General features: G+C 43.6%; 1 protein-coding gene across 1 annotated transcript; it reads right to left on the bottom strand.

The window, feature by feature from the left end:
* Positions 1-11,928: 11,928 nt before the first annotated feature.
* On the bottom strand, positions 11,929-71,315 carry TLX2 (T cell leukemia homeobox 2). The gene is made up of 3 exons (XM_033959935.1): positions 70,892-71,315; positions 33,116-33,353; positions 11,929-12,145 (listed from the first exon to the last, which is right to left on the bottom strand). Exons 1-3 carry the CDS (start codon positions 71,313-71,315, stop codon positions 11,929-11,931), a joined length of 879 nt encoding a protein of 292 aa, XP_033815826.1.
* Positions 71,316-72,089: the final 774 nt, after the last annotated feature.

The raw sequence follows: 72,089 nt of genomic DNA, 5'->3' as shown, positions 1-72,089 counted from the left end.
TTATATTTTGCTTCTGTCACAGGGAGCAGAGTGGGATTCAAGCCAACAATGACAGGGTGCTAAGGCTTTAGCTCTAACCACTGCACCATACACACTCAGATAGTAAACTACATGTTAATTCCAAAGCCAAGCTTATATCCTCTTGATTTACAAGGAGTCAATTCTCTAGGATAAATATCAAACATGTACCTTCAACGCTTGTCCAATTCCTCTTTGGCCTCTATGTTCCTCACAGTACATGAAAAAAAAGAATATATATATCCTCTATTTTTTTAGTAAGAGAACTGCTTGCAAAAGAAGGTCTACTTTTGAGCGTGAGTTGGGCACTAGATAGGCTTCATTTAGGTGGATGTGACTTAGGCATCACTTAGGCGTGCTTGAAGCATCTGCATATAGGTGAACGGGGCTTCTATTTTTTATGTTTAATTATGCATGACTTAAGCAAAGCACATGAAAAAAATATATCTATATGTCACATTGATGTCAAGATTGTGTTTCAGACACGTCCACTTGCTCTGAAGCACAGCCATTGTGAGTAGAGTCTCTTTTCTTTTCCAAACCTTTTGGAAATGAGGTTTAGTATGCTATATATATATATATATATTTCATGTGCTTTGCTGAGTAATGCATTATTAAATATATATCAACCAAAAATAAAAGCCCTATTCACCTATAAATGGATGCCTATGGCACGCCTAAGCGACACCTAAGTCACGTCCACCTAACTTGCATATACCTAGCGCCCAGCTCCCACTCAAAAGTAGACCTGGTTTTGCAACGCCTACATTTTAGGCATTAGGTAGATGCGTTTGGGTACTGAGCAGCATGCGATTCTGTAAATGGACCTCCAAATCGAAGCCACTCCCACACCACGCCTATGCCATGCCCACACCTATTTTTTAGGTGTGACTTTTTCTGATAGGCATCCACAAAATTGTGGACTTCTATTTGTAGAATCGCATCCAGCGTTTGGATGTCTAAGTTCCAATTAATGCTTGTTAAAGTCATTAATTTGACTTATCTACTTTATTTGGACACCTAAGTCGATGGACGTCCACATTGTGGATGCCCAAGGTTAGAAGTCCTTTACAGAATCTGGCCTAGTGTGTCTTCAAGAGACCAGGTTATCGGATAGTGAACTCCAAAAACTCAGCTCAGTAGGCTAGGTCCATTATGCCTCTTTGAGTGGGAGGCAAGGAGGGATAGCCATTCTAATCTGGGAGAACTTCCAATGCGAGGCAAAAACAAAGATTAAATCTAAAGAGTTATAGTGGAGTTGATTTTACAGGACATTAGACTTTGTGGACCCATGGCACTTACTTCACCCTAACGATCAGGATTATACCCATCTCTCAAGGGCACAGAAGAGCTTTCCAAGGATAGATTATACATTTATTTCAGCTGTGGTGTTCCCAGATGTGGTTTCTGCCCACATAAGCCCTCTTGCCATTTCAGCTCGTGCCAGCCTGGCTCCCCTCTGAAATCACTTCCTGGTCACAGGACCAAGAAATGACATCAGAGGGAAAGTCAACGCTAGCAAGAGCAGCAGGCCAGAGAAGCTGCTCATGCTGGCAACGATTTAAAGAGGTACAGGAGAAGGGAGGGCACGAGTATGGCATGGGAGGCAGAGAGGAGGGCACCACTGCGCCGGGCACTTCCTATCCTTGCAACACCACTGCTAGCAAGGAAAGTTTCTGTAGAATGGAGAGGGCAAAAGCCCAATTGAATGGGGTAAAGAATAGCTTGAAATGAAAGAAAGTTAATGGTGATGAACAGCACATTCAAGTAGTTTGGATAAGAAGAGAAGGAAGGAGATGGGGTGATAATTGAAATGGCAGGTAGGGTCCAGCGAGGGTTTTTGAGGAGCAGAACCCCCCAGCCAGTCTGGTTTTCAAGATATCCACAATGAATAATTTTTCTCAGCCAATCAAAGAGGCAATAGAAATTGCAAGATACCCCAATTACTTCAATGCAGATAAAGGGCTCTCCATAAACAAAGCATGGCAACCTCTCATCCAAAAGAAACTTAGTGTAAAAAGGACTGGGGCCGAGGATAAGTACATTCTTCCTCCATCTAAAAAGTTCCAGCCACTTTTCTGACAGAATTTAAAAGTGAGACCACAAATGATCCTGCCAATATTAAACATTCAAACTTGGATTTCCAACAAACTTTCCCATCAAAATTCAAATTCATCACCAACAGACTTCCTTGTTCTCAATCAGGTCAGCCCAACAAACTTTCCTGTCAAAAATTCAAATTTCTTGACCCACAGACTGCTCCGTTCTCAATCAGGTCCGTGGACCCACTATATATCAAGACAAACTGCGGACCTCACAGCATACCCTGAAGAAAGCCACAGCATGATGGCTGAAACATCAGTTCTTTCCACTCAGATGTGGCAAGACCCGGAAAATTGCTACAATCATGACCCCAGCCACAGAAGCCTAAGAGAACATATACACACGATTAGCCATTTTACCGCGGGATACCAGCACAACTCCAGTGGTAATCCTTTTTAATGTGAGGTAAGTGCAAGCAAGCACGTACTATCATTCCGTAAAAGGACCCAGTTCTTAGATGTGGAGGCAATATGTGGGATGGTGTGGTAGTTGCAAGGGGTAGCTTTTGTATGTTGGCAACTACAGGGGCTGTTTTGGGGATACAGTAGTTTGTAGGGCATTGGAGCAGATGTAGGGGAGGGTTAATTTTGGAGATGTAGCACTTTGTGCAGTGTTGAGGGAGAAGTAGAGGTAGTTTTTGGGCTGTGGGAGAAGTTTGAGATGTAGAGCATTTTAGGGGGGAGAGAAATAGGTTTCTGGAGAGTGGCACAATTTGGTGGTTTGGAAGAGTAGGGAATTCTATCTTTGAACTGCCCTGTCCTATTCTCTAACTGCTACATTTCACTGTAACTAACTTTGCCTGCTAATTACCATAAGAATGTGCATATTTTGTGTGGGGGGGATGGGGGGAGGGAGTTCATATGTCTTTTAACCCTAGTCTGATTTGGCTCATTTCAAACTTAGTGTGTCTTTTTATTGTTTTTTCTCCAAATGCCTAGGGATTTTTTTTCCCATTCAAATCACAAATTGAAAAATCAAGCCATGGATTTCAACCTGGTAAATGATCTACCTCGAGGTGGACTATGGACTAGAGAAATCAAATGGAATCAAACCCATTCTGTTAATTTTGCTATGCTACAGAAGCTGGAACACCTTCTCCCATAGAAAAACACTTCATCATTTTTTGTTGTTGTTGGGGAGGGAGTGAAGGGGAGCATACGTCATTAAACCCTCAATTCAATTTCTCAAACTTGTTGCATCTCTTTACTGGTTGTTTGTTTGTTTTTTCTTTTTTCTTCATGCCAAGTTTAATTCCATTCTGCGCCACAGCCTCAAGAAAAGCAAAAAAAACGTTGGGTATCATTAAGAAGGGTATCACGACCAGGACGAAGGAGGTCATCCTGCCACTATAACGTGCAATGGTGCGACCGCATCTGGAGTACTGTGTCCAGAACTGGTCGCCGTACCTCAAGAAGGACATGGTGGTACTTGAGGGAGTCCAGAGAAGAGCAACTAAACTGATAAGGGGTATGGAAAACCTCTCATATACTGACAGACTGAAAAAGCTGGGGCTGTTCTCCCTGGAAAAGCGGAGACTTAGAGGAGACATGATAGAAACTTTCAAGATCCTGAAGGGTATAGAAAAGGTAGACAGGGACAGATTTTTTAGATTATGGGGAACCACAAGTACAAGGGGGCACTCGGAGAAATTAAAAGGGGACAGGTTTAGAACAAATGCCAGAAAGTTCTTTTTCACCCAGAGGGTGGTGGATACATGGAATGCGCTTCCGGAGGCTGTGATAGGCAGGAGCACGTTACAAGGCTTCAAAGAAGGTTTGGATAGGTTCCTAGAGGAGAAAGGAATTGAGGGGTACAGATAGGAGTAGAGGTAGGTTATAGGGATAGTCTGGGACCACTGCTCAGGCAATGGGCCTGATGGGCCGCCGCGGGAGCGGACCACTGGGCGAGATGGACCTCTGGTCTGCCTCAGCGGAGGCAACTTCTTATGTCCTTATGTTATATTTTCGGAGTTATTTTATTCCCAGGCAGGTAACCTGAGAGGCTGACAAACATTATTGTCCCTGTTGGTATAACTTTTTCCAACGTCCATTGGGCCGGGAAGAATGCTAATAACAATGCTCTCAGCATAACTCGTAGGAACTGGCAAAATCATTTGCATAAATCAGCAACCCTTTTCTTCTGTGTTATTTTGAGTGAATTGTCACAATTTTTACTGCTAGTAAAAATAGACAAACGATATTCAAAGGCACTTTTTTTTGTGGGGGGTGGGGGAGGGTTATGGCTTATGGTGCTACTAATCACTCAAGTGCCAGCTAGCAGAGTATTCGGCAGCACCGACTAAATATTTCCTCCGATAGCCTTAGCGCTATCCAGATAATGATGGGGTGGCCTGTGGGCAGAGCTTAGGCAGTTCCAGCAGTTATTCAGTTATGGCCCAATATTCAGTCAGTGGCGATCAGCATTTTACTGACCGCCACTGGTGCTAAATCCGGAAATTCAGTGCCAGGCCATATCCAGGCACCGGCACTAAAATCTCAGGTTTCTGGAGCCAGCACTTAACCAACTATAGGTTACTGCACAAAGATAGGACTGACCTTTACGCAGTCCTATTTATGTGGTTAACCTTGCTGGTGATAAGTAGTAGTAGTAGTTAAATGCTAGAAATCAGCACTTAACCAGCCAAGTGCCGACTCTGCTGCTGGAAGAGTTCCAAAATAATCAGTTTTTATTTGACACTAACTTGTTATTTTCAACGACATAAATGAGTTAAGTGCCACTGAAAATTAGTTGTTAGCCTTAAATAGACGACTTAACCAGCCAGGAGCCATTTCTGGTCAGTTAAATTGCTTTGAATATCAACCCTTTAATTGTTATATTTAGATCACCGACCAGATAGCTAACCAGATAAATTTAAGACAAAAAAAAAAAAAAGCTCCGATCAGCATCAGTAATGAAGCTGCACATCTCAGTAGCATGAGAACATTCCAGGGCCAATGTTCAACTCATGCCAGTCAGTGTTCCTTAAAATGCTGACTGCTGCAGTTAAAATAAAACCAGATATACCAGTGATGGTAACCAGATAGTGGCTGGCAGGGGCAGTGGAATGCTGTCTTGTTTGGGGGGACCATGGCACTCTGCCCTAGCCTTGGTGAAATCGTGCGGCAGCTTCAATTTTAAATGATCGAGCAGCCGCCACGCAGCATCAAGAAGGACTATCCCTGGAAGTCTTCACTCTACTTCTGGTGGCAGGCCTGCTCCTTGAAGCTGCGTGGCGAAGGCTGCCTGATCATTTTAAGTTAAACCCTGGGAGTCGGAAGGGTGGGTGGGCACCAGTTTTTGGGGAGGCCATGGCCCCTATGGCCTCCCCTGTTCCGACGCCTATGGTGGCCGGTATAGAATATTTGGATTCAGAGGTGACCAATGCTGTTCCCTCTAAGCTGAGTGGGAGACTTCCACCTACAGTCTTGCCAGTGGGTGGTGCTGTTTCACTATCACATTTTCAATAGCAAGAAACAGGCAATCTCTATAGGACTCCAGGGAACCTGCCTTTCTCTAGCCATTGAAAACACAATATTGAAGCATCACCCTTCACTGGCAGCAATGCAGTTGAAGGACCCATCAATGCTATTTAGATACCAGTGATTAGGATTACCAGACATCTGGGAAAACCCGGACATGTCCTCTTTCTAGAGGACTGTCCGGGTGCCTGGAGGGATTTCCAAAACTTTTGGAAGTCCGCAAACTCAGGGCCACATCTGGAGGGTGAAGAGGGTGAAGAGATCAAACCTGCTATGTCACTCGAAGCCCAAATGATGAAGTTACGACTGTCTTATTTTGGTCACACTATCAGAAGAGAGAGATCACTGGAGAAGGACATCATGTTTGGGAAGACTGAGGGAACCAGGCAAAGAGGGTGACTTGCAATCAGATAGCTGGACACGTTGAAAACAACCATGGGGGTGACGCTGGAGGACCTTTCTGGATAAGCACAAAACCAATTTCTTTTTAGATCTATAATTCATCAAGTCAATATTCCTCAAGCATGAGTCGATGGCACCACACATGAGCAGATTTCAACACAATGATGTCATGCATGTACGCATCAATGTCCGCACAGGCACAGATGGGGTCCCAAGCTCAGGGAGGCTTGTGTGGGGTGGGGCCACGGTTGGAATGGGATGGAGCTGGAGGCAGAATGGGATGGGACTCTGAGCAGAACAAGGCAGGACCAGATGTCCTCTTCTTTTATTCTGGAAATCTGGCAACCATACCAGCGATATTCAGCCTATTATTCAGATAGCTAATTGGATTAAGTTAGAATGGACTTTTTACTGTCCCAATTTTATCCAGATAGTTATCTAGTTGGTGAACTGAAAGACTGTATGTTCCTAGTGCCTGGCTAGAAGAGGAATACAAAGAAGACAGACATAGGGTTACCATATGGCTCCAGAAAAAGGAGGACGGATTGAGACATCCAGGTTTTACTTCCACTGAAAGCAACGGAAGTAAGAAGGAGAGATAGAGACATCTGAATTTTACTTCCATTGAAAGCAATGAACGTAAAACTCAAATATCTCAATCTGTACTTTTTCTGGAGCCATAAGATAACCCTAGACAGACAGGGCCTGGTAAAAGACTGGCCAGACGCTATAAGGAAGTTTCATACCCCAGAGAGGTTAAGTGCCAACATGAGGCAGATCTGGTAAAAGTAAACTAGGCTGAAGGTGCCAGGAGTAGCCTAATGGTTAGCACAGCAGACTGCAATCCAGGGGAGCTGGATTCAATTCCCAATACAGCTCCTTGTGACACTGGGCGAGTCACTTAACCCTCCATAGCCCCAGGTACAAATATTTAGATTGTGAGCCCACTAGGGACAGAGAAAGTACCTCTATATAATGTGTACAGTGCTATGTACATCCAGTAGCACTATAAAAATGATTAGTAGTAGTAGAAATATAACCACTAGCTGGATAACCCAGAGACCACACTACCCCACTGCTATCTGGATAGCGCTTGAGTGGTCTTCAATGAATTTTAATGGTGCTGCTACCTAGATAAATGGCTTTCAATAATGGTCACTTATTTTTAGTGATACTGTGTACCTAATGAAGCTATTTTACAAGTATCGCCTGAAGTGCTCTTGAATTATTATTATTATTTTTTTAGTGCATGAGAGGTTTTGTGGGTTTTCTTATGAGTCAGTCAGTGAGGGCCTTAAGGCATCTGACTCTCCTATCCATCAGAACCCCCTTATTTTCAGGGATTATAATGATATTATTTTGTGTACATCCTCTAGGGCAGGGGTGTCAAAGTCCCTCCTTGAGGGCCGCAATCCAGTCGGGTTTTCAGGATTTCTCCAATGAATATGCATGAGCTGTATTAGTATACAATGAAAGCAGTGCATGCAAATAGATCTCATGCGTATTCATTGGGGAAATCCTGAAAACCCGACTGGATTGCGGCCCTCGAGGAGGGACTTTGACACCCCTGCTCTAGGGTAATCCTTATCCAACCTTAAGAAAGGGCTATAATTATATCATTTCATGCTGAAAGAACTGACCCAAGATCCTGTTCTTACAATAACATGGCTTTGTCTGTCACTGTACCTCTTTGTAATGCAGTGTAAACCCCTACACATTTCCTCCCAAATGTTGGAACACTTCAGGCCATTGTGGCAGTTTAGTAACATACTGTAATCTATTCTAGATTTTGTATAGCATATTAACCCAAATCACACTATAGCCGCTCCCTTAACAAGTACTTTAGACTCAAGTCAAATATTCCTTATCAGCAGTCCACTGATGAGAATCACAGCCAGTTATGAAATTGTATGCCTCTGATGAAGCCTGGAAGAGAAACGGTAGGTCTCCATTGGGCATGGACATTGAACAGGGATAGGGTTACCAGAGGTCTCCGGATGGCTTTTCAAAACCTAGCATTTTGTCCGGGTTTTGTAAAGCTTCCGACGTCAGGACAGCATCCACGAATGCGCAGATGCCATCCCGATGCACTACCAAGTTAAGGGGGGCGGGGGGAGGAGGGATGGAGCGAGGAGGTGGGTGGAACTGGGTGGGCCTGGGGACATGGCCATGGGTTCAGATTTTCCTTTTGGAAAAATCTGGTAACCCTAAGTGGATATTAATTATTGGTTAATTTTTCATTTTGTATGAACTATAAATAAATAAACACAGTCATAAGAGGTTAGCTCCTCTGAATATACTTTAAATGAGAAGTAGATGATAATGAAGAGTTTGTAAATGATGACTAGAACATTAAGCCTGTGTGCACTTTTCTGGCACTCAGCAGCTACTGAAGTCTTTTTTTTCTTCAATTTCGAAAATTGAGATTAAAGATTTTTAAAAATTATTTTCAGTTCTAGAATAATTTAAACAATCTAAAAATATTTAGGCCCCCTTTTATCAAGCCACGGCAGAGCATTTTAGTGCTGGCTGGTGAGGTAAATGCTCTGACGCTCATAGGAATTGAATGAACGTTGAAGCATTTAACTCGACGATCAGCACTAAAACGCTCCACCGCGGCTTGATAAAAGAGGGCCTTAAAGATCGTAGGGGTCAATATTCAAAGTGATTTAAGTGGCCAGGAGAGGCTCTTGGCTGCTTAAATTTCCAGCCTGGGGCTAACCAGGGATATTTAGCAGCATTTAACCAAGGAATGCCAAGAAATATCCCCTCTGACCAGCTACTTTGTGAGTAGTGTGGAGGCTGAACTAGGGCAAAGACAGGCATGAGATTTTCAATCTGCTAACCATCTGAGCAAACATTTAAAGGAGCCCTTTTACTAAAGTTTAGGGTGTATTAAATGTCATGAAGCCCATTTTTTATTTATAGGCATCTTAGCAGTTAGCACATGCTAAGCTTTAGTAAAAGGGCCCCAAAGTTAGGACAGAAAAAAGGCTGTCCTTTTCTGTGGTGAAGGCAATGGGGCACCAGTCTGAATATTGACCAGGTAGTGACTTTGGCTGACCCCCATCCCAATTCCCCCTCCTACCCTATCCCAAGAATGGCAACAGTTCCCTAATGACTTTAAATATCTCCCTCCCATCCACCCCCGTCTCAGGAGGACCCCCTGGTTCTTCCTTCAATCTCTGGTTGTCTAGTGGGGGCAGGAGCAAACATCCCCCCCCCATACACACACACACACATTCTTGCGTCTAGCAGCAACATTTGGAAAATGACTGCCACAATATGTCACGGCAGCCATATTGAGAAAGCCGCTAAGGACAGGAACAAGGGGGGTTTGCTCCTCCACAACAAGGGATTGAAGGTAGCCTGGGAGGGGCCTTGTGAAATGTGAAGGGGATTATTGCAGTGGGTGGAAGAGAGGTACCTAAAGTTGCAGACCTGGGGGTGAAGGGGAAGGAAGGAGATAGGTCATTTAAACTCACATAAGCTCTGGCAGTGAAAGCAGCTCCATTAAGTCCTAGATATTCAATACTGGGGACTGCACATGGTCTGGCCATGCACGTGCTAGTCGCTACCGCCTCCTCTTGAGCAGGCGATAGTTTTCTGACTAGCGCGCACTAATCCGGTGCGTGCTCTAAAAATGCTATTATGTACTTAACTTGCTTAGCAGCAACACCTCTCCTGCTGCTAAGCAAGTTAAGTACATAATAGTTCAAATTAAATTAAATTAATCACCAATGAGTAATGAGAATTAGAAGATGTATGTAAAGAATAAGAAGAAATAGGAAATGAATTAACAAAAAGCAAAAAGGATTAAAAATTAGAACCAAACGGGACTGATAAAGAGACCAGTCTGCTTGAATCTTGAGATTCAGCTGGCATACTGAAGACCCCGAGGTTACAGATAAAATTTCTACATTTAATCATCGACAGAATAAAGTTGCACTTTGATTTATTTATATAGAACTGGTGTTTGAACTTTTTACAATATTTGATTAGACTTAAATTTTTTTCCAATAAAAACTTTTTAAAAATCTTGCAGGGCACTCGCCCTCCAGAACATCTAAAAGTTAAGGGGGCATGTAAGGATGTATGTTTTGGGCAGGATATGGGCAGTCTTAGCACTCGGACATCTTGCATGGATAATCAAACCTTTTTCAAGATATCCAGGGCGTCATTTGGGTGTTCAGAGTTAGACCTGTTTTAAAAGCGAATAAGGACAAAAAAGGTACCCAAACTGGACAGATGACCATTGGAGGGATAAAGGTATGGCCCCCTTCACACATACACCCCAGTAATCACTGACCCCCCTCCCACCTCCACCCCACTCCCAGAGTTGTAAATGAAACAATACCAGCCTCTATGACAGCTGTAGATGTGATGGGACATCCTAGTAGATGTCTGGAGTAGCCTGGTGGGCGGGGCAGTGAACCAAAGAGAGGGGAATCGAGGCCCATATCCCATGCAACCCACTACATTTATGGTGGATAGTGAGAGGCCAGCAAAACCTACCCACAACCTACTGCACTGCCATATAGGTGCCACTTGCAGTCATAAGGGCTATTGGGGTAGTAGACAGGTGGGTATAGTAGGTTTTTGGGGGGAATTATAGTAGGCTTACCTTTATGTGAAGTTTACAGCACTGCCCTCTAAGATTGGCATGTCTGTGCGGCCAGTCCATTAAGATGCTGGCCCCTACCATGTCCAAACAGGCTTGCTTTGGAAGTTTTGAACATGGACACTTTGGGAGTTTTGAAAATTGGACATCTAGCGGTTTCAGAAATGGATGTTTCCCTGCCCCAACTGTTGGACGTCTTGTGGGACACGTCCAAAGTCGGACTTAGACGCACTATCATAGATTTTTTTTTTTTTTCCAAAAGATGGTTTGGGGATACGAAATAAAAAAAAAAAATAATCATCTTTGACTGCACAGCCAAAAGGCAGAGCTTCAGATGCTTCCTCCATCACTGAAAACAAACACAACTTACCAGCTCACCAAGTACCAACCTACTAGATCCTCATTAACATCAGCAACTTGCACTCACTGAGAAAGACAGAGACAGTAATCGTGCACTTTCTGGTCCCCATTCTTATATTTTTATCCTTTATTGTCAAGTAATAAATTAATTCCTGTACTACAGTTTTGCCACCATAAGGGAGGGATGGGGGTCACCCAGCCGGAGGGTTGAGAGTTTCCATCTGGCATGGCAGTGCCAGTCCAGTCCTCTGGATTGTGCCAAGCCACTGATAGGCAGACTTACAACATTACTCAGATTTGTCCATGAGATGGTAGGCATCTTCTCCATGAACCCAAATGAAGATTTTATATTGAAGAAAACCACCAGAGAAAATGTCTAGCTCTGTCTAAGCAGAGAAGACAGAGCATGGAAGAATACACATTTCTTCTCATTCTTGAGCAAGTCGGGGTCGTCCAGGTCCATCACTGCATCAAGGAGTGTCTCAGCAACTTGTCTCTCATATTTATATTTGAATTCCTACAAAACAACATCAGATTGTTTTTTTTCAGTTCATTAACCCCCTCTTTTACTAAGGCGCGCTAACCGATTAGCGCTCGCTAATCGAATTAGCGCATGATAATCAAATTAGCGCACGCTAAATGCTAACGTGTCCATAGACTAACATGCACACGTTAGCGTTTAATGCGTGCTCATCGGTTAGCGCACCTTAGTAAAAGAGGGCCTAAGTCTTTCTCTTACATGTTTTATTTCATAAACCTTAATGGCATTCCCTTAACACGTGGTTCATGGCTCCCGTGTTGTCTCTATACAGCGAGACTGAGGAGATAGCCAAGGACAAGGATTTGATCGCCATCTCCTTAACCAGGCAATCATTTGCGATCCCGTTGCAATTCCTGTATTATTTTTTTTTCTCTCTTGTGGACTGCCCTGCGTTTCATGGCGCGTCAAACAACACTGGCCATGTTAGAGGCACTGGTAACCTTGTTTTCATCGGCCCAAGGCTGCAGATTTTGCAGAGCGTAGAGGGAGGAGTTGTGCATGCAGAGCGGGTCCTGCTGCAGTGGCTGGCTCAGACTCTTCTGAAAGGCTTCCTGTTGCAAATGAATCATCAGTCGGTTGGCCTGCTGCCTCTCTGCTTCTCTCTCTTCAGCTGTCTGTCGCCTGTCACAGAGAAAGAAAAGGCAAGGTTAATGTTCTATCACAGTGGTCTCAAACTCGTGGCCCGGGAGCCACATGCAGCCTGCCAGATACTATTTTGAGGCCCTCGATATGCTTATCATAATCACAAAAGTAAAATAAAACAGTTTCTTGATCATATGTCTCTTTGGCTATAAATTACAATATTATTATTAAGGCTTAGCCAAAAGGAAAGATTTATAAACTATAAAGAGTTTTACCTCATGCAAAATTGTCATTTCTTTAATAAGATATTAAGAGCTCCTTTTACAAAGGTGCACTAGCGTTTTTAACGCACTCACCGGATTAGTGCGTGCTATAGCGTGCGCTAGCTGAAAATCTACCACCTGCTCAAAAGGAGGCGGTAGCGGCTAGCACGTTCGACAATTTAGCGTGTGCTATTCCACGCGTTAAGGCCCTAGCGTGGCTTTGTAAAAGGAGCCCTAAGTATTTTTTCTGAGGCCCTCCCAAGTACCTACAAATCCAAAACGTGGCCCTGCAAAGGGTTTGACTTTGAGACCACTGTTCTAGCACTTCTGTTCCGTTACATCAGGGGTGTCCTCGAGGGCCGCAATCCAGTCGGGTTTTCAGGATTTCCCCAATGAATATGCATGAGATCTATTAGCATACAATGAAAGCAGTGCATGCAAATAGACCTCATGTATATTCATTGGGGAAATCCTGAAAATCCGACTGGACTGCGGCCCTCGAGGACCGACATTGGACACCCCTGCGTTACATAGTCTTAATCTTATATTTACCAGGCTCACCAATACTGCTCCAGGACAGAAGAGATGCAAGACCCAAGAGGAAGCAAAAAAAAGCTTTCTTATCTGCTGCTGGGTTTCCATAGTTAGGAGAGAGGTAGAGGTGTGCTCAAGCTAAAATACTATGGTTCATTTTCAAAAATGTTCTCAATTTGGGGGTGAGTGGGTTCTTTTCAGTTGGTTTCACGTATTCAGATTAATGAAAAATGTAATCCGCTGTAAAATTTTTCATGCATATAAACTGATAAATGTATTGTATGTTAATCTGTAGGACAGAGATGTCAAAGTCCCTCCTCGAGAGCTGCAATCCAGTCGGGTTTTCAGGATTTCCCCAATGAATATGCATGAGATCTATTAGCATACCATGAAAGCAGTGCATGCAAATAGATCTCATGCATATTCATTGGGGAAATCCTGAAAACCCGACTGGATTTCAGCCGTCGAGGAGGGACTTTGACACCCCTGTTGTAGGATAATGTGCCTTAAATCGATTTTGAGAGCACTAAGGGGTTTTTTAAGGCACACTAAAAAATGTGCATCTTTTGAGAGAGGAGGGGAACTGATAAAGGAAAAGGAAAACGGTAGAGATGTCAAGGAGGAGATGAAATATGGGTAGAAGTAGATCAGGGATCTCAAAGTCCCTCCTTGAGGGCTGCAATCCAGTTGGGTTTTCAGGATTTCCCCAATGAATATGTATGAGATCTATTTGCATGCACTACTTTCATTGTATGCTAATAGATGTATTGCATATTCATTGGGGAAATCCTAAAAACCCGACTGGATTGCGGCCTTCAAGAAGGGACTTTGAGACCCCTGAAGCAGATGGTCAAAGCAGGTTAATAGGTTCAAGACAGAATTGTAAACTGGCACCAGAATTTCAGAACAGGTTGATCCAGTTCTGGTTTTGTTTGTAGAGATCTGTAGTCCTGATTCCCTAAGAAAAGGAAGACTACCAGTCTGTGCATGCAGTGGGGTAAATCTAGGACTGAAGTAACCTGTCCAGAAAATCTAGAGCCAGCTGGCAGCCTAGTTAATGAAGAATGGTGGCAGAAGAAAAGCTAGCGAGTGGTTAAGGAGCATGAGGAAGGAAGTGGGTCAGTACAGTGAGGAAGAGAGTTAGAATTAAATAACATGAGTAAAGAAGTGCAAGAAAGAAGAAAGGGATTTAGAGAAAAGTATTAAGCAGAAGGAGAGAAAAGAGAATAGAAGGATTCCGTGATTCAGACAGCGGCTTCTAGTCTTACTACAAACCATCAAAAACACCATCATTAATCTCTTTAATGAAGTTAATATCATACCCTATTAACAAACAAAGCAAACCCTAAACCCCCTCCAAATAAATAAATAAAAAGGTTTTAAGCCTGCAATGTTGCTGATGCATACCAACTTGATGACAAGAATTAGAAAGGGCAGACAATTTGGGGAAATTATTCTCTGTTGTGAGGTAAGTGCAATTTAAAGAAACAAAAAACATCTGGTGTTGAAATGAGTTGTAAAATACATTAGCATCTGCAACAAATAATTTGCCATCATATCAATTGGCCTTATCCAGAGAATACTGGGTTTAAACTATACAGGAGTCCTGCCAAAGGTTCAGGAAGAATGGTGAGAGGCTCAGAGCTCCTGGAGCGCTAACCTCCCCCAATAGGGGTCACACTAGATGAGAATGGTAGGCGTTGTGCCTGCTCTGCTAAATTTATTTTCCCAGCATCATCATTTTTCTTATAAAACTGACGAGCCTCATTAAGAGCCCCCATCATTCAGTGAACCTACACTCAGAGCTAATTCTGTTAGAATAATCCACTCAGATGCTTCTCTCATTAGGAGCTCATTAAGCATTGCTTCCTTGTGCCACCTGAGAAGGATGCATTAAAGATGAGGATTATTAGATATATCAATAACTTCCTACATCTGTCCAGTCCAGTTGAGTCTATTATTCCCCATCGCTTCTTCCTTATCCTGGCAGGCCTTGTTCAGAACACACATGGAGAGGCAGAACTTATCAACTTATTCAAGGTGAGAAAGGAAGCTTCCTTTACTAAGGAGCCAACCACAGATTTTCTCACTTCTGAAACAAGGAGTTTTGCTACCCCACCTGCCTACTATCCTGAATAAGGGGAAATATTCTCATTTGTTTGCGGTGAAAACCGATGGGCCTCTGTTGCAGCCGTTATTATAACGATTTCAAAAAGGCGAGTCATTCTAAAAAAAACAAAACGCATACAAATGAAGTTGGCAGAGAGTAGCAGAGGCTCGCTAAATATACGCGATGAGTCGGTGATAGCGATCGGCAAATATGCAGAATACACCACAAAAGAGATGTAAATGTGCGCATTTGCTGGGAAAAGCATATATGATGTACATGCCTTATTGGAGCATAATATAAGCATGTGCCCATGTTTGATATGGGTGGATATCAGTGTCAAGTCATGGGTGTACCAGTGCTATTGGATGAAGGGGAAGGGAAAGGAGGGGAGATGCAATGTTGGCTTTCAACATGCACGCATAAGACATGCCTTTTCTATATGTGCTCAAGAAGCATGCTTTTGATTTCTCCCCCTCTCCCCCCCCCCCACACACACAAACTACTATAATTTATGTGAATCTTGTATTTTTTTTTCTTGAGTCACGGTCAAAACATACGCCAGAGATGTGCTTTCACAGTGCCAGTGCAGTACCGGCACCCCTGGACCAGTCGCTGATTTTGGTCACCAAAAGCTGATGCCGCACTTGGAGAATCACTCAGCGATAATAAAGAATTGCCCAGAGTGCTCGTTTAAATATTGATGAGCCCATTTGCATGGCAGAATCGGAGACTGCTAGGAAGCTCAGAAAAGACCACGGTAAGCTATTTTGAGAATGTGCCACGGCCTAAAGCGCCTACATAGGTGCGATTCACGGCAAAGATAGGCACTGGAAATGTAGGCCTGGCAAACCCTGGCTTACATTTCCCCAGCACCTATCCTTCATGGAGGAGCGATTCTCTATATGTCGCGTGATTGACACACAATCAGCGACCACTTTTAGGCGGCCACCGATATCGGTGCCTTGTAGAGAGTCCGGAACTGAGTGAACCTAGAGAACAGGCAAACACATACTTCGAATGGACTAGTTTATCGTTGTGGATTTCTGTCAGCCCTGTTCTGGAACATCATGGGACCTGCAGCATTGATATGAACAGGCAGATATAGGGAATACAAATAGCAAACTGAACTGCAATGTAAGTTCAAAAAAGTACAGGCCAAAAAAGTCTCCTTTCTGAAATCGGGTTACTTGGCAGCTCTAAAGCAATGGGCTGAAAACCAGGGAAAGTGGGCAAATTATTCTCATCCTCCATTGCCTGTAGTACAAACCAAAGATACCAAGGATAAATGGCTCTAAAGAATGAGATCTACAGTTGATATGTCTGAGGTACACATTTACAAAGTTTCACATGTGAAAAAACTCCACAAATGAAAAAAAAAAGCAAAAGAAAACATATTTTTGATGCTTCTAAATGGCCACAATCCATTCAGGTTTTCAGGATTTCCCCAATGACTATGTATGAGATTAATTTGCATAAACTGCCCTCATTGTATGCAAACAGGAGGAACGTTTTCAAAGGAATTTGCTAAGGTAACTAAGGCCCAGATTCACTAAAGATAGCGATTCAATCGCTGTTGGCCGATTACTGACCAATTTTGAAACAGCGATTGATTCACTACCTTTTTTGCATGCAAATGATTTGGACAGAGGTGCAAATCATTTGCATGCAAGCTCCCTGACTCAATCACTCAGTGAGAAATTGAGCTGAGGCAGCCCTGACAGTAGTGACAGGAGAAGCAGCCTCCTGTCACTGCTGTCAGGGGCTTTTTTCATTTTTTTTTTTTTTTAAATGGGCTGGATATTTTGCATGTATTACACACACAAAATATCTGGCCAATTAAAAAAAAAAATCCCCCTACACACAAACATGGCCTTGCTGCCCCCCCCCCCCAAAGAAAAAGGCAGGAGGGATGCTTGCCATCGGCACTCCCCCCAAATATTGCAGGAGAGATGCCAACTCTCTCCTGCCATCGGGCCCGATTCCTCCCCAAAAAAACTTCCCCAATGCTGCCCACCCCCTGCCTGCCCATGCGAATATGGCAGGAAGGATGCCAACTCCCTCCTGCCATCGCAACCCCCACCGCCATCGACCGGGCCCGGCCCAGCCCAACCTTTTCGCTGTACCTTTAAAAAGTTGGGAGCAGGAGGGGTGCTCAGTCCCTCCTGCTCCAGGCCTCCGTCGACGGCGAATGCGGGCCTTAGAGTATGGGGTGGGGCCTAAGGCTCTGATTGGCTCAGGTGCCTCGGGCTCCTTCCTTGGGAGGGGTCTGAGCCAATCAGGGACTTCCTTAGTGAGGAGTCTAAGGAAGTCCCTGATTTGCACCTCTGTCCAAATCATTTGCATGCAAAAAAGGTAGTGAATCAATCGCTGTTTCAAAATTGGTCAGTAATCGGCCAACAGCGATTGAATCGCTATCTTTAGTGAATCTGGGCCTTAGTTACCTTAGCAAATTCCTTTGAAAACGTTCCTCCTGATTGGCCATCATATTACACACGAAAAATATCTGTCCAATAAAAAAAATGAAAAAAGCCTCCCTCCCCGACAAAGCGCTCCCTCCCTTCCTCCCTCCCCAAATCCCCCCAAAATGGCAGGAGGGATGCCCACTCCCTCCTGCCACCGGATGAGGACGCCTCCTCCCTGTTCCCATCCCCCTCCCCTTCCCTGTAAAAGTTGGTGGCAGGAGGGGTGCTCAGTCCCTTCTGCTCTGGAGGCCTCAATCCACGAACTGCGGGACTTAGGCCCCACCCCAGTGCATCAAGAGAGGAGCCTGAGGCGCCTGAGCTAATCAGGGCCTTAGGCCCCTCCCCATGCATTACATGATGCATCGGGGTGGGGCCTAAGGCCCGCATTCGGCTTCGGAGGAGGACTGGAGCAGGAGGGACTAAGCACCCCTCCTGCTCCCAACTTTTTAAAGGTACGGGGAGGTGGGTAGGCCAGGCTAGGCCCGGTCAATGGCGGTGGGGGTCTGCTTCCCTCCTGCATTTTTCTTCAAAGGGGGGATGCGGGGTTGTGTTTGTGTGTGGGGGGCTTTTTTTCATTTTGATGGTTGTTTTATATGGGGTTTTATATGGAGTTGTAACCTTGATATTGAGATTTCAGGGCAAGAATAGTAAAGTGACTGGTCCTCAGCAGTCACTTCATTTTGGATCAGCAAACCCAATTGGTGTTTCTCCTTCTGCTTAGTGAATCGATGGCTTCCTACTTTTGCATGCCATTTCCCCTCATTTGCATGGGTGGATCGGATCGTGTAGGAGATTGGATTGGCAGCAGTTTAGTGAATCGGTTCGGGGTCAGGGAATGATCGCAAAACCAGTAAAACTGGTTTTGCGATTGTCGAGACAACATAGGAAGGTTTAGTGAATCTAGGCCTAAATATCTAGGAGGGTTCCACATGATTAAAATTTCATTTCACTGTACATGCAGAGATACCTTTGCGCTGGTGGATTTGTCCACTTTGGTCCAAATTCTAAAAGGGAAATTCTGTTTATCTGAGATTTTCTCCACCAGAGACACAAAAAAATACAGACATACAGTATGTACTCGCTCTTCAGACATTTATTTTTTTATTAGCCACCTTCAACATGTACACACATTCACATGCTTGCACTCTCACTCTTCTGACACACAACTGCACTGTTCACACACTGTCACTTTAAGATAGATAATGTAAACAGACAAACTGTCTCTCTGGGCTAGATGGACAAAACACGGTTGTTAAGACTATGTGAATTGCTGTTGGTCAATTTTTTGGCCGACTCTGGAACAGCAATTGATGTTCTAACAAGTTTGCATGCAAATGATTTGTAAGGAGGTTCACCGTAATCCCGTCTGATCAGTCACATTGAGAGCCAATTTGGGGGAGCCCGAACAGCTGAATAGCAGGGGAAGCCCCAAAGCAGCCTCCTGCCACTCAACTGTTGGGGAGTTTTTCTTTTTTTTTTTTTTTTGATGGCACAGAAGTTGTGCATGTGTTAAACATGCACAATAACTGCCCCATAAAAAAAAAGAAAAATGCCGTTTGGTGGAGGATGGGCAGGGGAGGGCTTCAATGGCTGGGAGGGTGTAGATGGGCTGGAGTAAGTCTTAACAGAGATTTCGGCAGTTGGAACCCAAGCACAGTACCGGGTAAAGCTTTGGATTCTTGCCCAGAAATAGCTAAGAAGAAAAAAAAAAAATTTTTTTAAAAAAATTTAAATTGAATCAGGTTGGGCTGACTGGATGGACCATTCAGGTCTTTATCTGCCATCATCTACTATGTTACTATGTTACTATGCCCTCCGCCAACCCCCCTCCCCCAAATGACCCCAGTATCAAAAATCAGTAAGAGGGATGCCCATTCCCTCCTGCTGCCGCAAACCTCCCTGCACTGACCCCCCCCTTGCAAGGATCCCCTGAACTGACCTCTCCCTTCTCCTTCCCCAAAAATCAGCAGCAGGGATGTCCACTCCCTCTTGCCGCTGTGAACCAATTTCCTCTTGCACTGAACTCCCACCATGCCTCCCCCCAACTGACCCTTTCCCTCCCCTTCCTAAAAAAAAAAAAAAAAAAATCAGCGGGAACGATACCCATTCCCTCCTGCTACTGGATGCCCCCTGCCCCTAAAACCCCCATATACCCCTGAACCTCCCCCATACCTGAAAAATAGATGACAGCAACAGGGATGCTCAGTCCCTCCAAAATGGCAGGCCTTCCCCTTCCCGGTAACTCCTAGAATGCACAGGGAGGGGCCTAAGGCCCTGATTGGCTCAGATACCTAAGGCCCCTCCCATTATAGTCTTGTGAGTTGTGCTGCTTTTTTGTATCCTATTAACTACTTGTATTTTTTGTGACTTTTATGTTTTTATATTTAAGACAGCCAAGGATCCTATAAGACCCCTAAGGAAGGCATTTTATTTTGCCGAAACACAGCCCGTGTTGGGTCATTTTTATTGTGTACATTATTTGGTTTCTATCCTGTGGGTCACTTGTGACTGTATACACTCTTTGTTGATTGTTTTTTATGATTATTGTTTTTAAGTTATTCATCAGCCATTCTTTCTTTCTACCAGTAGAGGGTACCATTGCAACACAAAGTATTAGAGTTAAAGACTAGTGAATCCTTTGAAAAAATAGAAGCTCCTAAAATGAAAAAGCTTGGAATTGGACTGGCTGGGTGCTGTTTAAAAGCCAAAGACTTATTCACATGGCAGCAGTGAATTAGGACTTTGTTAGTTAACAGCTAAAGAGTGAAGCTAAGGAAAAGCATAAATTCCTTTAACCAAAAGACTATCTAATGATGATGTAGTAGCATGAAGTTTTCTCACATTACAACTTGAAGGAGTTAAGCGGGTTCACTACATCTAAGAATTTGAATGGCAGAATCGCTCACCCTTGAGTTTACTTTCAAAAGGGCTCAGGGGTGTTTTCAGGATTGCTTAGTAAAGCAGATGAAAAGAGAAATACTGATGGTGGTTATTGTAGAGAATTTTCCCGCCACAGCTTAAGGAAGTATACTGGACTGGCTGAAGCCAGTGCTAAAGCTTGGCTGTAAGGCTAAGAAAAAAAAGTGTTCTGAACTGTAAGTGTAAAGTGAAGGCAGAAGCATATCTAAGCCAGTGGCTTGTCATTCCTTATGAGAACATAAGAATTGCCGCTGCTGGGTCAGACCAGTGGTCCACTTTTTTTTGATCGGCCCCAGCCTAGTTGGTGTTGCAGGGTTTTCTTTAGTGAACGCACCCCTGCCTACTTTGCATGCTGTTGCCCTCATTTGCATACGCGGATCAGAGGATGGTCGGAAGACAGGTAAGTGAATCGGGCCGGAGTTGCTAAGGGGTCGCAAACCAATCGGTTTGCTTTGTGAATCTAGGCCATTAACTGTTACTGCAGCAAATGAAGCAGAACACTTAATGGCACCTCAGTAACTGGTGTTAAATAATCTGTGTTATCGTTATCTGCTTTACAGTTTATGTGCAATCAGTATATTGGCTCTGTATTAATTCTATGGGAAGATGCTGGTCTTTCCCAACACTTACATATTACGTATTGTAATTAACATGTGGCAACTGCTCATTTTTAGCATGCTTTAGTAAAAGAGCCCTTTACCCTCCCTCTTCTCTGCCATCTTGAATTGTAGCTTCCAAAGATACATATAGCAGTTGCAGTTTGCTTGCACAGGGGCTAAGATGGCATGTATTCACTTTGAGATTTTAAGACATAAATGCGCTACTGAAAAATGGGGGAGGTAAGGGAGAGTACGTCTTTTAAATCTGAAATTTATTGCCTAGCCAGTCTGCCTTTCGAGATATTTTACAATGTATGTACCTGAGATGCATGTGGATACAGTGGAGACAGTACATGCAAACATATATCAGACACAGTTATTCTGAACATCTTGAAATTCCCAACTGGTCAAGCAGTATCATAGAGTTAGCTGAGAACCTTGTCCTACATATCCTGATCCTTTTGCAGAAGGAGGTTGAAAGCACTTTGCACCATATTTTACTAGGACATACTGCGTCTTTAAATAAATAAAGTATAAACTTCTATAACCCAATCAAACATGTAAGGAAATAATTGCACAGTAATCATTACAAAGTACTTTTTTTTATTTAGAACATTGTGATTTGAATGGAATTCATCTGCCTGCGCACACTGCAGTATCCACAGCAGCCACATGGTGTCAGTATTATCTATTTTAGCAGGGGTAGGCAACCATTATACACAGAGGACCCCATGAATGTCAGTACTATTCCTGGCAGGCCCTAACTTTATGTAATGCAAAACTGGAAATGCACAAAGCTCCTTAAACATTCTGTGATAAATAAATTAATAAAAACAATGGAAACAAAGGGCTAGAGTGGCTATCTGAAAATATTTGCAGAATACAGTATTTAAAACTGCCAAAATTTTGGTTAATGACATTTTCTGGGTGTTCCTTCCATGGTCCCATGGGATGCAGGTTGTCCACTCCTATATTTCAGTAGAATCCCAATTAACTGGTATTCAAGCAACCAGCATTGTTACCCAACCAGTAAAAAAAAACACAGGCAAAAAAACCCAAAACACATCATCCCCAAAGAAGCAGTGGCAGCAGTCCTGAGCTGTGAACTCCCCCCTCCCTCCAGCCCCAAAGCAGCAGCAGTGGCAGTGCTCCCTCACTTACCCAAGTGGCAGCCAGTCAGCAGAGGCAGCGCTGAAAACAGGCCGCTCATGGTTAGCCCTGGCAGGGCCTTTCTTCTGATGCATCACTTCCGACGTGGCAGAGGAAAGGCCCTGCTGAGGCTGACTGCAAGCAGCCTGTTTTCAGCACTGCCTCTGCTGACCGGCTGACACTTCTGCTTCAGTATGTGAGAGGGGTACAGGAGGCCAGACCAGCGCAGAGGAAGGGAAAGTAGATAGGGGGAGGGCAGGGTTTAGCAGGGTGAAGGGGAGGGGAGATGGATAGATGCTGGACCTATAAGTGGGAGAGAAGGGGGGAGGGAAAGTGACCCAGAAAGAAGGGAAGAACAGATGCTGGACCTATAATTGATGGTGGGGATCATAGTGAGGTGGAAAGGGAGATCAAACTATTTGTACAGTAACTCTCAAGCAACCAGAAACTACAGTTATCCAGCATCCATCAATCCCCATGGGTGCCGGATAACTGAGAGGTTTTTTCTTTTACCATATTATGATTCTTCTACTGTTTAGCTATTGCTGGTGCTGATGCTGAAAGGGATTTTTCTTCTCTCAACTTTTAGCTAGATCCATAAGTTTGTAGTTTTTAGGTTTCATAGGTGTATGTGCTACTATTTTCTGCTTCGTAATTGGGTAGAACCCTTAACATTTTAGGAAAAACTTTTTAAAAAAAATTATTTCAGGCATTTGATATACCTCACTTAAAGCAAAAACATAGCAGAATGGTTTACAAAAAAAAATGCTAAAAATGTATTTTAAGAAAAGGGGAGAAAAAGGGAGGAGACAAAGAAGAAAAAAAGGATAAGATACTGGGTACTGAAACAATGAAATTTTGATCACTTTTTTTTTGAAATTAGGAAAAGATGATTCAAAATGAATAGCCAGCAGAAATGCATGCTAAAGTTGTAGACATAGGTAAGAAAAGGTTCTAGTGGTGTCTAATCATATTTGCGCAGGTGAAGGAAGAGAAAGAAAATTGACTTGAGAGGAGCAGAGTGCTTGAGCAGGAACATGTGAAGAGATGAAAGTAACCAAGTACAGTAAGTTGGTTCTTCTTAAAGAGTTAAAAAAAAAATTTTAACACCCCCCTCCTTTATAAAGCTGCGCTAGCATTTTTAGTGCCGGTTGTCACGGTATCAGCTCCAATGCTCATAGAATACCTATGAGCATCCGAGCTGTTACCGCCACAGCTGGTGCTAAAAAACGCTAGTGCAGCTTTGTAAAGAAGAGGATTAATGAGAAGGAGTAGTCTAATTAGTACAGTGGACTGAGAGCCTAGGTAACTGTGTTCAATTCCCATTGCAGCTTCTTCTGACCCTGGGCAACTTAACCCTCCATTGCCACAGAGAAGTACCTGCATATAATACAGTGATGCCTTAGAATCCAAACTTAATCCGTTCCAGAACCCTGTTCGAGTTCCAAGACAATTTTTCCCATTGAAAATAATAGAAACTAGATTAATCTGTTCCTGGGTCCCACAAACTCAAATTTTAACAGTAAATACACTGGATTTTAAGGTAAAATATTAACAAATATTCCAAAGCAGCATTCAGATTCTGGGGCAGAAACACACGCATACAATGTGCAGGGTGTTTGGATTCCAAAGCAGAGTTTGGATTCTGGGGCACAAACATACATATACAAAGTGTAGGGCATTCAGATTCGAAAGCAGAGTTCAGATTCTGGGGCAAAATTTATTACAACAAAAAGTTTGGATTCCAAAACGTTCGAGTTCTGGGGTATTCGGATTCCAAGGTTCCACTGTATATGTAAACCACAGAAAGGCAATATATCAAATCCACAGTTCTTCACCTTTTATTTCATGTGTGCTGCTATAGACAGCCAGTGTTTTGACTTAAGATGACATGTTAGATTGTCATAATGAAAAGTGTTTCACTGCTGCGGATTGAACCAGCTGAAAACGTTTACAAGATTTAAGAAGTAGGCCATTATATAGTGCATTACAGTAGTTTAACCAGATCATAATTAATGCAAAGGGATGTATTGGAGTAAGGAGCATTCTGGAAGTAAAGGGACAGAGTTCATGGTGATGGGATGGGATGTCCCCCTATCATTCTTTATTTGAGACTAGTATTAAACAGGCTGTTCAAACTAGACTCAACAGCATCTACAAAATGCTAGTATCAATAAGTAGAAAATGTAATGCATCTTAGACAACTGGCAACTGGATTCAGTGATTAAGAAAAAGTGCAGAAGATGCTTTCGGCTTTAAATAATGCGCTATTAAATTACATAATTTGTGTCTTGTCTGCCTTTAATATGGCAATAAGACTCCTACTATCTGCAACATCCTTCCATTACATGCCTGGTTTCTTATGCATCTTACTATTACTACTACAGATTCATCCATTGTTTTTACATCAAGATTTCCAACATTTAATAGAAGGCCATTTTCAAAAAGGATTTCAATGTCTGATTTTGGTGTTTCCCACAAGATGTCCAAATTTGGAGGCTCAGAAACATCCATTTTTGAAAGGCAAACCGCTAGACGTCCATAAATTTATTTTTTGAAAATCACCTACTTGGATGTTTTGGCTGACAGAATGTCCAAAGGACATCCAACCTTAGTATACCTAACTTTATACCCCATTTTTTTTACCACAGAAATGTTCATGTCCAAAACATCCAAACCCAGACATTTGGATGTGGGAGGGGCCAGCATTGGACATGGGACTGGCCACATAGACTGCCAACAGAGCAAACTTCACATAAAGGGTGCCAGATATACATCTCACCATAACCCACTGGCTCCTCCTCTCTATGGTTCACTGGCCCACCCACCAGGCTACCATTGACATCTTTGTGATGTTCTACTAGGCTTTCCCATATCAAGTGCTTCTGTTCTAGAGATAGGTATATACTATTTCATTCAGATCTTTGTGAGTTGGGAAGTGGTTAGTGAACACTAGGGGAGTATGGGGGAGATCATTACTTAATCCCTCCAGTAGTCATCTGGTAAGTTTTGGTACCTTTGTGGCACTTAGATGCTTCTAAAACAGGTCTATCCCAAAATGTCTAAGTTCTGTCCAGAACGTCCTGGGAAAGGTTTGATTATTGCCGTACAACGTCCACGTCTAATCCACCCAAAGCTTACCTATGATAAACCACCTAAAACTCTCCCTAGACCTCTGGATGTATAGCAGGCAAAACCCTTCACTAAACTTCCAGAAAGTCAACTTCGAAAACCAGCACTTCGACGCCCCAATGATTATGATGTCCAAGTGCTGGTTTATGATGGTTTTGGGACATCTTTATTTTTTGATCATGAGCTCCTTTTTTTCCTGATCATCCACTACACAGTTCTCTTCTATACCCATAGTTTTCTTCTTTTCCCATATCTTGAAGACAATTTAATTATCTTCTCAGATGATATAAAAACACAGGCAACCAAATCTTTAGGAAGGTTGTACCAAAACCAGATAGACATGGAAAGCTCTATTTGTAATTTATAAACAACTGTTTTACAGTATATTGTCCCTTTTTATATTTAATATAAATATTTAAATACAAAATCATGTGTTTGAAGCTTGTGTAGATGAGGACAGAGCCTGCAGGGAAAGGGGGGGGTTGGGGACAGAACCTGCAGGAACAGGGTGGGGATAGGGATAAAGTCTGTGTGGACAAGGTGAGGATGGGATGGGGACAGGGACAAACTTTGTCCCCCTTGTCATTATCTATTCTGAAGTTCTGAGAGATCTCAGCCTATAGAGGACAAAGAGAGGAGAACAGGGGAGTGTCATTTTGTGATTGAAAAGATAATTCTAAGAATTTTAATAGTTTCACAAAATGGGAGAAGAGAATTTCTTATAAGTGGAGTTGGAAGTATGATAGAATTGGTACAGGACGGTGGCATAGCCCGGATGGGTAGAGGACCACAAACTTTGGGCTCAGGCCTAACCAAAATTGGCTCACCAACTGAAGACCTCTTCCTTTCTAAAACTCTTCCAAGCTGGGCAACTGGTAGTGATGGGGATAGCAGTGTCCATGAATCGCTGCCAGTGTCTACCCTCCCCCCCCCCCCCACACACACACATACACACTCACACAGCTGGCCTTTGGCAGGATATATTGACCAGTTAGTTGGCAACTCTCAATCTAGGTTAAAATCTTCCTGGTTTAAGACTGGCTTTGTATTGTTTGCAGTCTGCCTGATTGTAGCAATCAGTCATCCTGTTTCTGAAAGTGGATTGCTTGGAAAGATTTCCCAGCACAGGCATATCTGTACATTGGCTTGGTGTTTTGTGTGCTGTTTAACAAGATCCCAGATGCACAGGACTCTAAAAAGAAAATTAAGGTCTGGGAGGGTTTGAAGTGCCTGAGCTCTGCTGCACAGGATATTTATCTAATAAGAAGTACCTCTGTAATAAAGGGTGAAATATCTGTTATAAACCTCCCTCTGGAGTACAATAACAGAATACTTTAAAATCATAATTTTAAGTGTAGAGGAATTTCAACAAGTCTCCAGTAAAATGGATGTGTGTGAATGTACTGTACTATTATATTATCTGGCATGATGCATTCTTTGGAGATAAAGGTAGCTTTTACTATCAGTTGTGGCAGTGTGCTAATTCATGAAGCATTACAAGCCCGTTGTATAGACTGGAAGAACATGATTGAGGGCTGTTGGTAGTCCAATCACACTTTGGAGGTAATTTTATAAGGGGGCCTAAGTTAAGCCTATTTTATAAAGACCAGTAAGTATCTACATGTTTTAATAAAATATTACCTTAAAATAGCAGGCACACACATTTATACCAGCCCTAGTGTCCAAATCAATATTCCTTATAAATGAACTCCGCCTAAACTCCACCTCACATACATCCACTGGCAAAGTACTCACCATCATTTAAAGCACATATTTTTGAATTGGTCATTCTTTTATAAGAGGTCATTTATGCGTCTAAGTGACCATGTTCACACAAAAGGGGAGAGTTATCAATATGGGCTAGGTCAAGACGTCTTATTATACTGTTAACTCTAGTTATTAGTAACTAGGTCTCGCTACATAAAATGGAACCTGCGCTGTCTGATTGATTTTGGTTTAAAAAAGAATGACCATGTTAGCCCATACTATCGTTTACTTCATTGGCTGCCTTTGGAGGCAAGAGTACTATTGAAATTCTCCTGTATCTGCTTTAAGCGGATATCGGGATTGTCTCCAGCTTACCTTTTTCCTCATTTTGTGTTGCATAGACCATCAAGGGAAACTAGAAACTTCTACTTATTTGCTTATCAAAAAATTAATGGGTGTAGATATAAGACCTTCTTAGATAGGACCCTAGCGTTTCAAGCAGGTAGACAGCAATCTTGGTTAGGTACCATATATACTTGAATATAAGTCGATCCGAATATAAGTCGAGACCCCCATTTTTCCCCCAAAAAGGAGGAAAAATGGTTGACTCGAATATAAATTGGGGGCTTAATATTCAAGTGCCATGCCCTGCTAAGATCTGCACCCAGTGTCCCCTCCGTCACGTCCTCCCCTGTAAGGTTCTGCACTCAGCCCCCCTCCCTGCCAGACTCTGAACACTGTCCCACCTTCCTTCCCTGTACCCTCTTCCCCCTAAAAAGAGCCAACCTCATCAGTGATGTCACAATGGCTTGATTGTCCCATACTCCCCTCTGCCCTCTGCCCTCTAACCCAGCCAGCAGTGAAAGCTAGCACATGATTCAATACCATGCACTAGTTGTCACGATTGGTGATGGTGCACTTAAACGAACCGTCACCTGAAAAAGAGGCAACTGCAGCTGTGCTACCAGCAGCCTGGTAGTGCAAGGCACTGTCAGGATAGGTGCTGTGGCAATTCTCCTCCCCCAATCACCCCATTAACAAATGCTAACCCCCAACAGTACCCAATCCCTACCCCACACTTCCCAATCCAAACAAATTCCCTTCCACCAATAGCCCCTTAACTTAAACCACCTAGTAGTGGTAGGCCAGGACAGGAGTGATCCCTCCTGTCTCCTGCCCGGCTGACACTAATAATTACCACCCTCCCTCCTTCCCTCCCTCGCGTACCTAGCTCCCTGGTGGTCCAGCGTATATGCGCTGAAATCCTCTTTTTAAAGATAGTAGCCAGCAGATCACACTGGCTGGCATGCAGGAATGAGCTTTTCATGCTCCCGACTGGCTCTGCACTGCTCACTGATAGGCTGCCGCAAGTTCTTGCGAGATTCACGGTTCTCGCAGTAGCCTATCAATGAGCGGTGCAGGGCCGGCTGGGAGCACGAAAAGCTTGCTCCTGAGTGACGGCCTGGGTGCGCTGCAGGCTACTACTTTTACAAAAGAGGATTTCAGCGCATACAAGCTGGACCACCAGGGAACTAGGTACACGAGGGAAGGAAGGAGGGAGGGTGGTAATTATTAGTGTCATCCGGGGCAAGAGACAGAAGGGATTCCTCCTGTCCTGCGCCTAAGGCAGGCCTGCAAGAAGTCCGGGAGGGTTTTGGGTGATCACTGGGGGATGACCCAAATATAAACCAGGACCCCCATTTTATGGCCAATTTTGTGGCCCCAAAATCCCCGTTTATATTCGAGTATATACAGTAAATGTATTCAGCTTATTGCTCTTTTCGGAAATTAATTAAGACCACTTTGTTCGATAAGTTTATTACTTAATGAGAGTTTTATTATGGGAACTGTATTTCATAGACATCTGTATTTTATTTCTTAAATAAAGTTTTTATTGAAACTGTATTTTACGAACATCTATATTTTTACTACATTATTTTATTTCGCTGATGTCCAGCTCTTTTTAGTGTAAACCGCCTAGAACTTTTGGTTATGGTGGTATAAAAGAGTAAAGTTATTATTATTATTAATGGTAAAGTAATCCATCTGAGCAGTAGCTCATGTTGATAACTACATCCAGCTGTGTAGTAACGGGGGCAGGGGGGCAGGCTGCCCCAAGTGCCGGCACATCTCAAACCTCCCCAGCTATGACCTCCCTAACCCTCCCCCCCCCCCCCCCGACCTCTTGAAATCTTCGACAGAACAAGCAATTACTCTGACCTGCTGCTTGCGCTGGCCTGATTCCCTCTGAAATCATTTCCGGGTCACAGGGCCAGGAAGTGATATCAGAGGGAAAGCCAACACTAGCATGAGAAGCAGGCCGGAGAAACTGCTCACATAAGCGAAGATTTAAAGAGATAGGGCATGGGAAGGGAGGGTGGGCATGGGGGGCATGGAAGGAGAGGGGGTTGTTGCAGAAGGAGAGGGGGCAGAAAGGAGGGCACGGGGGGCACCACTGCCCTGTATGTCTCCTACCTTTGCTATGCCACTGACTATTTATTTAATTTGTTTTATATCCATTCCTCCCTGCTACTCAGGCTCTCATTCCACTTCACAAATCACTACTGGCATAGCATGGTGAGAAGCATGGTGGGTCTGGAAAGCTTGCATGTGAAGCAGTGGAACCGATACCCCTGACGCATCAAGACGAAGCGAAACGGAGGGTTCCCTGTTGGATTGATTGGCTGCAAGGCGCAGGAGGTGGAGTTTGGACTGAGAAGTTCCTGGACGCCAGTAGCAGCTAAGTTATTTCTGTTTTTTATCTGCCTCCTATGCAATATCATGGACCGTAGTGCTGAAGTGCTCACTTACCTACAATATCATGAGTTGCGGCTATGTGCCCCAGCGTGCTGTCTGACATCACTCTGCAGGCTATTACAGTGCTTTTTTTTCTATACTTTTTGTTTACATGCAGGAATGTTTATTTTTAAGAAGTGGATTTTTTTGCCAGATGAAGCAGAACTGAGGCTTTTTCTCCACTTCTTTTTTCTTTTTCTTTTTCCTGCTTTCCTATGTTGTGCTGTGTGAATGACTGATGTGTATGATTAAGGCCTTTTAGTGTTGCAGAGTAGGTATCTGATTCCATATAGAGTATTGATTTGAGTGAGAAATTGGATTTAACAGACCCTGGTCCCTAGGTGAAATGTTTTGGGGGTGTAACCCCCACATTATACTGCAAACTTAACTTTTTCCCTAAAAAAATAGGGAAAAAGTTAAGTTTCCAGTATAATTTGAGGTTACAACCCCTCAACTCCCCCCCCCCCAAAGCCAGTGCGATCCCTATTAAATAAAGTGGGGGGTTTCCCCTCCAACACCCCCCGTCGGAGCCCTTTAAAAGAAGGTTTTCCTGTGGTGCGCTGAAGTCTTGCGCTGAATTATCAGCGCTCGTTTATTGGCACGCGTTTATCTCGTGCACTTAAGACTATGAACCAAAATACCTCCAAATTGAGCAGTTAATTTATCATTTATCCCTTCATTCACCTACAGTTAGGTCCAAACAGAAATAAACCAGGAGTATAATCTCTGCAGAACTTCCCTTTTTGGGCGATGATACGGTATATAAATTTAAGTTTTAGATAGATTAGATGTTATGAAAATAACTTTATTGAAGAAGGACCCAACTTGGCCAAGTTTGGGCAAAAAAAATGGGAGAATGCAGAATAACAGCTTCCTAAGTACCAAAATGAAGTATGCAGTACACAGTCAAACCTCAGTTTGTGAGAAATGCGGTTTGAGAGTGTTTTGCAAGGCGAGCAAAACATTTTCGCAAATCGTGACTCGCAAACTGATTTGTGAGTCCCCTCGCCTGCGAACCGGCATCGCCCCCCCGCTTCGACGCTGCCCCCCCCAACTAACTGGCACCGCCCCCCTCGCGAACGCCTGCCCGCCCAAACTGGAGCTGGTGATGGTGCCCGAAGATCGTGCTGCTTGCCGGACTGGGCCTCGAGCATATGCGCATGCTCGTTCTCTCTGAGAATCTCAGAGAGAGGCGGGAGCCAGAAGGCCTTGAGAATGTGCAGATACTCAAGACCCAGTCCAGCAAGCAGCACGATCTTCGGGCACCGGCACCGGCACCTCCTGTGGGTTGGTGCTGCGTGCCGGTGCCAGATGGGGGTAAGGCTTCAGTTTGGATGGGTGGGCGTTTGCGAAGATGGGCGATGCTGGTTTACGGCGGGGTGGCGTTTGCGAGCGTGGGGGATGTGGAAATGCACTAGTGGCCTCGAGGGTGGGGGTGTGGTGGGGTGGGATGGAAGTGGAACCAATCAAGCAAGTTTCCCTTACTTCCTATGGGGAAACTCGCTATGATATACGAGTAATTTGGTTTATGAGCATGCTTCTGGAACGAATTATGCTCGTAAACCAAGGTTCCACTGTACTTCATTTTGGTACTCAGGGAGGTATTATTCTGCATACAAGGAGGATTTTTCAATAAAGCTATTTGTGTATCAACGGCTGTTCCTCCATCCTTGGACAACCTTTGCTGCCTGTTGGTGTGTCTACATTTAGATGTCAGTTGAATGCATAAGTTATAGAATATTAGTACTTATAATAACTGTAACAACCATGTGTGTGTGTGCTGGCCATGCATTTAGCGGTGTTCTAGAATAATGGCACACAACTCACTTACTGCAGAAATGCAAAGGGATGTGCACATGGGCAGTGCACGGGTGGGGTCTGGGCAGAATATGAGCAAGCCCCACATTTACACCTGTATCATACAGAATACTGTATGTTACTGGGTATAGTTCTGCTTCTTAGGTATGCTTATTTACACCTCTATAGACATGGTGCAAATGGGCAGGCAGACATGTTGGCATGCCCAGATGCCATTATAGAATTAGCACTTAGGAGGAAATTCTCAAAAGTTTGCCATGCCAATAAGACTGGTTGTACCCAGTCTTACTTGCAAGGCAACTCAGCCTCCAATGCTCAAAAGGGTTCTTGGGGGCGGGGAATGGCTTTTACCAATCATGGTAGCAGCCACTGTGAGCCCTATGGAAATGCATTACAGGAAGTTCATTAGTATTGAAATGAGCATTCCTTGTACGCCCGCCTTTTACTTGGTCAAATTTTCCAGCAAGTCTGGAGCTGCTGGTAATTTGTGTGTCTGTTATGTGAGTGTATGTCCCGCACCTCTGGTCAGAATGCAGCAGTTTGGCATGGGACGCTCACTCACCTAACAGATGCACAACAGCTGTGTCCGTATCAGGTGTTAAAACAACCACAGAAATACATTTTAATAAACTGCTCATGAACTCTGGTGATTGGGAGCTGTACTGGGCCCGCATGGATGAGCTGTGCCTACCGCTTGGTTCTTCTGCGCAGTGACGGGACTAAATCGCGCGAGACAACGGCGCGCCGACAACTGAGCGCAGACAACTGAGCGCAAGGTTGACGGCGCGCCGAAGAAAAGCACTATTTTAAAGGGCTCTGATGGGGGGATGTGGGGGGGAAACCCCCCACTTTACTTAACAGATATTGCGCTGGTGTTGTGGGGGGTTTGGGGGGTTGTAACCCCCCACATTATACTTAAAAATGAACTTTTTCCATAAAAAACAGGCAAAAAGTTTGGTTTCAAGTATAATGAGGGGGGTTACAACCCCCCAAACCCCCCACAACGCCAGCGCGATGTCTGTTAAGTACAATAGGGGTGTTCCCCACTAACACCCCCCGTCGGAACCCTTTAAAATAGTGCTTTTCTTCGGTGCGCTGTCAACCTTGCGCTCAGTTGTCAGCGCGCCATTGTCTCACGCGATTTTGTTTATGAACCCTTCTGCGCAGCCGCCAGGCACAGTTCTTTCCTCTTTTACTGGACTACTCAGCACAAATCGCGTGCATTTAATTTGCATGCTATTTGTGCTGCGCATAGCCCGGCAAAACAAAATCGCTCCAACCCAGTAATTTTTTTTTTTTTACCAGGTTGCCAGAACTTTGTGCATCCTGCTCTTTGTGAGCGGCATCTTAGCCTCTAACTTTTGACACCTTTTACAGAGCTGCTCCTTAAAGTGCATACCCCCTTATAAAATTACCCTCCAAGTGCTTTGAAACTGTCTGATCTGTGAGATAGTAGTTCACCATGCACCACTGCCCTGGCACTCATTCAGAGCTGGAGCAGCCTGGAGTATGGGTCTTACCTCCACTTGGTTCGACGATTCTGGAACCAGGTTTTGACCTGGGCATCAGTCATCTTAAGAGCCTTGGCCAGAGTGGCCCTTTCAGCTGAGGCCAAATATTTCTGTCGGTGGAAGCGCTTCTCCAGCTCACAGATCTGCACCCGGCTGAATGAGGTCCGAGGCTTTTTCCTCTTAGGAGGTGTCCGATTCTGGTAAGGGTGGCCAATACGCCGAGTCACCGAGAACGGAGACAGAGCAGCTGTAAAGAAGAGCAGCAAAGTGACTCTTCAAGTAAATGACTATTCAAGAATAGCTTTTGACATCTGAGGCAGAAGTGATCCAGTGTAGTTAATGCTTTCAGTGCCTAACATGTAAATTCAAACTAATTTCAGACCATCTCCTTAGGGTTGATTTGTTTTTTGCCAAGTTTATTAACCTGGTTTAAATACAGCTTATTGTACTTATGAGTGGGTGCTGAAAAGTTCTCAGCCTAACCAACTGACTGAAAAGAATGCTATCATATTTCATTAAGTGCCAGTTTGCAGAAATAAAATTCTATGTTTTGACATTGCTCTTCTTCGTTGGGCTGAGAACTTTTCAGCACCCCCCTCATACATGCATTAGCTTATACTTGCCCCATTATTGACAATGTGCTAGATTTACTAATAACATCTGTTAAATAGCAATAATGCATGTTAAAATGCAAAAACTACACTATACTAGAGACTTGTATTTCCTGCCAACTCTCTTTAATAAAGGTGCAAGACGGGTAACCATAAGACTCAACCATAACAATCATATAGGTACTAAAAGAAATAGTCTAGCTTTATGTATACTATACAAATCAGTCTCCTAAATTCACAAAACTTATCTTTGCAAAAAGATGCATTTTCACTTTTCTTTGAAACAACAGAGAAGACGAAGAAGAATGAATATCCTGTGGAGGAAGGTTCCAAATTCTAATGGCATGAACAAATAAGATGGACCATATACCCATCTTTGTTTTACACCTTTCTAAGACATTAACTGCAAAATGAGCATGTATTGACCCTGAAAAGAAGTACCGGAAAGAGAAAATCATAAAAGAACATCCTCTGGAACATCACCAAATAATGTCTTAAAACTAAACAGCAAAGTTTAAAAGCAATTTGTGCTTCTATAGGAAGACCAGCAAATGATGGGAGTACAATTATGCACCTTACTACAGTATATTAAAGCAGCTTAGTAAATCTAGTCCTTATTTATTCCCAGTATGCCTGATGATGAAATGTTTCCTGTTTGAGAATCTGCAGCAGCCCTCTAGTGTAATAAACTCTGCTAGGATTGTGGAAGAAGATTAATATGTATAATCTTTTAAAATAGATGTCTGGTAGCCTCTGGACTATTTCTTAAGTAATGGACTCTTGCTTTGAATGTTTGGGCTTTATCCTGAAAGATTAGAATCAATTGTTTTCGGTGTCTCTTGCTGATGGAATGTGATTCCAGGTTCTTAAGGGCTAGATCTGAATGCCTGCTTCCTCCAGGGCTGAGTTCCACATAACACAAAGGCTCTATCAGCACGGATGGTAAACACTGATTTGCTAATAAAGTTTAAGCAATGCTGGATTTTTGTTAGATTAGATTTTGTCTTGTGCCCTTTTTTCTCAAACAATATTATGCATAATTAGAACAAGCAGACAGCATGCCATTTTGGAACAAGCCAGTCAGATCTAGGTCATACAACTATAGTTATATATCACTGAAATAATTCCCCCCTTGGTTTCTTATATAGAATTACGTAACTACCACGCAACGATTAGTGGTTTCTTGGTAAGGAGCTTTTACCAGTTCTGTTTTCACAGTAATTTCACTTGGGCTCCTGGGAGTTTTAGTACGTCATTGCTACAGCAGAGATACCAGACAGTTCCAAGTCACCCAGAGCAAGATAGGCAGTCAGCCTTACCTTGCCACCCACATGGACCTGCGGCCTTTCTTCCTTCGGGGAAAACAGAGTAAATCATAACCACTTACCCCCTCATTCTATAAAGCTGTGCACCCATATTTCCAACTAGTGTGTAAATTTGCACGCAAAATTATGGAATAGAGCCAGTGGTACACCCCGCTTACACTGACCCCTCTCCCTCCTTTTACAAAGCAGTGGTAGTGGTTGCTGTTGTAGTAATTGCTCCGACGCCCATAGGGATTTAATGGGCATCAGAGCATTTGCTGTGCGCAAGCCGCTACCTTGGCTTTGTAAATAGGGGGTTGTTAAATTAGGTGTTATATGGCCTTAAGTACCAATAATAGCCATTAATTAGTGCTAATTGGCACTAATTAATAGTTACATGCATGACTGCACACAGGCAATAAATTAAGGGCTAGATTCACTAAGGACATGGATCTGATCTGATCCATGCCCGGGGGGCTGATTCAAGAATCGCCCTCATGCAAATGAGGGCGATCGGAATCACGCCCCAAACTGCCTGCCCAGATCGATCGCTCTATGGCGATCCCAACGCATGCTCAGACCATCTGTAGATGTTCTGCGCATCCGCTGGACCTCCGGGCCCGGCAGAGATTTTTTTTTTTACTTCTTTTGAAGCCCATGGTTTTAACTCGCTTAAGCCCATGGGTTAAAACCACGGGCTTGCACTGCAGGGAACAGTGGAAGAGTCGGGGCAGGCAGGCGTTTGGGTCAGGCAAATCAGGGCAGCGGGAGAGTCGGGGCTGCAGGAGGCATTCGGGGTAGGCAGATCAGGGCAGCGGGAGAGTCGGGGCTGCAGGAGGCATTCGGGGTAGGCAGATCAGAGCTGCGGAAGAGTTGGGTCTGAAGAAGGCGTTCGGATCAGGCAGATCAGGGCAGCGGGAGAGTCGGGGCTGCAGGAGGCATTTGGGGATGGCAGATCAGGGCAGCGGGAGAGTCGGGGCTGCAGGAGGCGTTCGAGTCAGGCAGATCAGGGCAGCGGGAGAGTTGGGGCTGCAGGAGGCCTTCGGATCAGGCAGATCAGGGCAGTGGGAGAGTTAGGGCTGCAGGAGGCATTCGAGTCAGGCAGATCAGGGCAGTGGGAGAGTTGGGGCTGCAGGAGGCCTTCGGATCAGGCAGATCAGGGCAGCGGGAGAGTCGGGGCTGCAGGAGGTGTTCGGGTCAGGCAGATCAGGGCAGCGGGAGAGTTGGGGCTGCAGGAGGCCTTTGGGTCAAGCAGATCAGGGCAGCGGGAGAGTCGGGGCTGCAGGAGGTGTTCGGGTCAGGCAGATCAGGGCAGCTGGAGACTTGGGGCTTAAGGAGGCATTCGGGGCTGCAGGAGATCGGGGCTGACATGGCAGATTACAGGGTGGCAAAAAGCAGGGCAGTCGGAAAGGGCTTGAACGACTGGTCTTCAGCAGTTGCTTGTTTGTGATCGGCCAGCCCAGTCGGTGTTGCAGAGTTTTGGTTAGTGAATCGCATCCCTGCCTACTTTGCATGCTGTTTCCCTCATTTGTATGTGCGGATCGGAGGATGGTTGGCAGAGAGGTAAATGAATCGGGATGGAAGGAAAGCAGGTCAAAAAGGGGTCGCAAACCGATCGGTACACGATCGGATTGCTTTCTTAGTGCCTGTATGCTATAGTGTGCAGCTACAAAGGGGGCATGCTCATGGGCACATTAGAGTATGTCTTGCAGCTGTTCACATTAAGTTATAGAATGCTATCACTTACACGTGTGACTGCAAATTGTAGGCACTAATATTTATACCAGCCTTTGGCATGGCATAAGTGCTCCCACCTGAAGTTAGCCACACATATGAGGGCCGGGTTCCGGCCCTCAGCTACAGAAAAAGGATGGCTCAGTGGACCCGTTTAGTAATTTCAAGTTTACAACAAGCAGTGTCTACTGTGAACTGACTAAACTCAAGGTTAACAAAGCAATGGGGCCAGACAACCTACACCCCAGGGTGCTCAGGGAGTTAGGGGACGTCCTGGCGGAACCACTATCCGCTCTCTTCAATCTCTCCCTTAGTACAGGTAGAGTCCCGTTGGACTGGAAAACGGCTAATGTCATTCCACTCCACAAAAAAGGTTGCAGAACAGAGGCTGAGAACTACAGACCAGTGAGTCTCACATCTATAGTGAGCAAACTAATGGAAACCATAATCAAACACCAATTAGATAATATCCTGGATGAGGAGAATCTACGGGATCCCCGTCAACATGGATTTACCAAGGGGAAAATCCTGCCAATCCAACTTGATCAGCTTCTTTAACTGGGTGACGGGGAAGCTTGATATTGGAGAGTCCTTGGACATTGTATACTTGGATTTCAGCAAAGCATTTGATAGTGTCCCACACCACAGGTTGTTGTGCAAAATGAGTTCTATGGGATTAGGTGACACTTTGACAAAATGGGTTGGGGACTGGCTTGGTGGTAGGCTTCAGAGAGTGGTGGTGAACGGCACCCCCTCCGTAATGACGGCAGTGATCAGCGGGGTGCCACAGGGCTCGGTCTTAGGCCCGATCCTTTTCAATATCTTTATAAGGGACCTGGCTGAGGGGCTTCGTGGTAAAATAACGTTATTCGCCGATGATGCCAAACTGTGTAATATAACAAGCAAGAGCACAACGGACAATATGAAACACGACCTACTCCTATTGGAGCAATGGTCAAAGACCTGGCAACTGAGTTTTAATGCCAAGAAATGCAAAGTCATGCACCTTGGCAGTCAAAATCCATGCGAGACTTACACCCTAAATGGCGAGATCCTAGCAAGGACGGTTGCAGAATGGGACCTAGGGGTGATCATCAGTGAAGACATGAAGACTGCCAATCAAGTGGAGCGGGCTTCATCTAAGGCTAGGCAGATCATAGGATGCATACGTAGGAGTTTCGTCAGCCGTAAGCCTGAAGTCATTATGCCGTTGTATAGATTTATGGTGAGGCCCCATCTGGAATATTGCGTGCAATTCTGGAGGCCTCATTATCGCAAGGATGTACTGAGGCTTGAGTCGGTCCAGCAAATGGCCACCCGGATGGTCTCAGGACTCAAGGATCTCCCGTACGAGGAACGGCTGGACAAATTACGGCTATACTCACTCGAGGAACGCAGAGAGAGGGGAGACATGATCGAGACATTCAAATACCTCACGGGCCGTATCGAGGTAGAAGAAGATATCTTCTTCTTCAGGGGTCCGACGGCAACAAGAGGACATCCATGGAAAATCAGGGGGGGGAAATTGCATGGCGACACCAGGAAATACTTTTTCACCGAAAGAGTGGTTGATCGCTGGAATAGACTTCCACTTCAGGTGATCGAGGCAAGCAGCGTGCCTGATTTTAAGAAGAAATGGGATCATTACGTGGGATCTCTGCACAGAGTTAAATAGGGGAGGGTTATTATGGTGGGCAGACTTGATGGGCCGCGGCCCTTATCTGCCGTCTTTTTCTATGTTTCTATGTTTCTATAAGGCTCTATTGTATAGTGGCAATTTTGTATGCAGTTGGGGCCAGATTCTAGAAAGGATGCCTACATTAGACGCTGCTAGGCACCCTAATTCTGGATGCCTAATGATGACTAAGTAAGATCCACGTGCAATCCACGCCATTGAAATTAATTGATAATTTATTTAAAAAAAATTACTAATAAAGAGTTCCATGCAGAACTCGGAGATGCACCTAGTGAAACCTAAGTGGAGTCACCCTCCAATCCCTAATGATGCCAACCTGAAAAGTAGGTGTGGTTAGGGGCGGAGAATAGACATAGTTGACTTAGGCATCACTAGGCATATGAGTTAGGTACTAGTCCATTAGGCCAGGTAAAACCTGGCCTAATGTACTGGTGTCCAGTTTTAGGATGCCTAGCAATGCCTAAGCATGCCTAGCCGCTGTTAGGTGGGATTCTATAAAGGATGCCTAGCAGATGATTGACAACCACGCTGAGCTGCATCTATGATGTAGGCGCACTTGGGCACCATTTATAGAATGTGGCCCTTGGTGCTTAGTGTCCATACTTTTTGTGCCTAATTTTTGGTGTGCTTTCTTAAATCTACCCCTTACGGTATAAAATTACAGAACATTCTCTGCAGGGAGCCATACCTTGGCAATAAGGCAATTTTAAAAAAGCAAGTCATTCTCCAAAAAACACTCAACTTGCTCTTCAACGCTTGTTCATATGTTCACAGTATGAACCGTTACTGTCATTGGATCAATCTCACCATTATTCTTATTAAATTAATTAATTATCTATTTTATTTTATGTCTTAATATTAACATAAATTCAGGGTTAATACAGAGAACAACACAGCTCCTATTGTCAATCATTGGAAGAAAATGAGTCATGCATTGCAAGACATCAAATGACGTATTATTGACACAGTACAATAGGGACGATGGGTGGAAATTATAAAATAATTATTGAATTTAAAAGAACAGTGGATATTTCGTTTGAATGCAATGGCTCCTGAAGGCTTGAATGAGGAATAGATTGAATGTCTATTATATGAGAATGCTGACTATGACGGAGTAAACTCAGGCTAGAAGAAGGCAATCCAATCAATGATGAGCATGCCAAACTAGAGGCCTTTATAATGAAGGGGAACTGAAGTCAGACACTTCCAAACTTGAAGTAGTTACCAACAGGTCTTGTGGAATGCTTGAGTACCTGAATGTAAACCACTTAGACAGTAGACTATAAGTGATATATAAATGCTTAAATAAATAAAAGAAAAACAGATGCTGAAATAGTCATCAAAGAAGATATCTGAGAGAATGTTCTCTTGAGTTAGTGATAAAGTACTGTATAAACTTGATTAAGTATCCTTAGTGAACGGCGTGGTTTTAATATGAACTTCTTTTTTAAGTATAGAGCGCTGGAGGAGCCTCGACCCTGAGGAAGTACAATTGAAACATGATCGTGGCAGGAATGGCACTCCTTGCAATAGCCCAGAACAGATAAATGGCCCTAAAAAAAATATTAGGACATAAAAAATATTAAAATATAAAGTGAAATAATATATAAATAATTAAGTAGGAATAATGGTGAGACTGATCCAATGACGATAGCGGCTCATATGGTGAACATATGAACAAGCCTTGAAGAGCCAGTTGAGGATCTATTAAAGAGATAAGAGATTGTTATATTTTATGTTCATGTATCCCTCTATTAAGGCCTGTTGATTCAAGAGATTTTTAAATGACATTTGCGTTTCAATTAGGAAAACTGAATTCTTGGCTGAGTCCTTTGATCTTTCAAATGTCTTCATATACTGCTTTTAGAAGGATTTTAAAAACATATTTGTTTGATAAATTTTATTACATAATTGTTCTTAAGTTCAATTTTACTATGTTTAATATGTATATTTCACTGATTGTCCAGTTCTTCTTCTTTGTGAACCGCCCGGATCTTCTATGGGTGGGCGGTATACAAGAATAAAGTTATTATTATTATTTATTATTATTACCCATGTGAGAAATGCAAATACAGTACCAATATTTTCTAATGGTGTTAATTATTGCAGAATAACACAGAGAGGGTGAACACTTAAATTGTATATCACTTGCATATAATCAGGTATAGTCAAATAACTACAGAGAAACTATAAAGATATTACTTATACATATAATTCTAATAAGGCAGGGGGTCACTAAAGAGGTAATATTATAAATAGTATATTAATAAAACTAGTCTTTAAGCCCGTTACATTAACGGGTGCTAGAACATATGTGTGTGTCTGTCTTTATTTCTTTCTCTCTCTCTCCTTAGCTGCTTTCTTTCTTTCTGCCTTTATTTTTCCTTGGCTGTCCTCTGTTCCTTTTTCTTCACCCCCCCCTGTCCATCAGCATCTCTTTCCTTCTCCCCCTGTCCAACAGTAGGCATCCCTTCCTTTATTATCCCCCCCTCCTCCTTCTTATCCCTATGATACTCTTATCTTGCTCTGTCCCTGATCAGAGGTTCCCGACAGCCGCCCAGTTGCACCCATTGGAAAAGTTCCCACTGCCGCATCCCGCACCCCTCCTGACGCGGCTCCCGCTGTCCTTTCTGTCTGTCTGTGTCCCTGGCCCCCTTTGCCTGTCTGTCTTTCTGTGTATCTCCCTGCCCCTGTGTCTTTCTTCTTTCTCCCTCTGTCTGTCTGTCCAAAGCAGCATTCCATCCCCCTCCATTTCCCTCCCCCCACACCAGTTCCCTGTGCACCTGCCCCTGTGTCTTTCTTATTTTCTTTGTGTTTCCCTTCCTCTCTCTGTCTGTCTGTCCAAAGCAGCATTCCCTCCCCCTCCATTTCCCTCCCCCCCACCAGTTCCCTGTGCAGCAGCATTAGCGTTTCCTCTACTCCCCCCCCCCTTTCCCTTCCTGCGGTCCAGACTACAAACGTGGTGATTACAGCAGCGCTTGCATCAATCTCCACACGCTGCTTCGGGTCCTTCTACTGCCCTGATTTACTCTGGCACGTCACTGATGACATCATCAGAGATGCGGCAGAGCAAATCAGGACAGTAGAAGGGCCCGAAGCAGTGTGTGATGACTGATGCACACGCTGCTGGAATCGCCATTCGGGCCCGCGGGAAGAGAAGGGGGTGGGTGTCAAAGGAGGAACGGAAATCGGCGGCGGCAGGAGGAACGGAGATCGGCGTTTGGCTGCGGTCCGGCTTGTAGAGGGCAGGGAGGCTGTGGGGAAGAGAAGGGGTGGGTGGCAAAGGAGGAACGGAGATCGGCGGCGGCAGGAGGAACGGAGATCGGCGTCTGGCTGCGGTCGGGCTTGTGTAGAGCAGGGAGGCTGTGACGTATTAAGCGAGCAGGTGGTGACGTAAAACCCGCGCATGCGCACTCGTGTTTTCGCGACGGATCAGGGAACACGTTTTTTTAGTGTGCATGCGCGGCCTATCATTTTATTATATTAGATGGTAATGGAAAACTAAATGAAATACTGGTAAAATTCCAGAAGGAGTTTATCAAACACTGTGTGCACATACAAGTAGCAAGTACTGCTGACTCAAAGGATGGGAGGGTGGCATTCCTGAGACATTGAATACAATGCCTACAGTCAAATGAACATTGTATCGCGGTATCAGCAGATTTTACCATAAGGACTATTGTTTAAAAAGATGGTCTAAGCATGTCATGTGAGGGGTGAGTATGTGAAAGGAGGGAACAGTGCCCAAATATGGGCAGCTCTAAATATGGCCAGGGTCTGAAGAATAAGGGGTGGAGAGATAGGAAATAAGTGGGAAGGATTTAAGAGTTTGTGAACTGTACTGTTCTACCCAATGAGTAGACAGGCAGGAGGGGCTAACTAAAGATTGTACAGACTATATAATCAATTAATGTACTATGCTAGGTGTGTCCATCTTGCCAATTTCTGTGCAGAGGGCACCCATTGTAGGCCCCAAATGTAAATAAATTATATTGCTTACTTTACTCAAAGTCTCTCAGAGTCTTACTTATCTTGTGGGCAGTGCCTTTTCTCACACCCGGACATGTCCTCCTTTCACAGGACATGTCCAGGTGTCCAGACGGCTTTTCAAAGCCCGGCACTTTGTCCGGGTTATGAAAAGCTTCCAGCTCAGGAGCCACGTCGGGAGGGCATCTGTGTATGCCTCTCTGGATGTACAACTGTGGTTCCCATGGAGACCCAGATGTCAGAGCTCTACATGTTATCCATTAGCACTAATTGTTCTTACTCCAACTGCCAAATGGTGCAGCTCTGAACTATGGTTACCTCTTCTTACCAACTCACAGCACAACACATTTAGATGAACTGTAAAACTACAATGTTACTTATTGTTGAAAAATTTGTTGAATAAATAATCAAATTATATTGTTTTGACTGATTTATTTATTTATTAAACAGTGTAATCTCTCATCAGATTAGGACAGAAATAGGATCTAATTATGTTCTGGGTGTCAACTGTGCTAAAATGAACACAATCTTAAAGCTTTTTCCAAGTACATTTGATGTAAGAAGCCTTTGAGGGAATCAGTTGGATCACTAGATGAAGAAGGGAGTTAAAAGGACATGCAGCAAGGATAAGACAAGAAAAACTAAGAAGTCAATATTCAGTGAGGAATCTTCCACATAGATATGTATGGATGACTTATCCACTTAATTTTCAGTGATGCTATTCATTTAAGTAGGACTTCTAAATATGCAGTCCTACACTTAAACAATAAATTAACCATTTAAGGTAGGACAGCTATTTATGCAGTCCTACTTAAATGGAAAAAAAGTTATTTGTGTAGTGCTGAGTATCAGCAGTGCTGTAGTAAGGGTAGAAGGCACCTGGGCAGTGGCACTCTCATGACCTCCTCTCCGCCCCCCCCACCCCTGATCTTTCTGCATTCCCCTGCTCCTTTGCGCTTCCCATGCCACACTCATACCCTCCCTTCCCCTGTACCTCTTAGATTGTAAACAATTTTTATTGACATGAAAAACCCGCAGAAGTGAGAACAACAACAAATGCCTGCACATAAGGAACAGAGGCAATATCCGCATAAGCAAGTACAACATGACAAAAACATGGATCAAGTATACCCATCCAAAAAACCCCAACCACCCCAAGTTCCCTGCACCCCAAGCCCACCCCTCCATATCCCCCCTACCCCCCCCCCCCCTTTTTCCCTAGTGGAGAGGAATGCCAAGACAGAAAGTAGACAGTCGCAAACCAAGCTCCCCCTCCAGGGTCTGGACTCTGATGAACCCAGGGCACCAAAACAAGCAAAGCATCCCCCTCCAAAAACAGACCCCCCCTAACCCCCCCAATCCCCTCCCCCCCCCCTTTTTTTCCTCAGAGCAGAGAGATGCCGAGATCCAGAACTCCAGGAGAGAGCACCATCAAGCCAGGGTATTAAGAAGAAGGCTACGCCCCCTAGGAGACAAAGAACGCAAATATGGGTCCCAAATCAGCAAAAAGCTCCTACAATGTTTAAAGGAGCTCTCCACCTCACGCGCCTCCCAGAGAACTAACGCATGAAGCTGAGCTCTCCAATGCCAAAAAGACGGAGGAGTTGCTGAGGTCCAATGCTGCATAATACATCGTCGAGCCAGGAGACACACCTTACGACACAGCCAACGAGCATCCTGAGGCAAAGATCCAAAAGCTCCCGGTAAATCCAGTACCACCCGAGCAACAGTGCCCATCACAGACGTCCCCAACAGGGAGCTCAAAAATTTGACCAACTCAGCCCAAAAAGCCCGAATACACCAACAATCCCACAAGGCATGCGAAAACGTGTTCGGGTCTCGACCACATTTGAGACACAAAGGCGAGGCAACTCCATCAAATTTGAATAACTGAGCTTGGGTAATATACCCTCTATACAATATACGAGCATAACATTCCCGCAACACTGCTCCCCGGATTAAATGCAGCAAGCCCACCAGATTCCGGGAGACATTCCAAGAAGCCAGATCCAGTTGGAGTTCCGAGGCCCAGCCGTCCCGAACCCTCAGACAGTCTCTAGGGGCCTCAAAGGGAAGCAGGGCCTTGTATAAGGCGGACACCGAAGTCTGAAAGGGCTCAACCTGGGCATAAAAGTCACGAATACGAGCACCCAACGGGTGCTGAAGGGCCAGCCAGGGAAGCGTGAGAATATAGTGTTTGACTTGACAATAAGCGAAAGTGTCCCCCCAGCACCGCCCCAACCGATCCCGAAGATCCGCTAAAGAGCGCAGTTCCCCTGCGACGGACAAAAGATGTTCCACCAAAAAAATGGTCCCTGCACCTCTTAAAATCTTCACCAGCACGCAGTGGCGTACCTAGCAAATATGACACCCGGGCCCATCATTTTTTGACACCCCCGCAATCTATATGAAAAATATGATTTTTTAGTAACAATCAACATATCGCACAACAAGAGTGTACCTAGGAAAAGACAGCATCTTAAACACTGCAGTGAACACCAACACATACATTGTAAAACTAAACAAGCCAGATCCCGCACAGTCAATTGATCCTGCAGTCAATGCCAACTGAAAACTATGTTCTTTTCATACACACAGAACAGAGATACACCCTCGCCCAATATGGAATAATCACAAACTAAAAATAGAAATATGTAGACAAAAGTTAAACTGAACCGCCAAGAAACCAGACTCTGCATACAATGCAACACCACAACACCACAAAAATAGTAAAACATGTCTTCTAATACTGTACAAAATATAAAGAGAGTAGATGTAAATTTGAAAAAACTGATACATAACTATCACCACTTTACAAATTAACAAATAAAAATAAAACAAATAATGAGAAATAAGAAAATACCATTTTATTGGACTAATCCCCATAAGCTCGGTCCCCATCCCCGCAAACCACATGATTCCATCCAGACAAACCTTGAATTGTTTTATATTGAACTTATATTAAAGTATAAAAAGAAACAGTAATCTGTACAATTATCAATTTATAAATCAGCGTCTTCTCCCCACTCTCTCTTCCCCATTTCCCTTCAGCGTCCTCAGCCCACTCTCTCTCCGCTTTCCTTCAGCACACGCAAGTAAAACCTTGAATTGTTTTATATTGAACTTATATTAAAGTATAAAAAGAAACAATAATCTGTACAATTATCAATTTATAAATCAGCGTCTTCTCCTGACTCTCTCTTCCCCATTTCCCTTCAGCGTCCTCAGCCCACTCTCTCTCCGCTTTCCTTCAGCACACGCAAGTAATTTTATATCATTTTCATTCTATTCATTCATAGAAATTAAAGTCTAAATAATGCCAGTCACATAACAAAACATGATTTTACAAAAATAATTTCCTGTACAGTCAAGCCTGCAAGGATTACTAGATGTCTTTCAGCAGCTCCCCTTCCTCCTTCCCCTTACCTTTGTGGCCAAGTCAAAATGATCTACCAACAATAAAAATTTAAAAACACAAAGCACATTGCAAGCAGAGAAAATGTTAATTATCATTTATATTCCGCGGGTTTTCAAAGAGGTCAAGGCAGATGACTTTATGCAATGTCACCTCAGTAACAACTATACAAAAATAGACAAATATACCACCTCCCTTTTTACTAAACCGCGATAGTGGTTTTTAGCGCAGGGGGCTGTGCTGAATGCCCCATGCTGCTCTCGATGCTCATAGGCTCCCTGCGCTAAAAACCGTTATTGCGGTTTAGTAAAAGGGGGCCATAGTGCAAAATATAGACAGCATATATAAATTCTCAAAACGAACACATTTTGATCACTAAATTGAAAATAAAATCATTTTTCCTACCTTTGTTTGGTAATTTCATCAGTCTCTGGTTGCACTTTATTCTTCTGACTGTGCATCCAATATTTCTTCCCTTCTTTCAGCCTCCTGTATGTTTCCTCTCCTCCAGACCTCATTCCCTCCCCCAACGTTTTCTTTGTTTCATCCTGCCCCCTTCTTTCTTTCTCTCTCTATGCCCCCTTTCTTTCTATATGTCTCTTTCTCTCTCTCTCTCTGTGCCCCATTTCTTTCACCCTACCCCCTTCTTTCTTTCTCTCTCCATGCCCCCTTTCTTTCTCTGTGTCTGTCTTTCTCTCTCTCCTTGCCACATTCTTTCTTTCTTTCTTTCTTTCACCCTGCCCCCTTCTTTCTTTCTCTCTCCATGCCCCTTTTCTTTCCCTATGTCTGTCTTTCTCTCTCTCCGTGCCCCATCTTTTTCTTTCTTTCTTTGTTTCACCCTGCCCACTTTCTTTCTTTTTTTCTCCCTGCCCTCCCCCATGCCACCGCCATTGGGAAACATGCCTGCTGCTCATACCAGCATTGGCTTTCCCTCTGATGTCACTTCCTGGCCCCATGACCCAGAAGTGATTTCAGAGGTGAGCCAGGCTGGTGAGCAGCAGACTGGAGAAGTTGCTTGTGCTAGCAAAAATTTAAAGAGGTGCAGTGGGGAAGGGAAAGGCGGGCTTGAGCATGGTGGTGGGGGGGAGGAGGGCAGAGAGGTGCTGGTGCACCCACCAAGATGGAGCCCAGGGCGTCCATCTCCCTCCCCCACCCCTTACCATGCCACTGAGTATCAGCACTATCTGAATAGCTTTAACTCCTTCACCTCTATAATACTTTCTGGCCCTCCTCCTCCTCTTAAATGTCTAACTTTTAGGCTGAACATTGAGATATCCAAAGAAACATAGAAAAATAAATCCAGATAAAGACTATATGGCCTAGCTAGTCTACCTAATCATGTCATCGACTATCCCTTCCTCTCCCCCCAGAAAACCAACATTCTTGCCCCAAGCTTTCTTGAATTGAAATACACTATTTTCTCGACCCTCTCCACTAGGCACAGTGGCATCATTATCTCTTTTTTCCTATGATCATTCTTCTCCCTATGTACCCCAAAATCCTTCTAGCTTTCACTATCTTTTCAACCTATTTGGCTATCTTAAGATCATCACATATCACACCCCAGTCCCACTCCTCTTCTGTGCATAAAAGTTCTTCATCCCCCCCCCCCTAAACTGTACTGTTCCCTTGGGCTTCTGTAGTCCAAATGCATGACCTTGCATTTCTTAACATTAAATCTTAACTGCCACATTCAGGACCATTCTTCAAGCTTTGCTAAGTACTTCCTCATCATCAGGGGTGTCTACCCTAATGCAGATTTTGGTATCATCTACAAACGAGGCAAATCATACCAGAGATCCCTTCAGCAAAATCACTTACAAAAATGTTAAAAAGAACAGGCACAAGAACCAAACTTTGAGGCACACCACTGGTAACATCCCTTTTCTCAGAGCGATCTCCATTGGCCATTACTCTCTGTCACCTTCCACTTAATCAGTTTCCATCATTTTGGGGCTCATTACTTTGAATATACAGTACACCACCAGATCCCATTGCTTTGTCCACCTTTAGTTTATCTAGCTTCTCACAAAAACAGTACTCTGAAAATTGTTCAGAGTCTACCACACCTCCATTCCTATTTTCAGTTATCTTCTGCGGTCCTGCTCCCAGCATTTCAGCTATGACCACAGAACAGAAATATTTGTTAAGCACTAAAATTATGTGCTAGCTGATGCAAAATTTTTATTATAAATGATTTAGCATATCTCTGAGGTTAACTGCATAAAGTGGTGGAATATGGACCTCTGATAAAATTATGTGCTTCAGTTTTACTTAGGAGGATGTTGCAGAGAAGGACTTCAGGGCCAATGCAAGCAGATTAATGTGAATTGCTGCCACTGTTAGTGTGTCAAAGGGGAAAATCATGTTGAAAGGTCACACATTTGTTTGTCACACAGGGAAACTGCTGAAATAAGTGAAAACTTCTTATTTAAGTTACTTGTTTCCTAGTGCTGACTTGCTCTAATACATTGCGCTTGGGTCTCCTGAAGCAGGTTCAACAGCTGAAACATGGCACATGTTGATTCAAGCTCTTTATGTTGCAATAAAGTTCTCTTGAAGGATCTCCACTGGTTAGTCTGATGTTTTCCATCATCCCCGCTGTGTTTGTTTCTGTGACTTGTTTGCGGTGGACTATTTTTTTGTTTTATTATTTATTGTTGGGGAGATCCTAATGCCAGAAATATTCTTTGATTTTGATGATTCAGAGGAACAGCACCAAATCAAAGTGAAGGCAGAATGTGTAATGGAGCAAATTGCAAATTATAAAATAACAAATTACCAGTGCCAGATGGTAGTCACCCCAGAGGTTGAAAACAACTCAAATATGAAATTGCAGATCTGTTACCTATCATTTAAATCGGTGATTTTGACTCAGTATAGGAATATAGCCATTGTAGAACCAATTTTTATAAAGGCTTCTAGGGTGATCTAGAAAACTATAGCTTTCAGGGTTATTGAGGAAACTATAGACAGTGTTATGCAAAACACTAGAATGTATTTTAGAACAAAATTACTGGCTCTATTGATGGACAGGCTTAATAGAGCAGAATCAACATGCATTTAGCAGAGAAGTCTTGCTTTATCCTTCTTTTATATCCTTTGCAAATGTTAATAAACATATGGATAAGGCTGAATGGTTTGATTTTCAGATGACATATGACAAAGTTACATATGAGAGAATCCTCAGGGAAATTAAAAGTAATGAGACTGGAGACAATGTTCTGTTGTGGATTGATTAATGTAGGACTAAATGGTCAGCTTTCCCAATGGAGAAAAATAAATACGGAAGGGCTCTAGGGATCTGTACTAGGACTTGTTATTTTTAAGATATTTATAAATGATCTGGAAAAGGAAGCAAAATGTGAAGTCATCAGATTTGCAGATGACACAAAATTCACAGTTATTAACTCACAAACAGATTATGAGGAGTCGCAGAAGGACATTGTGAGGGGGACTCGGCATGTAAATGGTAAGTGAAATTTAATGGGGACAAATACATAGGAAAAAATATCCCAACTACAAAGCTGGGTTCCATATTAGGAGTCACCACACAGGGAAAGGATCTTGGCATCATTGTGGACAATGCGTTGAGTTCCTCAGTATGTGGTAGCAATTTTTAAAAAGCAGACACAATGTTAGAAATTACAATATTAGCGAAGGAGTATAAAATAAAACAGAAAATATTCTGTTTTATTATGTGAAGTTCTTATCACCTCATTTCAAAAGATATAGCAGAACGAGAAAATGTACTGAAAAAGAAACCAAAAATGATGAAGGGGATGGAATGGCTGCCCTGTGAAGAAAGGCCAGATTAGGGCTCTCTAAGTTAGAGATGAGCTATTGAGAAGGAATACGACAGTGGTCGATAAAATCAGGAGTGGAGTAGAACAGGTAAAGAGGGAAGTGGATAAAGCAGTTTTTCTTTCAACACAAAATTAGCTGTGGAATATTTTGCAGAAGCTGGGGTCATGAGGAGCTTTAATAAAGTTTAGAGAAGTTCCTGGAAGCAAAGTCCATAAATCATCATCATCCATGTACACTTTGGCAAACCATTAACTGTCTCTCAGTGTGAGCATTAAGAAATAAATCTACTGCATGGGATCATGTGGCCAGGGCCAGCCCAAGAATAAGAACATAAAGAATAGCCATATGGGGGTCAGACCTATGGTCTACCTAGCCTAATATCCTGTTTCCAATAGCGGCCAATCCCTGGCAGTACCTGACAGAAACCCAAATAGTAGCAACACACCCTCTAGGGCAGTGGTCTCAAACTCAAACCCTTTGCAGGGCCACATTTTGGATTTGTAGGTACTTGGAGGGCCTCAGAAAAAATAGTTAATGTCTTATTAAAGAAATGACAATTATGCATGAGCATAAACTCTTTATATTTATAAATCTTTCCTTTTGGCTAAGTCTTAATAATAATATTGTAATTTATAGCTAAAGAGACATATGATAAAGAAACTGTTTTATTTTACTTTTGTGATTATGATAAACATACCGAGGACCTCAAAATAGTACTTGGCGGGCCGCGTGTAGCCCCCAGGCCGTGAGTTTGAAACCACTGCTCTAGGGGCAGCTCAAGGCCCAACTCAATCCCACCCCCTCAATGGTTCAGCATTTCTTCTCCTCCCTCCCCCCCTTCCAAGGAAGCCAGCATCTCGCACTCCCCATTCTACCTCCCAGGTGGCTAACAATCCTCTTTTCACTCTCTGCTTCTCTAGATGCCCAGCATCTCTCCTTTCCTTCTCTACCCCAACCTCACAGAACCAGCATTTCATCTCCCCTCAGCATTGGCACTGGTCCTTTCAGCACAGGCCCATGCTCACGAGTTACCACATACTGTAGTGGTAAGTAGGGAAAGGTAAAATGGAAATGGAGGATCAAATATTATAGGGATAAGAGATGATCACAAATGGGCAGTGCGAGAAGAGACATGGGGAAGAAATATGTGGAGGAGTGAATCCTCCATAATGTGAAAAGAAATGACAAATTAGATTAGGCTGAAAGATAACAAGATTTGGATGCTTTTAAAAAGGAGGGCGATAATGATGGTGCATTAAATATCTGTGCTGGTAAAATTGCATTATCAGTTCCATTCCACTTCACATACTGACCTAGAATGTTTTCTTGCAATAAAAACAGCCTGTGATGAGCAGGTGTGTGCATGTGCTTGGGTGTTATAATGTGTGTATGTATATATGAAGATCTATACTAGCTAGATGTACTTGTTTGTAGGTAAAAAGACAAGAAAGCAGGCAAAATAATTTAAATTGCTGTCAGTACTCCTCCTCTTTTTACACTACTGTTTTCCACATTTATTGCCAATCTCATTATAGGTATATATCATCACTTTCAATAATAATTTTGAAAAGCACTCTTTACCATTGCACCTTTAGTATATGCTGTAGTAGATCCTCCTCCACTGCCATCCCACTGTCTGTCAGTGCACCTCAGGGCTCTGTCCTAGGACCACTTCTTTTTCCATTTGCATGTCTTCCCTTGGTGCTCTAATCTCCTTCCATGGCTTTCAGTATCAAATCTATGCCATTGACTCGCAGATCTATCTCTATACCTGATATCTTGACAATCAGTTCCGGGTCTCAACCTGCTTGTCTTACATTGCTATCTGGATAACTCGCTACCAACTAAAATGAAACACGTACAAGACTGAGCTCCTTATCTTTCCACCTAAACTCATTTCTCCTCTTCCCACGTTCTCTATGTCAGTGAACAACACCCTCATCCTCCCTTTCTCGTCGGCTTGCAACCATGGGGGAATCTTTGATTCATCTCTCTCCTCTTCACATATCCCACAGACTGGCAAAACCTGTCTTTTCTTTATCTACAAAAGGGGTCTCCAAAGTCCCTCTTTGAGGGCCGAATCCAGTCGGGTTTTCAGGATTTCTCCAATGAATATGCATGAGATCTATGTGCATGCACTGCTTTCAATGCATATTCATTGGGGAAATCCTGAAAACCCGACTGGATTCGGCCCTCAAGGAGGGACTTTGGAGACTCCTGCTCTACAATATTGCTAAAATCAGACCCTTCCTTCCTGAGTGACCTGGCAAGACCCTCATCCATACCCTTATCACCTCTCATCTAGACCAGTGGTTCCCAACCCTGTCCTGGAGGACCACCAAGCCTTTCGGGTTTTCAGGATAGCCCTAATGAATATGCATGGAGCAGATTTGCATGCCTGTCACTTCCATTATATGCAAACACTTGCTTCTACTGGAGTGGCAGATGTTATGGCTCTACAAAAGTTGTTTAACAGTAGACCACTTATCTGAAAAGATCAGTTCACGGCTCCAACACAGCCTGTGTTTCGCTACGCTACATCAGGAAGCCGGAAGGATGCACACTGCACACTGCAAATAAAATCAATATAAAAAGCTTATCCTTCCGGCTTCCTGAGGTAGCGTAGTGAAACACAGACTGTGTTGGAGCCGTGAACTGACCTTTTCAGATAAGTGGTCTACTGTTAAACAACTTTTGTAGAGCCATAACATTTGCCACTCTAGTAGAAGCAAGTATCCTTGCTCCATGCAATGTGTTATGATTAAAATTCAAGCACCTTTCCAGCGACATTGTACTGCTGTTGTGGTGCCTTACTGAAGAGCTTATGAGCACATTTAAATATTTAAAAGCCTTTAAATGTTATATGAAGATACTATTTGAGAAACTTGCCTAGTATTGATGAGAGGGGGGTTTTTGGCATTAACTTTTAACATTCAACTTCCATTTTTCTGCTTTCTTCTCAAAATCTACTTTTCTAATCTAATCTTTGGTTTATATACCGGGTCATCTCCCAGTGGAGCTCGACTTGGTTCACATATAATTAAGATTAGAGTACATAGCAGAAAACATAGGAGAAGGAAGTACTAATTAAAAACTAAAGTACATAAGAAAAGCATAAAAAAAATAATTATAATATTATCATTTCGTTGAGGCTGTAGTTAAACCATTTAAAAATTGCGAGAACAACAAAGTTTTTCAGGAATTTACGAAATAATTGCAGCTGGCTTAAAAGCCTAATGGAGTCAGGTCGACTGAGCTTCCTAGTAAATTTAGGGCTCCTTTTATCAAGCCGCGCTAGTGGTTTAACGTGCGTAATAGTGTGTGTTAAACCGCCGGCCGCGCTAGCCGCTACCACCTCCTCTTGAGCAGGTGGTAGTTTTTGGCCAGCGCGGGGGTTAGCGCGTGATGAAAAGCCACACGCGTTAACCCCGCTAGCGCGGCTTGATGATAGGAGCCCTTAATTCCCGTAAAGGAAGGGAAGGCTAGCATATATCTTTGTGTGATTCTCAAATGGCATATCTTTTCTTCTCATCTATCCATGTGTACTAGCTTCTCTCTCTTTCTTCACCCCTATTCCCATCTATCCATAAAAAGCATTTCTTCTATCTCTTTTCCCTGCCATACCCATTGCTTTTCCCTGCCATACCCTTTTCTTTCCAGGCGGACAAATTGAATTTATGGCTGGCTAAAACTGTGTTAGAAGCTTCTTCTTATCTCAATTTTAGAAAACAGTTAAAAACTCAATTATTTAACAGGCTGGGTTTTTAATGTATCTTATTCTTTTAACTTTTAACTTTATTTTAACATTGTTGTATTCTTCTTATATTGTATGGATTTCTTTTATTTTGTATGCACTTAATTTGTCGAATCTTAAACGATTTGCATTGTTTATACTATGCGTAACTGTTGTGAACCGCCTAGAACTCACGGGCATGATGGTATATAAAAATAAATTATTATTACTATTATCTCCTCCCTCTCTCTACCCTTCCCCTCCATTCCTGTGTACCATCACCTCCCTCTCTCATGGTCTGACATCTCTGTCTTCCCCCTTCCCTCTCCTATAGTCTGGCATCTCTCTCATGGTCCGCCATCTCTCTTCTTCCTTCATTTTTCCCATGGTCACACATCTCTCTCCTTCTCTTCCCTCCTTCCTTCAGTCTGTCATATTTCTCTCCTCTCTTTCCTGCAGTCTGGCATATCTCTCTATCCCCTCTTTCCTCTTCCCTGGTCTGGCATCTCTCTCTCCTTCCCCTTCTCCACCACTATCACGTCCAACAATTCTCCCTCTTTCTTCCTTTCCCCATGTATACCATCTCTCTTTCCCTTCTACTCCATACACCTATGTCCAATTCTCTTTTTCCCTTCCCTCCACCACTGGCAGCATCTCTTTTTCTCCTCCCTACCCAGCACTTCATCCATGCAGTTTCTGTCCTTTCCACCCCCCCCCCCCAGCCCATGCAGTATCTGTCCTTTCCTGCCTCCCCCTAGCCCATGTAGCATCTGTCCTCCCTGTTTTCCCAACCCCCTGCCCCCAGTCCATGGCGTGTAGTGTATGTTCTTCTTCTCCTTCCCCACCCCCACCCCCAAGTAGGACCCTGAAGCACGACATCTCTCTTCAGCTCCTGACTTCCCCACACCTCTTCCCTGGTCACTATTAGTGTAAATTTACCATAAAATGGCATTTTCTGTTCATAAAATTAAAAATAAAATCCTTTTATTTCTCTGGCCATTTTACCGCATTCATGTTTATCCCAGTTTTTGCTTTCTTCAATCTTTTCTTTATTTTCTTTCCAGAGTCTTCAGTCTATATGCCTCTTCTCTCCTTCACTTCCTCTCCTATATCCATCTCTGACTTTAACCTTTTCCTTCATTTATTTTTCTGCATCTCTATCAGCTTTTACATACAGCTTTCAAGTCTATTAGGTTTTTATATACTGCTTATCAAGATGATCTAAGTGGTTTTATAATCAGGTACTCAAGTATTTTCCCTATCTGTCCTAGTGGGATTACAATCTATCTAACAGACCTGAGGCTATGGAGGACTGAGTGACTTACCCAGGGTCACAAGGAGCAGTGTGGGGCTTGAACACACAACCCCAGGATGCTGAGGCTGTAGCTCCAACCACTGCACCACACACCCTCATTCTATTATTCTCCAGTTTTTTTTTTTTTAACTTTCCCCTCTCTACCCTTCCAGCATTTTCTCTTTCTCTCTCTTCCCCCTCTATTTTTACTCTTCCAACCAGTATCTCCTCTCTTGCCCCCTCCATCCAGCATATCCTCTCTCCTCTTTCCTCCACCACCTCATCTCTCTCTGCACTTTCATCCAAGATCTCTCCCTATCACCTTTTACACTTTGCCTCTTCCAACACTACCTACCTGGGGGTCTGGCTGTGGGGAATAGAGCCATGGGTCAGGGGCAGACCCAACATGTGAGACAGGGAACTGATTCCTCCCAGCAGCAGCAGCCGTGATGGTCATCTATACTGTTTGTTGGCCACCAGGAGGAGAGTGGAGTGAGGAGTCAGCGGCGCATCCTGATTGCAATCAGCCCTGCCTTTGGTCCTGGTCCCGCTAGACCAGCTGGCAATAATGAAACCAGAAGCCACGGGGCTTTCCCTTTTGCCAAGTCGCTATAGGCTCTGCCGGTCTCGATACCACCCCTCAAAAACAGAAAGTAAATTCAGAGGGGGCAGGATCGAGACTGGCAGAGCCTATAGCAACATTGCAAGAGGGAAAGCACCTGCGGCTTCTGGCTTCATTATTGCCAGCCAGTATAGCAGGACTAGGATCAAAAGCAGGGCTGATTCCAATCAGAATGTACTGCTGATTCCTTACTTCCCCCTCCTTGTGGCAGCTGGCAAACAGCATGGACGACCGCTGTGGCTACTACCGGGAGGAATCAGCTGCCTGCCTCTGACCCACGACTCCATTCTCCACAGCCAGACCCCTAGTAGGTTTAAATTTTAATATTTTTTTAAACTGGTTACAGAAGTACTGAAGCATAAACTCAAATATAAACAGAGACCCCCACCCCCCATTAATGGGCCATTTTTTTGGCACAAAAATCTTGGTTTATATTTGAGTATATACGGTCTATGAAACTTATTGGTTGTGCAATAATCATTATATGTAACAGAACTAAGGTCTATTAAGATAAAGGCTATGGGGACACAATGATAGACTTCAAAGAACAATAGAATTTGTAACCTGTAAGGTGTAGAATTTCAATTGAACCTTTTCTACAGTCTACAGTCTGCTGGGAGCAAGCTCATCTAGAAAGATACCTTGACAAAGACAAAGGCCTAGATCCACTAAACTCATCGATCCAATCCATGGCCGAGTCTTCCCGGGTGACTGATCCACTATGAGTCCTCATGAAAATGCAATCAGAGGCACGCCGTATAGCGACCATACAGATTGCTACAGAGCGATCCAGACACATGCACAGACCATCTTCTTTGCCTGGAGATGCAGTCCACGCATGCGCTTGCTCTCCGCATAAGCGAGGTCAAAACAGGGGGAGGTGCCTTTAATGGAACAGAACATGCTTTAGCCAGAGCTACAGAACACACTGCAGCCAGGAACAGAACACGCTTTTAACCCGTGGATTAAAACCGCGGGCTTACACTGCAGGGAATGGTGGCAGGGACAGGGCAGCAGAGAGCAGGCGAGTTGGCAGAGACAGGGCAACAGAGAGCAGGCGAGTTGGCAGAGCTTGCCTTCTTTTGCTTTTTGCACAAGAGAGATGTATTTAAAATGTTTTATTTTGTTGGTTTTAATTTTGTTTTGATACTGGGATTTCAGGGCTGGGATTTCAGGGCGGCAGAGAGCAGGACAGTCGGCAAGGACGTGAGCGACTGGTCCTCAGCAGTCCCTTCTTTATGCATTGGCCAGTACAATCGGTGTTCCTTCTTCTGTTTAGTGAATCACTGCCTTACTACTTACGCATGCATTTCCCTTCATTTGCATGTGCGGATTGGATTGGGTGCGGATCGGGCAGAAGATTAGTGAATCGGGTCGGGGTCACAAACTGGGCGGGGACACGATCGGTGAGCTTAGCGAATCTAGCACAAAGACCAGATATGGAAAAGCAATGCTGCAATGCCTGCGGACGTAATGAGCCACATATCCGAAAATTTGCTCTATTAATTCAAATCCCTTCTCTCAAGGGTTCTTGGTGATTGCAAATCACCTTGGCCTTCCTTGCCAAATCTGGTTAGACCCTAGTAGTATAAGGTTACCATATGGCTCCAGAAAAAGTAAAACCCAGATGTCTCAATCTGTCCTTTCTCTGGAGTCATATGGTAACCCTATAGTAGTGATAATAGTTTCACCTCCCTTTAAGAAATTATATTGCAGTCTGATTGCCAGAAGGAACAATTTCAGAATGCTGTTATTGTAAAGCATAATGCTGTCCTCTTGCAAGGAACAATGTTATAAAAATACAACTACTGCTAATAAAATTTTTAGTAGCATATTTAATAACGATTTGGTTCTATCTGACATTTCGAAAGCAAACTCAGCATGTAAGACTTCTGCCACTGTGCTGGTTTCTGTTTCTAATCACTGCCACCAGGGAGAGTACCGCGGATGGAAAATCTCTCGTTGTTTTAATCACTTTTTTGAACTGACAGCCATTCCCCTTGGTGTATATTACTTTCCTCGGGAATTTAATAAATTTAACTGTCAAGGGTTCAAAAGGGAGTATTAAAACAATATCAGCTACAAGCAGTTCTATTTATTAGGTGATCAGGTACATCATCTCTTCCCCTTCCCCTCCCCCCATTATAAAACGTAGCTTTTGTTCTCTAGAATGCTTGACAACGGAGTCTATCACAGAGAGGTCTCTCCAGTAAAGGCTGAAGGTCGCTTAAGCTTGGACAGCAGTAACACAAAAGAGCTAATTTTACAAAGAAGGAATGTGTGTAAATGACCTGAATACTGGCATGTACGTGAAGGTGTTCTGGGTAAATGCTATTCTTTAAACTGGTGCCTAAATGCAATAGCATGTAGCAGGGTGACTCCATTCCGGCCCTCGAAGTCCACAGGCAGGCCAGGTTTCCAGGATATCCACAATGAATATGCATAGGAGATATTTGCATACCAAGGAATCAGTACATGCAACTCTCCCTCGTGCATATTCATTGTGGATATCTTGAAAACCTGAACTGACTGCGGACTGGAATTGAGTAGCCCTGGCATATAGTTTGAAGATGGTTCTGCAAATGGGTGGAGTCTTGGCATGGCATGGGAAGGGGGCACACAGTTAGATACTGAGGAAGGAAGGAGAGAAGAGGAAGACCTGTGCAGGTATGAACAGGTGAAGATGGAAAGTCCTCTATGATCCTAGAGGTGAAGGAAGACCTCCCCCTGAAATCCCCAAAATAATAGAAATAGGCCAACATTGTTTAAAGGCCTAAAATGACTGAGAAGCCTGAAATGGCTGAAAATATATTCTGACCAAAGCTGTCAGCCTTTTGCACAACCTAGCTCTGCTTTCCTGAGAAGAGCAAGTCATGCAGAAAGCAATGCTGAAAATAACAATTCAAGTGAAATATGTCCCTCCACCCAAGTCAACATGGCCATCTGTTAGAAGTTTCATAAGAATATGGAAATGAAACCTAAAATACTAGGAAAGTCTTGAAATAGATAGACCACAGTTGGACCCAAGTGCTCAGAATTGAAGATCTTGGTATAGTAAAAGGACATTTATGGGGAAGTAGAGTAGTTCTAGTGAAAAGGGCATAAAACACACAGTATCTCTCAAAAACAAGTAAAAATACTAACCAATCAATAGACTAATAAGTGTAATGACGTATATGTGATTGACCAATGAAAATGTAAAATGTAAGATGCACCAATATGTCCTTGAGCTATCAAAGTATATAAAACATAACTCCTTCGGATGAGAAATCAGAACAGATCTGAGGTTCTCAGGCCGGCCTGGTGCATCAGAATATGCTCTGTTACTCTATATGCTGTAAGGTTTATTCTTGCAACCTGTTATTGATTTACTAATAAATATTATGTTACTCATACCAGCATATTGAGTGTCGTGAGGTCAGTTAAAGAAAGCCGTAATAATAGGCGGCTCTTCAATAAATGAAACACAGGGCTCCTTTTATGAAGCTGCACTAGCGGCTTTATCGCACACACATTTTTAGCGCGCGCTAACCCCTGCACTAGCCAAAAAACTACTGCCTGCTCACGAGAAGGAGTTAGCGGCTAGCGCGGATGGTAAATTAGCGCACGCTATTACGCACGTTAAACCGCTAACGCAGCTTCGTAAAAGAAGCCCATAGAATACTACAATTTAAGCTTCTTCTTTTTCCCTGCAATCTAGGTACAAGCATTTACACCAGATCTAAGCTGGTGTAAGTAATCATTATAGGCATGTATTTTATCATATTCTCTATAGCAATGGTTCCTAACTTTGACCTGGAGGACCACCAGCCAGTCAGATTTTCAGGATTGATCTAATGAATGTGCAGAGGGCAGATTTTCATGCCTGTTACCTCCATTATATGCAAAGCTCTCTCATGCATATTCATTAGGGTTATCTCAAGAACCTGACTGGTCAAGTCGATGAAGCCATCCGCGCAATGTGCGGCGGTGGCGAAAAGAGTGAACAGAATGCTAGGAATGATTAAGAAAGGGATCACGAACAGATTGGAGGAGGTTATCATGCCGCTGTACTGGGCCATGGTACGTCCTCACCTGGAATACTGCATCCAGCACTGGTCACCTTACATGAAGAAGGACACGGTACTACTCGAAAGGGTCCAGAAAAGAGCGACTAAAATGGTTAAAGGGCTGGAGGAGTTGCCATACAGTGAGAGATTAGAGAAACTGGGCCTCTTCTCCCTTAAAAAGAGGAGACTGAGAGGGGACATGATCGAAACATTCAAGATACTGAAGGAAATGGACTTAGTAGATAAAGACAGGTTGTTCACCCTCTCCAAGGTAGGGAGAACGAGAGGGTACTCTCTACAGTTAAAAGGTGATAGATTCCGTACAAACATAAGGAAGTTCTTCTTCACCCAGAGAGTGGTGGAAAACTGGAACGTTCTTCCGGAGGCTGTTATAGGTGAAAACACCCTCCAGGGATTCAAGACAAAGTTAGACAAGTTCCTGCTGAATCGAAACGTATGCAAGTAGGGCTGGTCTGTAAGGGCAGTGGTCTTTGACCTAGGGGCCGCCGCGGAAGTGGACTGCTGGGCCCAATGGACCACTGGTCTGACCCAGCAGCAACAACTCTTTTGTCCTTATGGTCCTCCAGGATGGGGTTGGGAACCACTGCTCTAAAGGAAGAGAAGCTTACTTTTCTTTACAGAACAAGCTTCATTTGGGCACCCTCTATAGCAGGGGTAGGGATCTCCGGTCCTCGAGAGCCGTATTCCAGTCGGGTTTTCAGGATTTCCTCAATGAATATGCATGAGATCTATTAGCATACAATGAAAGCAGTGCATGCAAATAGATCTCCTGCATATTCATTGGGGAAATCCTGAAAACCCGACTGTCATACAGCTCTCGAGGACCAGAGTTCCCTACCCCTGCTCTACAGAAATGCCCTTTTTCTTTACAGAACAAGCTCCATTTGGGCACCCTCTATAGAAATGCCCTCAGATTGCTTTGAGATATATATAACTTCTGCAGGATCTCAAGATTTGACAGACTCAAATATTTTGTGAGAATGAAAAGCAAAGATAGGAGGTAATTCTTTAAAGTGGACCGAGAGGTAGACAGTGCACATATAGTTAATAATCTTGTAATTTTTCAGAACATACACCAAACTCAACATATACCAAATAAACTGTGTGTTCCTAAATTTTATAATTAAATATTTTAGGATCATCAGAGGTATCCATCTGAATGAGACATGATACATAAGAGGGGTTAATACCTTGAGACAGCCAGTTGCGAAATGTAAATTCATGTCGGTGAATAAGACCTCCCAAACATGAGATAAGTTTTTTACTTTAAATACATCAAATGTGAATATTGTGACACTAGGATGCAAATTATATAGAGTTTAAATAATAGAAAACCCCCCAAAACAAACCAAGAAAAAAAAGAAATAAGGGGATCGATGAAGTGTTGGTGAACCTAGTTTCAAGAATTTGATACAAACAGCTCACATTGGATACCTCTGATGTTCCTAAAATATGTAATTATAAAATACAGGGACACACAGTTTATTTGGTATATACCAAGAGGTAGGTACCATTTATTTGTATCAAAGTGGCACTTAGGCACCTATGAGCAGCAGGCACTTCTCGATAAGGCAGTGCCTAAATGCCATAGCACCTACTGGGCATGTCTCCCAGTTTACTTTATAACAGGGGTAGGGAACTCTGGTCCTCGAGAGCCGTATTCCAGTCGGGGTTTCAGAATTTCCCCAATGAATATGCATTGAAAGCAGTGCATGCAAATAGATCTCATGCATATTCATTGGGGAAATCCTGAAAACCCGACTGGAATACGGCTCTCGAGGACTGGAGTTCCCTACCCCTGCTTTATAGAATAAACTTATGCCTGCCATTGACATGGTGTAAGAGGCCACACCTACACATGGGTGTGCCAATGCCAACATAATGCTAGTATTTTATAATGGAATCTTGACACCAAGATGCCATTATAAAATTGGTGCTAAGCATGTGGCATTGGAGCGCCTAGACTCAGATAACAATTTATAGACTTGCCCCATATGTGGTTTTGGAACCATCACAATTGGAGATACCGTATATACTCGAGTATAAGATGAGGTAACATTTTCCTCCCATAAAGGAGGAAAAAAAGGTTGACTCAAATATAAGACGAGGGGGGTAATATTTATATGCCTTACCCCCCTCACTCATTCCCCTGCCAGGCTCTGCATCCAGCCCTCCTTCCTCCCTGCCCTGCCAGGCTCTCTACCCTGTCCCCTCTCCCTCCTTACTAGGCTCTCCACCCTGTCCAACCTCCCATCCTCCCTCCCTCTCAGGCTCTGCACCCAGTCCCCCTCCATCCCTACCTGTCAGGCTCTACACCCTGTCCCCCCTCCCTGCCAGGCTCTGAACCCAGCCCCCCTCCATGCCCTATCCCCCCTCTCTCCAGATATCCTGCAGGCCTCCACCGGGCCTGCTGTATGACTTGGTGGGCCAGAACAGGAGGGATTCCTCCCGTCTTCTATCCCAGCTGACTCTGTCAATTATTTTTTACCTCCCTCCCGCCTCCCCCTGCATACCTTTTCAAATCCCTGGTGGTCCAGTGGTGTACTGGGCAGGAGCAAGCTATCCTGGCTCCTATCCAGTGCTGAGCCGCCTCACTGAACGGCTGCCATAAGTTCTCACAAATCCAGCAAGAACTCATGGCAGCCATTTCAGCGAGCAGATCTGCTTCAGGCAGGAGCGAGGATAGCTTGCTCATGCCCCAGTACACTGAGGGCTGTGAGAACTTGAGGTGGCCATTCAGGGAGGGGCTCAGTGTGAAGCAGGAACGTGGAAAGCTTGTTCCTGCCCGGTACACCGCTGGACCACCAGGGATTCAAAAAGGTAAGTGGGGGAAGGTGGGAGGGAGGTAAAAAAAAAATATTTGCAGAGTCAGCCAGGACAGGAGACAGGAGGGATCCCTCCTCTCTCGGCCCACCTCACCAGGCTATTCGGCAGGCTGGGAGGGGTAGCAATCTGGGAGGGGGGTGGGTGAGCGATGACTCACATATAAGACCCCCTTTTCTGGGCCTAAAAATGGTTTGTTTTTAAGCATTTTTCATTTGGATCTTTTTTTTTTTTTCAAAAAGGGTTAAAAAAGATAAGCACTGAGGACAAACACATCTAGGAAATGGCCATTTTAAAAAAGAAAAAGGCGTTATTCTGGTTTGAAAATGGTCATTTTCTCTACTGGCGGAAACAGAAAATTGTGTCATTAGAGAAAGACAAACAACGGCAGATGGAAAGCAGGGAGGAGAACCGTGGGCAATGTTTCTGAAGCGTTGCCAAGACCGGCAGATTTTGCTGCGAGACAGAAGGTGAGAGCAATATCGGACCAACGTGGAGAGAAGGGAGAAAACTTGCTGGGCCAAGAAAGCCTCCTGAACTAACTGATTTGAGGTTTTTTTAAAGTACAAAGGAGGAGGGTATTAAAAGAAGTGCCAAATTGGGCGTGGGAAGAGAACTTATGCTGAGGCCTGAAACAGAGGTCAGAGGGAAATGGTGGGCAATGGTCTGAAGGGAGAAAAGTTGGACCTGGGGTGATGTAGAGGAAGAGGGAAAGAGATACTTGAAGGGAGAACTATTGGGAAGAGAAACGGAGAGATGGTGGACCTGGGGGAGGAGGGAGGCAGGGGGAGAGATGAGATGGAGGGCAGTTGGGAAAAGAAAGGGAGAGAAGTTGAATCTAGTGATGGAAGGGAGAGAGGGAGAAATGTTAGGCCTGGCGGTGGAAGGGAGAGAGAGATGCACATCTCTTTTTTTCTATCTCATTGTTCAGCATCAATGGGGAGGGGAAAAGAGCAGAAAAGAGAGGGAGCAAAATGTTGGACCATGGGGAGACAGAAGGAGATGGACCCATGGGAGGGCAGGAGGAAAGAAAGCTGGGATAAGAAGATGCTAGAAGATGGAGAGAAAGGGGCAGGAAGATATAGCCTGACCAGTGGAGAGAGGGAGGGGGATTCTGAAAGTAGGGAGCCATGTGGATGAGGTCCAAAGGGAGATGACAAGATGAGTGAGAGAACAGTGAGTACAGTGGTAAAAATGTGGTAATGGGGACAGGGTAGGATTAATTCATTGAGGGGCCCTTGACACACAAGTCCACCCCTGCTCCACCCCACCATGCCCTGCCCCTTCCACGCCCCACCATGCGCCACCCCTTCCATACACCCTGCTCCGCCCCCATTTATTTACCCATTTTCTTATTTACTTCTTTATTTCCATGAACTCATGGCCAGTTAAATGACACATAACCGGTTAACCAGCAATATTCAGCAAAAATTAGTCGGTTATTTCCCAGTGAATATTACAGTTTAGCACTTGGCACAGGGCTCGACAGATTTTCTTAGGATCTAGGAGTCAGTCCAAAAATTTAGGGGCTAGATGCACAAAACACGGTCATTAAGACCATACAAATCGCTGTTGGCCGATTTTTGGCCGACTCTGGAACAGCGACTGATGCACCAACAAACCTCCATGTAAATTATTTGCACAGAGGTTCATGGTAATCCCCATCCGATCAGTTGACAGCTGAGTGACAGGGGAAGCCCCTCAGCTGTTGGGCTTTTTTTTTAATGGCACAGATCTTGTGCATGTTATCCACACAATATCTGCCCCATTTAAAAAATGTTGTGACCTCCACCCCCGCCAATGACGGCCCTCCTCATAGATCCCACATTAACCAGCTCCAGGAGATTTCCCCCCCCCCCCCCCATGGCAGCAAAAATGGCAAGAGGGATGCCAATTCTCTCCTGTCAATGGAGCACCCCCCACACCAAGTACCCCAAAACAAACCATATCACCATACCCTAAACTCCCCCTTTCCCCACAAAAAAAGGTAGGAGAGATGCCCACTTCCTCTTCCCCCCTCCCCCCAGTAGCTGTCTCTCAATGAGAACTCCTTCACCATCATCAGCTTTTTATGTTCTCCACCTGCATATACTTTCCCAGTTCCAGTACCCCAGCACAGACACCAAGTTTTGCTCCCCTCCCCCCTCCCTCCAGTATCCCCCACCTTCAGCAAAACCAGAGAAATGTAAGTACAAGATATCAGAGATGCAAATTTCCTAAAGCTGACATGGTCCATTTGGTAAATAAAATAAAATATTTTTTTTATACCTTTGTAGTCTGAGCATTTTATTTTTCCATTCAATTTGTTTTCTCTCCTCTCTTCCCTTCCTTCCACACTATGTTCAGCATCTCTCCTCTCTCACTTGGCTATCCTCATGGTCTGGCATAACTCCCTCTCTCTCTGTCTGTGGTTTCAGCATCTCTTCCCTCTTGTGTTCACCTTCCCAGCAGGTCCAGCATATCTCTATCCCCTCTAATGTTCCCCTTCCTGACAGGTCCAGCACATCTCTGTCTCCCTCTAGCCTCCCCCCATCCACCCCCCTCAGAGTCGAACACATCTCTACCTTCCTTCATTTCCCTCCCACCCCAGGGTCCAGCAATCTCCATTTCTCCCCATCCCTACCGGCTCCAGTACGTTTCTTATCCACCCACCTCCTTGGGTCCAACATATTTCTCTCCCTCTCCCTCTCTACACCACACAGGAATTTGAGGTCTTCTGTCACCCTCCCCCTGGAAAACTCATCTTTCTTCATTGGAGCAGCAATTTTTACAACTTGTTGCGCTTTTTGCAGAAACAGGAAGTAGGTGGGACCATCAGAGAGGAAGGTCTGATGCCATCTAGCACAGCAAGTTGTGAAAGCTGCTGCTCCATCAATGAAAGGCAAGTTTTTTGGTGGGGAGAAGGGGAAGAGGTTCCTGGACCATGAGGTCCCTTGGATCTGTGGGGCCTAGGGCAGTTGCCCTGTTTACCCCCCCCCCCCCCCCAAACACTAGCCTTGCATGGAATAGAGGCCGACTGAAACCGAAACTGCCACAAAAAATGTCAGAAAGCTTTCAGCAAAAAATTATCACCTGGCTTTGACCAAAGGCAAAACTGAAAACTCAAGTTTGGTTGTGTGAATGCAGACTAGGGAGGGCCGTTGGAAATTGTCAGAGCTTGCAGTGTGCTTCCCTCTGCTAAACCCACAGTATCCAAGTCAGCACATAATAATTTAAATAATGAAAGACCGTGGGCTCCTTTTATGAAGGTGCGCTAGCAGTTTTAGCATGTGCTACATTGCCCCGCGGGCTACACGCTAACGCCTCCATACAGCTTGCATTAATATTTTTCATGTAGCGTGGGGTTAGAACGTGCTAATCTTCAGCGCGCGCTAAAAACGCTAGCGCACTTTCCTAAAAGGAGCCCTGTATTTTACCTCCAAGCAAAATAGCCTCCACACACATGGACTGCAGCTAATGAAAACTGAAATTAAAATCCACAGTGCTTTGACTACTGATGTCATAACTCCGCAGGGAGGATTCTTTCTACAGAGCTTTTCATTCCAAATTTGAAATTCTTACTAAAATTTTATATCAAAAGCATTTATTGGGAGCACTTTATATACCATATATACTATTATGCAAGATTATAAACTGCATTACTTGTAATTACAGTACAAAAGAGAAAGAGTAGCCCCCCTTCCCTGGACTAGCTTGGTGATCTAGTAATGTATTCAGCACAAGAGTGATGCTTCCAGTCATGGTAGCCACTGTGAGAGCAGAATCATAATGGGCAGGATTAACTGGGGATCATTCCTGCCCCGACTGCACTCCTAGACCACCAGAGATTGTAGCATAAACCCAGGGGAGCCATCGGTCGAGGGGCGAGGCGCTCAGAGGAGGTCTGGGAAGAGGGGCAACTCCTGTTTGAGGGGAGGGAGGGGAGAAGAGGGAAACAAATGGGGTAAAACACAAATTTTCAGCTTCCACTGGCAAAACTAAAACATGGCAGAACATTAAAATAACCTTACAATCGAATCCAAAATGGGGTGAAAAAGGATTTGGGGCCAGTTTTGGCACTGCAAAGGAAATCAAAATTCAGCTTCTAGCATGGAACAGGCTAGTGGAAATGCACAGCTGGAGGGCAAAGTAGGCATGGATTCAAGCTGTCCTGCCATTAGAAGCTAACTTGCTACATGACCTATGTGGATTACAAGGCAGGTCAATCCACAGCTTCAGAAGGCACAACCATCCAGCTGGAAAGGAATGGCTGGTGGAGTATATGAAAGCCTCAGTTCAATATGGCTCAGGTGCGCCCTTAATTTGGACCTATAGTAAGTAGTGTTGGTTAATAATAAAGCATATCATGTGTGTTCATTTGCTGAATTTGTGCAGTATAGAGAAATAAGTGACCTGACCAGTGCTTGTGCCACCTGCCTATTAAGGGCTCCTTTTACTAAGGTGTGTTAGCGTTTTTTAGCGCATGCAGGAAATTACAGCACGCTACACGGCTAGAACTAATGCCAGCTCAATGCTGGCATTAAGGTCTAGTGCGCAGGGCAATGTAGCGTACGCTATTCTGCACGTTAAAGACCTAACGCAGCTTAGTAAAAGGAGCCCTGAGTTTGGACAAGAGCACTGAAAGGAATTTTCAGGAAGGGGTAAATCGCGGACCTCACGGACTTCGTAGATCTAAAACTGCACGTCCTTAAAAAGCTGAGGTCCGTGCCCCTTTCTGGCTCTGATGGGAAGGGGTAAAACGCGGACCTCAAGGACGGTGACGCGGCAAGGGTATCGCGGTAAAAGTTGCTGTGTCAGGGCGGGAGACTCACGTGCGCCCCGCGTTTGCGTACATCCTCCTCCGCGCAAGCCTCATTAGCAGATCTGATGGATCTGTCAAAGCTCAATTGCCATCGAGGTCTGTCAGAGCCAGAAAGGGGCATGGACCTCAGCTTTTTAAGGACGTGCGGTTTTAGATCCGTGAGGTCCGCATTTTACCCCTTCCAGGAATTTTCTTCTCTTATATTAGAACTTCATAGTTGGCTTCCTATCTTTTCTCTCTTTTTTTCAACTCCAAATTTGTGCCTGTAGCATAATAGATTTGAAAGCAGCTTCACTTTAAGTAAATTGGGTTTGGAGAGCTAATCCCAGTCAATAAAGAACACTGAGCCCTTTAAAATATTAGAAATGAAATATAGCAAAGCAGGAACAATGAATTAAGTGGTGGTGGTTGTTGTTTTTTTAAAGTAATAGGAGAAAATTATTATACAACTATCCTTGCATCAACTTGCATTTGGTATGATGAATTATATCATATCTCCCAAAACTGAATGGACCTCTTCCAGAAATAGATCCACCTATTATTAAATATGCAGCATTCTGCTTAGATTTATCCAATATTTTTAAAAGAAATAATGATAACTGTTTCTTTCTTTCCTTGTTTCTCTGGCTGTTTCCTTTTTAGGTAAATAGATAAGACAAATGTTATTATGAAGCTTCTGTAATGTGCTTCTGCTCACATTACATCAAACAATAGATGTCAAATTTATTTAAAGACAGGGAAAATATTCTCTAATTTAATGTATTACAGATTATTGATTGTAAAGTGTAATAACTATTTTGTTTTCAGAATAAAGATGTGTTCAGATAATGATCTACAGAATTATCAATAATACAGAATTATCAATAATACAGAAAGTTTTAAACTGTAAAAAAAAATAAGAAAAAAGAAAACCATTAAAGTGTGCAAGAAAAAGACCCCCACTTAAAATACTTATATATAGCATTCATAATAAAATTATTGTAATATATGAAAAGAAAAAGATTGGAAATAATTCCTACCCAGAACAGAATTCATTAAAAAAATTAATAAATGAGGTTGCGACAACTATACAAGGGAGCTGAAAAGTTCTCAGCCCAACTAAGAAAATAATGATGTGGAACCATGAAACTTAGGAGTTATTCCACACTTTTCTTGACATTTTTCGTTTCGTATCATTAAAATGAAAAGTGTCAAGAAAAGTGTGGAATAACTTGTAAGTTTCATTATCTTCTTGATTGGGCTGAGAACTTTTCAGCACCCCTTCTTACTTGGTCCCACACATATTGTACTCATACAGTTAGCACAACAAAAACAAATCTAGCAGGACCAGAAAGGAAGTGAAAAAAAACAAAAACCAAAACAGATTCAGAGGCTCAATTTTAGTGAATTCTCCTTTTCTGGTATAATCAGAGGCGGCACTCGCTTGTGGCTCATTGTGTTTGCGCGGAACTAAAAATGACAACTTTCAAGTCCATCTTTTTCTCTCTTTTTCTAGTTTTCTGGTCCTTATAGCTAGATTTTCAATTGAAATAAATATTTATGGTATACTATATTTACGTACTATATTCAGAAAAGATCCCATAATTTTGATTCCTGAGCCACATTTTTTTTTTAAGCGTGAAATATATATTTTTATTTTGTCACTGCAAACACGAATGACTTTCATATTTTCAGCATGTTCTTTTTCTTTTTTTTTATTGTGTAGTGCTCTCCAGCTCATTGTCTTGCTGAATTAAGTGCTGTTAATGGTAGTTTGAAAAACGAGCCAATAGCATCCTGTCCGACATTATGATTTAATAGCTTAAAAGACCGCAGGCAACCATCCCTGGAGTTTGAACAGTGGATAGGAGGAAGGGAGGAAAGCAATAGAGAGGGGACTGGAAGGAACTAGCCTAAGTATATTTGGACACAGACTTGCACAAGAAAAGATTTGAACAGGCAAATAGCACGATTCTGCCTTTCTGGCATTTGGGTAGCCTTTTCTCAAGTTGTTTAATGAAATGGATATGTATCATACCCCCCTATTTCCAAATTTGATTTCAATAACATTTTTAAAAAGTAGATTTGTTTTTCTATGTTGTCATACATATCTTCTGTATCTCCTATTATAGTAATGATGAAAATTGCTTTGCGAATGATAATTATTATAATAATTAATAAAAATTTATTGAACGCTAAGGGCTCCTTTTACGAAGGTGCGCTAGCGTTTTTAGCGCATGCACCAGATTAGCGCTTGCCGAAAATCTACCGCCTGCTCAAAATGATGCGGTAGCGGCTAGAGTGCAGGGCAATTTAGCGCGTGCTATTCCACGCGTTAAGGCCCTAGCGCACCTTCATAAAAGGAGCCCTAAATAAAATTTAAAAAACAAAAACAAAACAAAGATATGAGGGTGGTTTGAAAACTTTGGTGGGAAAAAAAAGGCACCTTAAACAACATAGTCTCTCCATCGAGGGCTACTAGTCTAATGAGTTTCCTGTTTTATCTTTTCTTATATATATCTATATATATATCTATATAATATACATATATATATATGTATATATATATATATATATATATATATATCTTTATTCATTTTCATTCTAAAAACAGTGCAAACAAAAATTGCATAACAAGTTACCTGAAAAAACAGCTATTTTTTCTACGATACAACCCCCTTCCCCTGAAAAAACTGGAATCTCGCTAGACTAGTATAGCCCTCGATGGAGAGCCTATGTTGTTTAAGGTGGGATCTATTCACTGAGTTAGGTGGGGAAGGGTCATTGCGGTGGGCAGACTAGATGGGCCGTGGCCCTTATCTGTCGTCTATTTCTATGTTTCTAAGGTGCCTTTTTTGGTTTTTTAAATCAAAGTTTTCAAACCACTCTTGTATTTCGAGCCCATTCGTTTTTTCCTTCAATCTTGTATTTAAATGATGCTTTTGTTTATCTTTCAGGTGCGCCGTAGATCTTCAAATAATTTCGAAGCACCACCAAACTAATCGAATTTCATGGCAGGAGTTTAAGATCCTTTAACCATACTATTCTGCTTCTAACCTTTGCACTGTGCATCTGCGGTTACCTTCATTCATGTTTTATTTTGTGTTAAAGCTTCATCTAAAGCAGTGGTCTGAAACCCGCGGCCCGGTGGCCACATGTGGCCCGCCAGGTACTATTTTGAGGCCCTCGGTATGTTTTATCATAATCAGAAAAGTAAAATAAAACATTTTCTTGATCATATGTCTCTTTAGCTATAAATTACAATATTATTATTATTAAGACTTAGCCAAAAGGAAAAATTTATAAACTATAGAGTTTTTAAAAAATTGTTATTATTATTATTACCTCATGCAAAATTATTATTTCTTTAATAATAACTATTTTTTCTGTGGCCCTCCAAGTAGCTACTAATCCAAAATGTGGCCCTGCAAAGGGTTTGAGTTTGAGACCATTAATCTAAAGGCTGTCCTAATGCTCGTTTTTAAATGAACACAAGGCTGATCCACTGAAAACAGAATATTATTAGCAGTCGGGGATCCGAGGGAGAAATACAGCAGTTTAAAAAAACTCATCCAAATTCGTTATGTGACGTTTATAACGAATGCTGTCTCTTTTAGCTCTCTCTCTCAAAACAAACCAGCCTGTCCAATAAAAACAAAATAAGGTCTCATATGGAGACAGGAAAATAATATGAAAAGTTACTGGATTTCAAGCTTTCTTTGGAAAGAATTCTTGAGTACCTAATTCATTCTAAAAAGTACAGTTTCCAAATTATGTCCTACTCGTTTCCTGAACGTTGACATGCATTCAGATCTCACTTGCTAAAAAATAATAAATGCTAAATATTATTCCCCCCTCCCCCCCCAAAAAAAGGAGAAAAGATGACAGACTGAAAGGTAGCGCCCTCACCTGTGAGTCTGTCTTTAGCAAACCTCCTGCTGCTCTCCATCCAGGGAAAGGTGAGGCTGGGCATACTTCCCAGGCTGGGCATCCCGGCAGAGATGCCCTGCGGATGAGAGGAGGGGGGAGGGGGCATGGGCCTGTGTGCCGGCACCCTTATGACCCCTCCAGGACCCCCGGGGTTCACGTTAACGTTCATGCTCACGTTCATACTCATGTTCACGTTGTAGGAGCCCGGGAGCCCGGCCATGGAGCAGGCGGGGTTGTAGACACCGTTGTATCCGCTGGTGTAGGCATTGGCGGCCACATGATAGTCCGGCTCCCCAGCCCTGCTGGGCACCATGCAACTGGTCTGCTGGTCTGAACTGTTCAAGATCTGATCAATTCCAAAGCTTATGGGCTGAGGGTCCTGCTCCAGACCTCGGTGATCCATTTAGGATGGACTAGGCTGCTTGTGGAAAGGCATACAGAAGGATAAGGGCCCACCTGTATATCTTTATAGAAATCCAACATGGAAAGTAGATCTCCAGTAAAATGACACCATTCAAAGTAATAATAATAAAGTTTCTCCAGGGTTACTTGGGCTGTGGAACAAGCTCAAAGCATCTGATCATGGATTCTTACGTTTGATGGGGGGGGGGGGGGGAAACAGACAGTCCGGTTCCAAGGTCTCTGAAAAACAGACAGTCCGGTTCCCAGGTCTCTTCGGTGAGGTAGCATTCAAGTTTTAACTAGTTTCTGGTCCCTGCTGATTTTTTTTTTTTTTTTTTACTTTTCTCGGTTTCAAAGTGCGAGCCCCGCCACCGCCATGGTCACACGAGACCCGAGCATCTGAACCTGAGGTTTTGGTCCGCCAGATCCCATTCCCGGCTTTTCCAGCGCCATTTCCGCGGACCAGTGCGAGAGTGCAAAATGCACGAGGACCATCTAAATCCATAAAACCCGCATCCACCCAGATGGTGTATTTCTCTCGCTTGAACTCTGCAATGTTCTGAAGCCTGCTGGAGGCAACGCTGAAGAAATAGTTTCCAGGTGCATATGGTCTCCTGGAGTTCCACTTTCTATGTCTTTATCCTGGAAAAAAAAAAAAAAGTATTTCAGATCTTTCTGGAAAAGTGCAAGTTTTGCCCTGTTTGCTCTGGTGTAGTTGAGCGGTGTAAATATCCAAAGCCAGCAGGGCTCCTTTTGGCTTTTTTTTGTTTTGTTT

The sequence above is a fragment of the Geotrypetes seraphini genome, chromosome 1 (genome assembly GCF_902459505.1).
Source record: "Geotrypetes seraphini chromosome 1, aGeoSer1.1, whole genome shotgun sequence".
In the NCBI taxonomy this organism is placed as follows: Eukaryota; Metazoa; Chordata; class Amphibia; order Gymnophiona; family Dermophiidae; genus Geotrypetes; species Geotrypetes seraphini.
The sequence above is the reverse complement of the archived record's forward strand: the minus strand, read 5'-3'. Positions and strand labels throughout refer to the sequence as shown.

What these genes read in the sequence shown, in the direction of transcription:
- TLX2 (XM_033959935.1), bottom strand. Translation starts at nt 71,315, where the DNA reads ATGGATCACCGAGGTCTGGAGCAGGACCCTCAGCCCATAAGCTTTGGA. An exon ending in TGCTAAAGACAGACTCACAG is followed by an intron (nt 33,354 to 70,891) that starts GTGAGGGCGCTA and finishes TCTTCTTTACAG; the next exon opens with CTGCTCTGTCTCCGTTCTCG. An exon ending in AATCGTCGAACCAAGTGGAG is followed by an intron (nt 12,146 to 33,115) that starts GTAAGACCCATA and finishes TCTCTGTGACAG; the next exon opens with GCGACAGACAGCTGAAGAGA.